Genomic DNA, 72,089 nt, shown 5'->3' with positions numbered 1-72,089 from the left:
TTTCCGATCCATAGTGACCTTATGGAGAACCTACATCAGGAATGTTTCAGAAGACTTTCACCATTGCCTTCCTCTGAGGCCGAGAGAGTGTGACTTGCCCAATGCTGCTAAAAATTAAAGGTTCTTGAAGGAAGCAATGGCTCCTCCAAACAAAACGATTACCGTATATACTCGAGTATAAGCCGACCCGCATATAACCCGAGGCACCTAATTTTACCACAAAAAAAAACTGGGAAAACATTGACTCCAGTATAAGCTGAGGGTGGTAAATTTCAGAAATAAAAATAGATACCAATAAAATTAAATTAATTGGGGCATCAGTAGGTTAATTTTTTTTCAATATTTACATAAAGCTCAAATTTAATTTAACGTAAGACTGTCCAACTCTGATCCAATCATTATTCTCATCTTCTTCAATGTAAATGTGCTTATGTATCCTTTTAATAATAATAGAGTAAAATATAATAATAATAATAATAATAATAATAATAATAATAATAATAATAAACTTTATTTATACCCCGCCACCATCTCCCCAATGGGGACTCGGGGCAGCTTACATTATATGTTATAATGATAATAATAATAATAATAATAATAATAATAATAATAAATAGAGTAAAATAATACAAGTAATAATAAATAGAGTAAAATAATAAATGCAATAATAATAATAATAATAATAATAATAAGATCAGAGTGAAATAATAAATGTATTAATAATAATAATAAAAATAGAGTAAAATAAATGTAATAGTAGCAATAATAGAGAAAAATAATAAATGTAATAATACCAAAATAATAAAAGTACCATATATTCTCGGGTATAAGCTGACCCAAATATAAGCCAACCAGGACCCTCACCCGAGTATAAGCCGAGGGGGGTTTTTTCAGTCTTAAAAAAAGGGCTGAAAAACTAGGCTTATACTCGAGTATATACAGTATTTTGTTTCTGCAAACAGCAGTCAAAGAATATGAAAGAGCTTAAATAGCTGTCATATCTGAAAAACTTTAAAAATTCCTTATGAGCAATAATGGCACATTTTGGAACTTCAACCAACCAATACCATTATTTTTGATAGATGGATCCTGGCATGGAAATGTTGCATATGTAATGATGTGAATTACTTTCTATCAGAGATTGTCAGCACATATAAAGCTGACAGCAAGATTTGTGTAAAATAAGAAATACAAAGTATATTTTTATATACTTTGTCTGGTAACTGTAATTCTCTTGAATTAAAAATTATTTTCCTATATGCCTATTAAGATACAGGTTAAGTATCCCATATCCAAAAGGCCCGAGATCAGAAGTGTTTGGGTTTTATAAAAAAAAAATTCTTTGAGTTTGGAATACCAACAAGTTTCTTCCTGCTATGAAAAAGTCTTTGAAAATTGTGCCATGCTTTAAGAATATTCACACGTTTTCATGCACTGTTTCTGACCAGCAGCCCAACAATTCTGCACTTCTTTTGGAGGGTTATTACGAGTTGAGTGTCCCTTCTATGAAATGCTTAGGATCAGAAGTGTTTCCAATTGTGGAAGAGCTATATTTGTGTATTCAAACATAATAAGATCTCTTGGAGATGGGACTGAAGTTGGCGGAAAGCGTTGGAGCAAATGTCCAAAAAATATGGCACATGGGAAGAAAAATTGCCTCACAACCTCTGAGGACGCCTGCCACAGATGTGGGCAAAACATCAGGAGAGAAAACTTCTGGAACATAGCCATACAGCCCGAAAGACTCACAGCAACCGAGTGATTCCAGCCATGAAAGCCTTCGACAATACATTGCAATGAGATTCCTCTTCAAGTCGTCAGCAATTCATGCCATTCGCTGCAACCTTTGTGCAAATGCCAGCACAGGCTCCATCTCTGGAGGAATCCATCTTCGGATAAAGAGCTTCTTGATTACGACTCCCACATCTCTCCCATTTCAGGCGTGATCTGATCATTTTGGCAGCAATGTGCATTTCTTTCCAGAAACAGAGGAAATTCTTTGAGTAACTAGACCTGTAGGTGGGCCATGGGCGGAAGGAATTTGCAACGTGGCTATTCATTCTGGGACATTTTTTTTTTTGCTACTTTATTATCTGCAAGCACGTTCTGCTAAGTCTCCCACCAAAGTACTAACCGAGTCTGACCCTGCTTAGCTTCCAAAATCAGAAGATGTGCACCTTCATCTGGTAAAATCCAGCCCCAGCTCCAGTCCTTTAGCATCTCATAGAATCATAGAGTTGGAAGAGACTTCATGGATCATCTAGTCCAACCTCCTACCAAGAAGCAGGAAATCGCATTCAAAGCATCCCCGACAGATGGCCATCCAGCCTCTGCTTAAAAGCCTCCAAAGAAGGAGCCTCCACCACAGTCTGGGGCAGAGAGTTCCACTGCTGAACAGCCCTTCTCACAGTGAGGAAGTTCTTCCTGATGTTCAGGTGGAATCTCCTCTCCTGCAGTTTGAAGCCATTGTTCCATTGCGTCCTAGTCTGCAGGGCAGCAGAAAACAAGATTGCTCCCTCCTCCCTATGACTTCCCTTCACATATTTATACATGGCTATCATGTCTCCTCTCAGCCTTCTCTACTGTAGGCTAAACATGCCCAGTTCTTTAAGCCGCTCCTCATAGGGCTTGTTCTCCAGACCCTTAATCATTTGAGTCGCCCTCCTCTGGACACATTCCAGCTTGTCAACATCTCCCTTCATCTGCGGTGCCCAGAACTGGACACAGTGTGATTCCAGGTGTGGTCTGACCAAGGCAGAATAGAGGGGTAGCTTGTTTTCGCTGGGTCTAGACACTAGACTCCTATCGCATTGGCTTTTTTTGCTGCAACATCACATTGTTGGCTCATGTTTAACTTGTTGTCCAGGAGGACTCCAAGGTCTTTTTCGCACACACTGCTGTCAAGCCAGGCGTCTCCCATTCTGTATCTTTGATTTCCATTTTTTCTGCCGAAATGAAGTATCTTGCATTTGTCCCTGTTGAACTTCATTTTGATAGTTTCGGCCCATCTCTCTAGTCTGTCAAGATCGTTTTGAATTCTGCTCCTGTCTTCTGGAGTGTTAGCTATCCCTCCCAGTTTGGTGTCATCTGCAAACTTGATGATCGTGCCTTCTAACCCTTCGTCTAAGTCGTTAATAAAGATGTTGAACAGAACTGGGCCCAGGACGGAGCCCTGCGGCACTCCACTCGTGACTTCTTTCCAAGATGAGGACGACGCATTGGTGAGCACCTTTTGGGTTCGTTCTCTTAGCCAATTACAGATCCACCTCACCGTAGTTTTGCCTAGCCCACATATGACTAGTTTCCTTGTCAGAAGGTCGTGGGGAACCTTGTCGAAGGCCTTACTGCAATCCAGATGCGCTACATCCATGGCATTCCCTGCATCTACCCAGCTCATAACTCTATCGAAAAAAGAGATCAGATTAGTCTGGCATGACTTGTTTTTGATAAATCCGTGTTGACTATTAGCAATGACCACATTTGTTTCTAAGTGTTTGCAGACCAAAATCTCCAGGATTTTGAACAAAAGAGGGCAAGTCCTTATAGTACACCAGGATGGATTTTATGCATCACCAAAGCCTGGAACTCATTTAAAGTAGCAATGTATTTCTTGGCTGGCATCTTAGCGGTCTGTTAACTGCATTCCTCACTCCTCATTAGTATTGAGGAGTTGATGCAAGGTGGCTCAGTGCACACCATTTGAGAAGCCAAACAGGAGGCCGAAAGCTCTGCCTTCTCTTTCCATATTGCATCATGTTGATACTTCTATCTCCAAACCGATGGGAGCAGGACCTTTTGGGCTCTTAATTCATCCATCCAAAAGTGACTAAAGTATTTTTCACTTCACAGCATTATGGATACCATGGCTACATCTTATATATTCTCAACAGGAGGAGGCGGCATGAAAAATACCCAGCAGAGAATTCTAAAAACTTACAAAGGCCTAGAGAAATATTCTCTTTAGGAATCATTCCAGATGTGTGCTGCTGACCCATCAGTCTGTCCTCTGTAGGAAGGGTGGAATATAAATACTGTAAATAAATAAATAAATAAAGTGCCAAAGTACCCGTATATACTCGAGTATACGCCGACCCGAATATAAGTCGAGGCACCCAATTTTACCACAAAAAAACCTGGGAAAACATTGACTCCAGTATAAGCTGAGATACCGATAAAATTACATTAATTGGGGCATCAGTAGTTTAAATGTTTTTGAGTCTTTACATCAAACTGTAATTTGAGATATGACTGTTCAACTCTGATTAAATCATTATTCTCATCTTCTTCAATGTAAATGTGCTTATGTATCCTTTTAATAATAATAGAGTGAAATAATAAATGTAATAATAATAAATTGAGTAAAATAATAAATGTAATAATAGAGTAAAGCAATAAATGTAATAATAATAATTAATAGAGTAAAATAATAAATGTAATAATACCAAGAATAATAGAGAAAAATAATAAATATACCATATATACTTGAGTATAAGCTGACCCAAATATAAGCCAAGGCACCTAATTTTACCACAAAAAAACCTGGGAAAACATTGACTCCAGTATAAGCTGAGATACCAATAAAATTACATTAATTGGGGCATCAGTAGTTTAAATGTTTTTGAGTATTTACATCAAACTGTAATTTGAGATATGACTGTTCAACTCGGATTAAATCATTGTTTTCATCTTCTTCAATGTAAATGTGCTTATGTATCCTTTTAATAATAATAGAGTGAAATAATAAATGTAATAATAATAATAAATGCAGTAAAATAATAAATGTAATAATAGAGTAAAGCAATAAATGTAATAATAATAATTAATAGAGTAAAATAATAAATGTAATAATCCCAAGAATAATAGAGAAAAATAATAAATATACCATATATACTTGAGTATAAGCTGACCCAAATATAAGCCAAGGCACCTAATTTTACCACAAAAAAACCTGGGAAAACATTGACTCCAGTATAAGCTGAGATACCAATAAAATTACATTAATTGGGGCATCAGTAGTTTAAATGTTTTTAAATCTTTACATCAAACTGTAATTTGAGATATGACTGTTCAACTCTGATTAAATCATCGTTTTCATCTTCTTCAATGTAAATGTGCTTATGTATCCTTTTAATAATAATAGAGTGAAATAATAAATGTAATAATAATAATAAGTGCAGTAAAATAATAAATGTAATAATAGAGTAAAATAATAAATGTAATAATAATAATTAATAGAGTAAAATAATAAATGTAACAATACCAATAATAATAGAGAAAAATAATAAATATACCATATATACTTGAGTATAAGCTGACCTGAATATAAGCTCACCAGGACCCTCACCCGAGTATAAGCCGAGGAGGATTTTTCAGTCCTAAAAAAGGGATGAAAAACTAGGCTTATACTCGAGTATATACAGTAGTTTTCACACAATCCCAGTATTCCCAGTAGGCCCAGAGAACAGCAAACTGCGACAGCCTCTCCGACTTTGTGCATTCTTCCTCCTTATTGGCCATCTTGACTATACTCTGGTGAAGGCTGGCTAAGCATGTCTCAGTTTCCATCCATCAAATACTGGAGCGTAGGCTTTTCTGGGCCACAGAATCCAGGAATTCCCTAGTGCTGCAGTATCTTAAACTGCTGAATCGCTGAACTTGCTGACCGAAATTGTCAGCAGTTCAAATCCGGGGAGCGGGGTGAGCTCCTGCTGTTAGCCCCAACTTCTGCCAACCTAGCAGTTTGAAAACATGCCAATGTGAGTAGATCAATAGGTACTGCTCCGGTGGGAAAGTAATGTCGTTCCATGCAGTCATGCCGGCCACATAACCTTGGAGGTGTCTATGGACAATGCCCGCTCTTGGGCTTAGAAATGGAGATGAGCACTAACCCCCAGAGTCAGACATGACTGGACTTAACGTCAGGGGAAACCTTTACCTTAGGCTTTTCTGGGCCACAGAATCCAGTAATTCTCTAGTGATGCAGTGTGTTAAACTGCTGAATCGCTGAACTTGCTGACTGAAAATGTCAGCAGTTCAAATCCGGGGAGCGGGGTGAGCTTATGCTGTTAGCCCCAACTTCTGCCAACCTAGAAGTTTGAAAACATGCCAATGTGAGTAGATCAATAGGTACCGCTCCGGTGGGAAGGTAATGGCACTCCATGCAGTCATGCCGGCCACATGACTTTGGAGGTGTCTACGGACAACGCCGGCTCTTTGGCTTAGAAATGGAGATGAGCACCAACCCCCAGAGTCGAGCACGACTGGACTTAATGCCAGGGGAAACATTTACCTTTAGCAGTTTGAAAACATGCAAATGTGAATAGATCAATAGGTACCTCTCTGGTGGGAAGGTAACGGCACTCCATGCAGTCATGCTGGCCACATGACCTAGGTGTCACCTACGGACAATGCCAGCTCTTCAACTTAGAAATGGAGATGAGCACCAACTCCCAGAGTCGGACACGACTGGATTTAATGTCAGTGGAAACCTTTACCTTTAGCAGTTTGAAAACATGCAAATATGAGTAGATCAATAGGTATCGCTCCAGCGGGAAGGTAACGGTGCTCCATGCAGTCATGCCGGCCACATTACCTTGGGGGTATCTCCGGACAACGCCGGCTCTTCGGCTTAGAAATGGAGATGAGCACCAACTCCCAGAGTCGGACACGACTGGACTTAATGTCAGTGGAAACCTTTACCTTTAGCAGTTTGAAAACATGCAAATGTGAGTAGATCAATAGGTACCTCTCTGGTGGGAAGGTAACGGCACTCCATGCAGTCATGCTGGCCACATGACCTAGGTGTCATCTACGGACAATGCCGGCTCTTCAACTTAGAAATGGAGATGAGCACCAACTCCCAGAGTCGGACACGACTGGACTTAATGTCAGTGGAAACCTTTACCTTTAGCAGTTTGAAAACATGCAAATGTGAGTAGATCAATAGGTACCGCTCCAGTGGGAAGGTAATGTTCCATGCAATCATGCTGGCCACATGACCTAGGTGTCATCTATGGACAATGCCGGCTCTTCGGCTTAGAAATGGAGATGAGTCAGACACAACTAGACTTAATGTCAAGGGGAAATCTTTGCCTTTTTTCCAGGAATCCCTTAGCAAGAGTCTTCTGAACTAATCTAATATATGTTAGTCTTTTCCCTCATGCATAAACACATGTTTCCAAGGAGCCTCCAGTTCAATTCTGGGATTGGAAGGATTCAGATCTAATTGGCTTGCAAGACTGTTGAGAAGCCAGACAGTTAGTTATTCCTAAAGCCATTACTCGTTGTAAGCATGCCTTGGCGTGCGATGGAGAGGTCCAGAGGTGGAAGGAAAGGAGAGGTAAGCAGGCATCTTGTGAAACATGTGTGAGGAATTGGAGAAACTGACCCGGACTGGACAGCTGCAGCCCATAAAGCCTGGCTGTAAAAGCTTTCCTTGTCTCCAGGCCGGCCTCCCATTCCCAGCAGGAGGCAAAGAAGGCTCATTTTACAGGGAAAATGGAATAGTTTATAGCTCTGATTGGAAGTACTTAATTGGGAGAAAAAGTCTATCTTTAGAAAGAAATACAAAGGGGATGGATGGATCACGATATACAGTAGAGTCTCACTTATCCAACACTGGCTTATCCAACGTTCTGGATTATCCAACGCGTTTTTGTAGTCAATGTTTTCAATATATCATGATATTTTGGTGCTAAATTTGTAAATACAGTAGTTACTACATAGCATGACTGTGTATTGAACTACAGTAGAGTCTCGCTTATCCAACGTAAACGGGCCGGCAGAATGTTGGATAAGCGAATATGTTGGATAATAAGGAGAGATTAAGGAAAAGCCTATTAAACATCAAATTAGGCTATGATTTTACAAATTAAGCACCAAAACATCATGTTGTACAACAAATTTGACAGAAAAAGTAGTTCAATGCGCAGTAATGCTATGTAGTAACTACTGTATTTACGAATTTAGCACCAAAATATCATGATATATTGAAAACATTGACTACAAAATGCGTTAGATAATCCAGAACGTTGGATAAGTGAGAGACTACTGTACTTTTTCTGTCAAATTTGTTCCAACATATTCGCTTATCCAACATTCTTCCGGCCCGTTTACGTTGGATAAGCGAGACTCTACTGTATTCAAAACATTGATTACAAAAATTCATTGGATAATCCAGAACCTTGGATAAGCGAGTCTTGGATAAGTGAGACTCTACTGTAGTAGCAACAATAATAGAGAAAAATAATACATGTAATACAGTAGAGTCTCACTTATCCAACATAAATGGGCTGGCAGAACGTTGGATAAGCAAATATGTTGGATAATAAGGAGAGATTATCCAACGTTCTGGATTATCCAACGCATTTTTGTAGTCAATGTTTTCAATATATCATGATATTTTGGTGCGAAATTCGTAAATACAGTAATTACTATGTAGCATTACTGCGTATTGAACTACTTTTTCTGCCAGATTTGTTGTCTAACATGATGTTTTGGTGCTTAATTTCTAAAATCATAACCTAATTTGATGTTTAATAGGCTTCTCCTTAATCTCTCCTTATTACCCAACATATTCGCTTATCCAACGTTCTGCCGGCCCGTTTATGTTGGATAAGTGAGAGTCTACTGTACTGTAAATAAATAAATAATAAATAAATGTCGCCCAATGCAATCTGTAGACTGCATTCCCCATTTTTTTTAAAAAAGTAACTTTCCAAAGATTTGATAGAAAAGGTGAAGGTTGATCTCATGGTGAAGGTGTAAGAGCAGGGCGCACGTTTGGTTTTTCATCATCATAAGCCCATGGAAAAAGTGACTGGAAAGAGGGAGGAAAATATTATTATTATTGCAGGTCTGGTTGCTGTTCCTGGACGAAGGCCAAGGGGACGGATGAGGCCACGGCGGAGGGAGTGTGAACCTGGCAGAAGCTGGTTTTTCTGATGTTTTATCAATCCCTCGGCGCGAGAGAGCGTTGGCACCAAGGCCGGCGCGAAGGGGATGGAGACGCATTGCGCTCACAAGCTCTGAAATGCCACATCAGCAGCGGCAACGAAGGCCACGGACAGCCAAGCCACGTGGGTCGTAATGAAGACCAGATTTGTCTCCTGGCTGCCTTCCAGTTTGCTCTCTCCGGAGCCTTTGGATGCAGAAGATGCAGAAGAGAGGGGCCTGGGGCTGGGGAAAATCCCCAGAGTTTGGGGCCGAGAGAGAGGAAGAGTCAGATATCAAGTCACATTGGACCCTAGGCTATTATTAATATTATTATTATGAGGGGTGGGAATGTCTAAGAAACCCCTGAGGATGGGCAGCCAGCCAGACAAAACTTGACTGACGCTTTGTGATTCCATTTCTGATCTGGATTCTTGGCAACGCTCATCACAAAGACGGGAGAGAGAAAAAATGTGAAGGTAGATCAATAAAACACTAAAAGTACACAGGAATCTATGAATAGATATAAAGTTGTCCACAAACTCCTTAGTGGAAGCCCTGCAGACTAGGACACAGAACAATGGCTTCAAACTACAGGAACCTGAACATCAGGAAGAACTTCCTCACTGTGAGAGCTGTTCAGCAGTGGAACTCTCTGCCCCGGACTGTGGTGGAGGCTCCTTCTTTGGAGGCTTTTAAGCAGAGGCTGGATGGCCATCTCTCGGGGGTGCTTTGAATGTGATTTCCTGCTTCTTAGTAGGGGGTTGGACTAGATGGCCCATGAGGTCTCTTCCAACTCTACTATTCTATGATTCTATGATTCTAAGTAAGCTTTTCTTTGATTAATGGGTTTTAAACTATTAGAAATTGTTTAATATTACTGGGTGCTGGCAACAGCAAATCTATTTTGTTGTCTTTTTAAATACAGTAGAGTCTCACTTATCCAACATAAACAGGCCAGCAGAACCTTGGATATATATTGAAACATTGACTACAAAAATGCGTTGGATAATCCAGAACCTTGGATAAGCGAGTGTTGGATAAGTGAGATTCTACTGTATAGTTTACAAAAGCTCCAGGAAATTCTACTATAAACACATGAAAGAACCCTCAGAAGCAACCTGAAGAAGGGATATTTATCCAGAAACAGGGATCACAAAATACCCGGGAAACCTTGTTTTGTTTTACACTCCTTTGTATTTTACATTCCTTTATAGGCATCTCCGAGACGCTAATGTCATGAGACTATGCTGAATGTATCTAAAGTGTGAACCACAATTTAACAGAAGAAATTTTCAGTTGTTGTATTTTATTTTATTGTCCATACATTCCTAAGGCTTTTATCTGCATGGGACAATACTGAAATTTGAAGTATTGAACTCAGTCATTGAATATACTTATCTGTTATTGTGGAAAACATATAAGCATGAATATAATGTTTAATGTGATGTTGTAAACAGTCTTCATTTGTCCAATTTTCATGCGTCTGGAATGATTATATTGAGTTTGTTACGATTGTTCTATTCTGTAGATTAGCTAGATCAATAAAACAGTCAGGTCTGGGTCTGAATAAGATGGGTCCCTTCCAACTCAGTTGACAATTAAAGAGCCAGGATGAGAAATCTAGACTGTTTGCAACTATTGATGAGACAGAATGGTTTGAGTGTTAGATGATGGCTCTGAGGATTGGGACATCCATAGGGACACCAAGGTTTATAAAGCTACTAGCTATGCCCGGCCACGCGTTGCTGTGGCTTCGTCCTAAGTTGGGTTTTCTTCTTGGCATTCAAAGTGACCTAGAGAGGATTCCCTTAGGTATGAAGCAGCCAGGCTTTGAAGCTGCAAGGCTATTCAATGGTATTCAAGTTGGCCAAGAATGGAGTTCCCTAGGTATGAAGCAGTCAGGCTTTGAAGCTGCAAGGGTATTCAATGATATTCAAGTTGGCCAAGAATGGAGTTCCCTAGGTATGAAGCAGCCAGGCTTTGAAGCTGCAAGGTTATCCAATCGTATTCAAGTTGGGTAACAATGGAGTCCATTAGGTATGAAACAGCCAGGCTTTGAAGCTGCAAGGCTATCCAATCGTATTCAAGTTGGGTAACAATGGAGTCCATTAGGTATGAAACAGCCAGGCTTTGAAGCTGCAAGGCTATCCAATCGTATTCAAGTTGGGTAACAATGGAGTCCCCTAGGTATGAAGCAGCCAGGCTTTGAAGCTGCAAGGCTATCCAATCGTATTCAAGTTGGGTAACAATGGAGTCCCCTAGGTATGAAACAGCCAGGCTTTGAAGCTGCAAGGCTATCCAATCGTATTCAAGTTGGGTAACAATGGAGTCCCCTAGGTATGAAGCAGCCAGGCTTTGAAGCTGCAAGGCTATCCAATCGTATTCAAGTTGGGTAACAATGGAGTCCCCTAGGTATGAAGCAGCCAGGCTTTGAAGCTGCAAGGCTATCCAATCGTATTCAAGTTGGGTAACAATGGAGTCCCCTAGGTATGAAGCAGCCAGGCTTTGAAGCTGCAAGGCTATCCAATCGTATTCAAGTTGGGTAACAATGGAGTCCCCTAGGTATGAAACAGCCAGGCTTTGAAGCTGCAAGGCTATCCAATCGTATTCAAGTTGGGTAACAATGGAGTCCCCTAGGTATGAAACAGCCAGGCTTTGAAGCTGCAAGGCTATCCAATGGTATTCAAGTAGGGTAACAATGGAGTCCCCTAGGTATGAAACAGCCAGGCTTTGAAGCTGCAAGGCTATCCAATCGTATTCAAGTTGGGTAACAATGGAGTCCACTAGGTATGATGAAGACAGGCTTTGAAGCTGCAAGGCTATCCAATCGTATTCAAGTTGGGTAACAATGGAGTCCACTAGGTATGATGAAGACAGGCTTTGAAGCTGCAAGGCTATCCAATCGTATTCAAGTTGGGTAACAATGGAGTCCACTAGGTATGAAGCAGCCAGGCTTTGAAGCTACAAGGCTATTCAATGGTATTCAAGTTGGCCAAGAATGGAGTTCCCTAGGTATGAAGCAGCCAGGCTTTGAAGCAGCAAGGGTATCCAATGGTATTCAAGTAGGGTAACAATGGAGTCCCCTAGGTATGAAACAGCCAGGCTTTGAAGCTGCAAGGCTATTCAATGGTATTCAAAATACTGCATCACATTGGCTCTGATTCGCAAGATGTATCCGGCGAAGGTGTTCCATTGTTTTTGCTGTCCTTTCCCAAACTCAGAAGCCCCTAAAACCCAGCCTTCTTCCCATGGCATTCCCAAAGAAGTCCTTGCCAAAGGCCCACCTCCCTTCCTCCTCCCAGTCCTCCCATTCTCCAAGCCAAAAGACGGTTTTATGGCCCATAAAACCAGGCAGCCTTTGTCATCCTCCTCCTTGATATCCTTCCCCATTGCCTCTTCCTTTTCAGAATGTCCATTTTATAAATCACTTTGATTGGGTTTTTATTGCACTTGGGAGACATTTACATGGCTCCAGATTGCTTTCATTATACCTGCCTGATCTTTAGATGATAGTTATGGGCCTGGGAGTAAATTGGCATGGCTTCCCCCCTTTCTCTGTTATAGTTTGTCCATATATTATTAGATTTATTTTTTACCCTATTTATTATTATTTTATTTATTATTTTACTCTATTATTATTATTGTATTTATTATTTTATTATATTATTGTTGTTATTACAGTAGAGTCTCACTTATCCAAGCTAAACAGGCCGGCAGAAGCTTGGATAAGCGAATATCTTGGATAATAAGGAAGGAGTAAGGAAAAGCTTATTAAACATCAAATTAGATTATGATTTTACAAATTAAGCACCAAAACATCATGTTATACAACAAATTTGGCAGAAAAAGCAGTTCAATAGGCAGTAATGTTATGTTGTAATTACTGTATTTATGAATTTAGCACCAAAATATCATGATATATTGAAAACATTGACTACAAAAACGCGTTGGATAATCAAGAACGTTGGATAAGCAAGTGTTGGATAAGTGAGACTCTACTGTATTACATTTATTATTTTACCCTATTTATTATTATTTTATTTATTATGTTACTCTATTATTATTATTTTATTTATTATTTTACTCTTTGATTATTGTTACATTTATTATTTTATTCCATTATTGTTATTATTACATTTATTATTTTACCCCATTTATTATTATTGTTATTACATTTATTATTTTACTCTATTATTATTATTACACTTATTTTACTCTATCAGTATTGCTATTATTACATTTGTTATTTCACACTATATATTATTAATGAAAGGATATGTACTGGTAAGCACATTTGCATTGAGAAAGGTTAAAATAATGATATCATTAGATTTGGGGAGTCTTATCTTAAATTAGTTTTATGTAAATATTCCAAAGCATTTAACCTACTGATGCCTCAATTAATGTAATTTTATTGGTATCTATTTTTATTTCTGAAATTTACCACCCTCGGCTTATACTAGAGTCAATATTTTCCCAGTTTTTTTGTGGTAAATGTTTTTGAATATTTACATAAAGCTCAAATTTAAGATAAGACTGTCCAACTCTGATCAAATCATTATTCTCATCTTCTTCAATTTGAGCTTTATGTAAATATTCAAAAACATTTAACCTACTGATGCCTCAATTCATGTAATTTTATTGGTATCTTTATTTGCATCTATTTTTATAATTTATCAGTAACTGCTGCATTTCCCATCCTCAGCTTATACTCGAGTCAATAACTTTTCCTAGTTTTTGTGTGGTAAAATTAGGTGCCTCGGCTTATATTTGGGTCGGCTTATACTTGAGTATATACGGTACACCCAGGTCTTTATTTGCAAAATATTGAAGTGCATACAGTCAATTGCACAGGGAACAATGAATAAGACAGAGGCCGTCATAGACTGTAAGGTAACATTATCTCGATGCAAACTTCCAAATAAAGTGAAATTTCTTGGTGTATTGTAGTGCTCCCATTATCTCTGCCTAAAGATCCTTCCAAAATTTGAAATCAGGTGGAAAGCCAAGAAAGCAAAGGGGAAAATGGACTGAGCTTGTTGGCAACGTTTTTCTGCTTTGGAGCAAGGACCAAAGGGAATGATATCACAGTTCTGGGAAACCCAAGCATCCTCCTGACCGGGGCTTTTTTTGGAATCTGGGTTTTCCAAAGAAGAAACTGGCTGGATGAGGCTCCACATCTGGGCTCTGCATCTCCGGGGACATTGGGGAGCGGGCCTCCTCCTCAGTTGGAGCAATTGCATCTCGCTTCCGGAAAGTTTGCTCCGCAAGATGAAGGGGTTATTCAGAGGACAGTGGCTGTTTCAGCTTCCCTGCCCGTTTGTTACTGATCAGGGAAAGGGGATAAAACGTGTTTCTGCTTTTTGGATGGGAACAAACCACCGTTCTTGGAAAACTGGAAACATCTGTTTCTTTCCTGAGGTTTTTCCAGTACCTTCCTTAAATGGATTGATGTCTCTATATTCGCATTGGATCTGAATCCAGCTTAGGTAAAGGTAAAGGTTTCCCTTGATGTTAAGTCCAGTCGTGTCCGACTCTGGGGGTTGGTGCTCATCTTCATTTCTAAACTGAAGAGCCGGCGTTGTCCATAGACACCTCCAAGGTCATGTGGCCAGCATGACTGCATGGTGCGCCATTACCTTCCCGCCAGAGCAGTACCTATTGATCTACTCACATTTGCATGTTTTCGAACTGCTAGGTTGGCAGAAGCTGGGGCTAACAGCGGAAGCTCATTCCGCTTTCCAGATTCGAACCTGCAACCTTTTGGTCCACAACTACAGGAAAGGAGATTCCACCTGAACATCAGGAAAAACTTCCTCACTGTGAGGGCTGTTCGGCAGTGGAACTCTCTCCCCCAGACTGTGGTGGAGGCTCCTTCTTTGGAGGCTTTTAAACAGAGGCTGGATGGCCATCTGTCGGGGGTGCTTTGAATGCGATTTCCTGCTTCTTGGCAGGGGGTTGGACTAGATGGCCCATGAGGTCTCTTCCAACTCTACTATTCTATGATTCTATGATTCTAAGTTCAGCAGCTCAGCACTTTAACACACTGTGCCACCGGAGGCCCCTGTGACTCCAGCTTAGGACCATTGAAACCAGGGACATGTATTTGTCATTGTCCAAAAAGCCACCATCTTATAGTACTTTAAGTGTTGAACTATGACTCTGGAGACTAGGATTCGAATCTCTGCTCAGTCACGGAAACCCATGGGGTCACCTTTGGCAAGGAACACTGTCTCGGCCTCAGAAGACGGCAAAGGCAAACCTCTCTGAAGAAGTCTTGCCAAGAAAACTCTGTGATAGGTCACAACAAGTCAGAAACAACTTGAAAGCATACAACATTGTCTCATTGATTTCAGCAAGCTGATAAGGAGCCCCCATGGCCTAGTGGATTAAAGCCTTGTGACTTGAAGGTTGGGTTGATGACCTGAAGGCTTCCAGGTTCGAATCCCACCCAGAGAGAGTGTGGATGAGCTCCCTCTATCAGCTCCAGCTCCATGTGGGGAGATGAGAGAAACCTCCCACAAGGATGGTAAAAACATCAAAACATCCGGGCGTCTCCTGGGCAACGTCTTTGCAGATGGCCAATTCTCTCACTCCAGAAGCAACTCAGGTTGCTCCTGACACGAAAAAAAAGCAAGCTGATAAACTTAACCCATAGGTCTAAGACTGAATGCAGCCCTTTATCTAATTGCCCATTTTAATAATAATAATAATAATAATAATAATAATAATAATAATAATAATAATAATAAATAATCGTTTCACAAAACCACAAGTCGAACACTTCCCAAGTGTCTAGGACTGTGTGATGTATTTTCGGATGATGCATGCAGATCCCAGCAGGGTGGCCTTTTGCAGTTGGCAGATCGTAATTTTGTCAATGTCTATTGTTTCCAAATGCCGGCTGAGATCTTTTGTCACCGCACCCAGTGTGCCCATCACCACCGGGACCACCTGCACTGGTTTCTGCCAGAGTCTTTGAAGTTCAAACTTGAGGTCCTGAGAGCGGCTGAGTTTTTCCTGTTGTTTTTCATCAAACGAAATCCAGCATGTCTATCTTGTTTGCTGTGTCATACAACATCGTTGTGTCAATAATAATAATAATAATAATAATAAACTGTTAGTCTCAATTGCTGAGCCCTCAGTAGCACAGTGGGCTAAACTGCTGAGCTGCAGAACTTGCCGACCAAAAGCTTGGCGGTTCGAATCCAGGGACTGGGTGAGCTTCCACTGTTAACCCCAGCTTCTGCCAACCAAGCAATTTGAAAACATGCAAATGTGAGTAGATCAATAGGTTCCACTCTGGCGGGAAGGTAACGGCACTCCATGCAGTCATGCCAGTGGCCACATGAACTTGGAGGTGCCTACGAACAACGCTGGCTCTTCAGCTTAAAAATTGAGATGAGCACCAACTCTAAGAATCAGACATGACTAGACTTAATGTCAGGGGAAAACCATTACCTTAACCTACTAGTCTCAATTGCCTTTGGTGTCTCATTTTGAAATGGAAATGGGGGAAAAGAGAATAAAATCTGAATTGAATCCATTCAAAGCTTCAGTTTGTCACACTATGGTTCAAGAGTGTTGCCAACTCCTTTATTTTCTTTCCTTGTTCTTTCAAGCCTGTTCCTTTGACTTGAACACATAGAAATCTTGCAGCTGATGTTTCTGAGAGAAACAGTTTTGTTTCACTCAATTCATGTCTTCACATCAAAGCATGGGAGCAAGCATCCTCTCAAAAGTTGGCAATCATCATCATCTTCATCTTCATCATTTAATTACTTATTAATCGCCCTCCATCCAAGATGCTCTAGGCGATTTACAAGATAAAATTATAAAGGATAAAAACATACATACAAATATTGATAAAATTAACATAGATCAAAAGCTCTAGTAAAGAGCCAGGTCATGCTGTAAAGTCTTTTCCCAGGATCCAAAAGGACTTTGCCCGGTCCTTTTGGACTGCAACTGCCATTATCCTTGGAAGATTCTGGGAATTTTGCTCCATAAAAGTTGCCTGTGCCCAGCAGTACTTTCAGGTAAGCCACATTGTTGTGATGTTTTGCTTTGCAAGTTTCTCTAGAAGGAGATTGGAGCTCAACCATATCGCTTGCTAGCGGAAAAGCGGCTATTTATAGATTCCACGTAATTGGCTGCTTTGTAGGACTTTGGACTCTTTTATGGTCTTTTCCTTGAGGGTGAACTCCACACTTCTTTGGAATGCTGGAAGTATTTGCCATCAAATAATAAAGGGACACTGCCTTTGGTTTATGGAGGGAAGGAGGGAGGGAGCATGGAGTTTACCTTGACTTCATGCAAGTTCTTTGAACTCCATAATTCTGACGGCGGAGGAGGAAAGAGCTCATTGCAACAGAAAGGAGCCAATTGCTGGATAGTTAAATCCAGATGGGCAAGAAGAACATCCCAAAGTACAATGCCGAGTTGGGTGGAACCGAACAAAACAGAATACAAACCATATTGTCTCTGGCACAAAGATCAAGGGTAGAGTGTGGCGTGCATAGCACCGTAGTGCACAAAGGGACCTCAAGAGTCATTTAGTCCAACCCCCTTCCATGCAAGAATTGAAATGTGGCCTTATTTTAGGAGGCAAACCCTGGCAGTGAGACTAGGGAGAAGCCTGTTGGCAGCAACCCAGGCAAGTGATCAGCCTGAGCTGCCCATTTTGAGTGAATCCCTGCTGTGGCGAACATACAGATCAGGTCCAATTGAAATCAGCTAGCAAGCAACGAGAAAAGGTGATTTTCAGCCTAGGAAGATTTTATTATCTGCAGATAAGATGCTAGCGATGTTGGATTATGGTTGTATGTGTATGAAAAATAAATCAAGTGTTTTCTGCTGTTTTGCAAGAGTGTGTGTTTCAGTAATGAAACAGTTAACAGCAAACTAGTTTTGACTGACAGCCTGTTGTGACTGCTGTGACCTATCAGGCATGATTTCCGGCTTTGGAGGTCGGAACTTCCTGCAGACTGAGGAATGTGTTTTCTTATCTCTGAGTGTGTTGAGCTGGTGCTTGCCGAGCGAAGAGGCTGAAGAGAAATGCCAGCTCAGAGCGATGGCTTTTGCTATGCTTGGTAAATATGTATTATAGATATTTATTTATTTATTTATTTACAGCATTTATATTCCGCCCTTCTCACGCCGAAGGGGACTCAGGGTGGATCACATTACACATATAGGCAAACATTCAATGCCTTTTAACATGGAACAAAGACAAGACAAACATGGCTCCGAGCGGGCCTCGAACTCATGACCTCCTGGTCAGAGTGATTCATTGCAGTGATTCATTGCAGCTGCTCTCCAACCTGCGCCACAGCCTGAGCCATTTATATTGAAATACATGTTTGGACTTCAGACTACAGATGTGTTTGAGTCTGACATTGAAGAGAGGAATTGGTGTGGCAGACGATTGCAACCAATTCATCAGGGTGCTGGAGAAGATGATTGATGGAGTTTGAAGAAACCCACCTAGAGTGCACCCTGACCTCCACGCTGACAAGCTAGTGATTCATTCACAAACTAGATAGCATACAGAATGCAGTTTCATAGCCTTTTTTTAATACACAAGCTCGAGATGGGCTTGGCTCACTGGCCAGCATGGGCTGGGACAAGGGATGATTAAGTGTCGATAAATTAGGTTCCTTTTACTGAACAGGCCCTACCCAGGAATGCTATTGTCTTTATGAGATGGACATGATCTGGCCCATTAAGGGGCTGATCTGGTGGTCCCAGATCCCAGAGAAACAAAACATCATGTTCTAACATAAAAATGACAGAGGTTGGGGTTTGGCTGTAGACATTCAGATTCCTTCCAATGCGAGAGGTCACGTTCATCAAAGATGGTGAAATTGCTCTTTCCCCAAGAGGCAAGGGAGACGATTTCCCCCGCCTGAATAGAAATATTGTGTTGCAATGTCCAGGTAAAGTCCAAAAATATAGGTGAAACTGGGAACTTGATGAGGAAGTTCCCAGCTTAGTTTCTTTCCCCCAGGCAATACAATTGTGTGAGATGCAAGACATCTTTGGGTTCAGGAACAAGGTTTCCCCCAAAGGGAAGGAATGGGGACCTCAGGAGCATAAAACATTAGGTTAACACAACATATAGGCAAAATAGGAACACATAGGAAAAACACGGAGTGTTTGAGGCAAATTATATACATGAGAGACATAGTTTTCCAATCGAACTCCTTTATATATCGGAAAGAAGTTGCTCCTAATGTCTCAGTGAATTCACACTCCTTGTCATTTGAATCCATTTTGTACCCTAGTCTCTGGAGGAGAAAATAAACTGGCTCCATCATCTCCAGATGTTTAAGGATAGATATCTTGTCACCTCTCAGTCTTTGCTTGTCGAAGCCAAACATGCCCAAGTGCCCAAGTTGTTAATCCTAAGGCTTCGTTTCCAGATCTTGGATTATCTTGGTCCATCTTCTTTGGACATATTTCTACTTTTCAATATCCTGTAGTGATGGTGATGGGGAGAACATGAACAAAAATGGGGTAAACTGCCGATCAGAGCTCAAAAAGATACATTTTTTGGACTACAAGTTGCAAAATCTTCCAGCCGGTGGAAGGATCAGCACTTTGGATAGCTCCCTTGAAGGTCAGACTAAAGGACTGTCTCTACAACTGACCAAAAAGACCAAAACTCACCCTGAATGGAAAGATTGCTGCTCTCATGATGCAGACCTATTTCTGGAGAATATCCTTGTGATAGATAAATATCTCTATGTGTTTTTGATGCAGAAGTGTTACTCAAAATATCATTCTTCCTGATAGTTTCCTAACTGTCAGAACACTAATTTTTCAGTCTGGGGAAAAAATAATAATGAATACATTTTACATCTGGAGATACCAATATATGTGTGTGTGTGTGTGTGTGTGTGTGTATGTATGTGTGTGTGTGTGTGTGTGTGTGTGTATATATATATATATATATATACACACATACACACACACACACATACACACACACGCACACACACACATATATGTAAAATGTATTCATTATATATATATATATATATATATATATATATATATATATATACACACACATATACATATATATGGATCCTCCAGTGGTGCAGTGGAATAAACTGCTGAGCTTTGGAACTTGCGAACTGAAAGGTTGGTGGTTTGAATCCGGGGAGCAAGGTGAGCTCCTGCTGTTAGCCCCAGCTTCTGCCAACCTAGCAGTTCAAAAACATGCAAATGTGAGTAGATCAACAGGTACTGCTTCAGCGAGAAGGTAACAGCACTCCATGCACTGATGCCGGCCACATGACCATGGAGGTGTCTATGGACAATGCTGGCTCTTCAGCTTAGAAATTAAGATGAGCACTAACCTCCAGAGTCAGACACGACTAGACTTAACATCAGGGGAAACCTTTACCTTTACTTACCTACAAATTATATATATCAATCACATACATGTACATATATATACATTTAGCAGTTTGATACTGCTTTATTTGATGTTGATCCATCCTATGGATTGCTGGGATGTATTGGTTAAGCAGGGACTTCAGGTGCATCTACAGCATAGAATTTAATTTGATGCCACTTTAACTGCCATACTAGCTCAGTGCTATGGAATCATGGGAGTTATAGTTTGACAAGGTCTTGAGCCTTCTGTGCCAAAGAGAACTACAAATCCCCGGATTCCAGAGCATTGCGTTGAGACAATTAAAAGTGCTGTCAAACTGAGTTCATTCTGCAGAGAAAACAAATCCGCACATCTGTGTGCCTTAGTCTGAAGCAGTACTAGAAAATTCTAAATCCCTCCTAAATTTGGGGATTTGGCAGTCTAATGCCCCAAATCAGTGGCTGTGGTGGCTGCAAAAGGTCTTGAACATGGAACAAAACATGGGAAATTCTGCATATGTGGCACGAAGCGTGTGTTCTCCCACCGAGGTTGACTTTTCCACAGATGCAACTTCCTTCCTCGAGCGAGAAAATCACTCCAAAACAAAGGATCCTGGCTCCACTTCTCTCCTGTTGCTTTTTGTTCTGGCTCCTATCTATCTCTTCCAACGAAGCAGTCAAATGGGTGTAAACAGGAACAGGGTGGGTGGGGAACACATGGCTGTTTTAATTTAGTGGAAGAAAACGAGGCCCTTTTGGGCTCCTATATCATTAAGGATGAGAATAACTATATTCTTTGGTACAGGATGCAAGGGATAAGCAATCCACCCTCGAAGCTTTGGAGGAATCCAACTTTGGAAACAGTTCTGGGAAAGCAAAGAAATCATGCTTTATCCTCTCCTGGGAAATTACCATGTGAAGATTTTGCTTCCTACGAATAAGAATTGGGTTGCAGACCTTATAAAACTGCAGCTCCCATGATCCCACAGCACTGAGCCATGTCCAATTTGAGTGGTGTCAAACTGCATTAATTCTACAGTGTAGGCACACCCTTAAGAACTCCAAAATGTTATTTTCAAAGGTCTGAGGACAATGAGTCCCATATGTCAAGAAAGGAAGAGCTCTTTTCTTCTCTGTCCTGAATCTCCTGCCAAGCGACTTAATTGGTGTGGAAACTCCAAACCCTTTTAACGTTGTGGTGCACCAAAGTAATTGTTCCAAGGCCTTCTCGTGATGAGTTCCATATGTTCTTCATGCAATGAAATAGCTTGAATATCCTGCCAAGTAAGTCGATGCCTGGAGAAACCCAGGACTCTCAAGTGTTGTCATTTGCTATCACATTGACCTCAACTTCTGGTGACCCACTGCATGAGAGACCTCCAAGAAGGACACTGTCATCGAGGGCCCTTGCAAACTCTGCCTTGATTGAATCCATCCATCTGGAAGGCCAACTTCCTCTTTTCGGACTTCTTTCCCCTTTATTCTCCTTTCCAATGAGTCAGATCATCTCGTGAGATATTCAAAGCATAGCAGCTGCCGTTTAGTCATCTTGGCTTCTTGGGAGAGTTCAAACTTGGGTTGTCCAAGGCTTTCATGGCCGGAATCACTGGGTTGCTGTGAGTTTTCCGGGCTGTATGGCTATGTTCCAGAAGCATTCTCTCCTGACATTTCACCCACATCTATGGCAGGTATCCTCAGAGGTTGTGAAGTCTGTTGGAAACTAGGCAAGTGTGATTTATATATCTGCAGACTGTTCAGGATGGGAGAAAGAACTCTTGTGTGAATGTTGCAATTGGCCACCTTGATTAGCATTGAAAAGCCTGGCAGCTTCAAAGCCTGTTGTACTCCAAAGAAAGGGAAGAGAAAAGCAGGCAGAAGAAAAGAAGGAAAGAAAGAAGAAAAGGAAGGAAGAAGAAAAGAAGGTAGGAGGTAAGGAAGGAAGGAGGCTAGCAGGTAGAAGAAAAGAGGAAGGAAAGGGAAAGGAAGGAAGGAAGGAAAGAAGTAAAGAAGGAAGGAAGGAAGGAAAAGGAAAGGAAAGAAAAAGAAAGAAAGAAAGAAAGGAAAAGGAAGGAAGGAAGGAAGGAAGGAAGGAAGGAAGGAAGGAAGGAAGGAAGGAAGGAAGGAAGGAAGGAAGGAAGGAAAGAAGGAAGGAAGGAAGGAAGGAAAGCAGGAAGGAAGGAAGGAAGGAAGGGAGGGAGGGAGGGAGGGAGGAAGGGAGGGAGGGAGGGAGGGAGGAAGGAAGGAAGGAAGGAAGGAAGGAAGGAAGGAAGGAAGGAAGGACACAGTTCAAGGGAAAGGCTTTTAAAAGTCCTCCTCTGGCTTTCCTTTTCCTCGCCCGCCGGCTTTTGGCTGCGCCTGTCTCTTTAAGGCCGGTCCCAGGGCTGGGGAGGGTGTGTGTGCGTGTGTGTGTGAAGGAAGTGACGGGGCCATTGAATGAAAAAAGGAGCCAAGGCAGAGAGAAAAAGCAGCAGCCCGCGAGGAGGGAGGACCTGGACCCTCCTGCCAGGATCGCCTTTCCACAAACAAACCAGGACGGCAGCAAAGGCTTCACCCTGCTCTCTAGCCGGCTGAGGACGAGCTGTGGGTGGAAGGAGAGACACGAGGGGCGTGGGAGAGGCTCGGATCGGGTCCCTGGGCTGGGAGGAACGGGGAGAAAAAAGCTTGCAAACTTCGGGGAAAAGTTTGGAGAAGTTTGCAGAAGTTTGGAAAAGTTTGGAAAAGTTTTCAAACTTCGGAAAGGGCTCAGGCTGAAGAGGGAGAGATGCGACGCCAAAGGAGAAGCATCCCATGGGTCCTCCTGGCCCCCCTCTTGCTGGGTTTGCCCCTCGGGGAAGCCGCCCCCGCTGCGCTGCCGTCCGAGCTGCGCGTCCGCGTCCGCCTGCCCGACGGAGGGGTGACCGAGGAGAGCCTGCAGGCAGACAGCGGCGCCGACTGCGTCACCCTCGAGCTCCGCAAAGGCGACGGCACCCTCGTCACCCTCGCCGCCGACTTCAAGCAGGTCAGACACAGCCCTCAGGGGCTGCCTTTGGGGGCTCTGCCCCGTCTCGAGTTTTCCCTGGCTTCGGAAAATTGATTTGGGCACTCTGTTTCCCATCATCCCACACCCTGACCCACTTTAAGCATCCCAAATCCCAAAATTACCTAGCTAGGGGCTTGGGAATAATACTTTGGGGACTCTACTTCCCATCATCTTGCAGCCTGGCCCACTTTGAGCACTCCAAATCACAGAATCATCTAGCCATGGGCTTGGGAAGACTACTTTGGGTGATCTACTTCCCATCATCCCACAGCCTGACCCACTTTCGGGGATTCTATAGCCCATCATCCTGCAGCCTGACCCACTTTGAGGACCTCAAATCCCAGAATCACCCAGCTATCTGCTTGGGAAACATACTTTGGGTACTCTATTTCCCATCATCCCACAGTCCAACCTACTTTGAGGATCCTAAATCACCTAATCATCTAGCCATGGGCTTGGGAAGACTACTTTGGGTGATCTACTTCCCATCATTGCACAGCCTGACCCACTTTTGGGGATTCTATAGCCCATCATCCTGCAGCCTGACCCACTTTTAGCATCCCAAATCCCAGAATTACCTAGCTAGGAGCTTGGGAATACTTTGGGGACTCTACTTCCCATCATCTTGCAGCCTGACCCACTTTGAGGACTCCAAATCACAGAATCATCTAGCCATGGGCTTGGGAAGACTACTTTGGGTGATCAACTTCCCATCATCCCACAGCCTGACCCTCTTTTGGGGACTCTATAACCCATCATCCCACAGCCTGGCCCACTTTTAGTATCCCAAATCCCAGAATCACCTAGCTATGGGCTCGGGAATCATACATTGGGGACTGTATTTCCCATTATCACGCCCCGGCCAACTTTGAGGACCCCAAATCACAGAATCATCCATCTATGCTCTTGGGAATCATACTTTGGGCACTCTACTTCCCATCATCCCACAGCCTGACCCACTTTAAGCATCCCAAATCCCAGAATGAGCCAGCTATCTGCTTGGGAATCCTACTTTGGGGACTCTATTTCCCATCATCCCACAGTCCAGCCTACTTTAAAGATCCTGAATCCCAGAATCACCCAAATATGGGCTTGGGACTCCTACTTTGGGGACTCTATAGCCCATCATCCCGCAGCCTGACCCACTTCTAGCATCCCAGATCCCAGAATCATCCAGCCATGGTCTTGGGAAACATACTTTGGGCATTTTACTTCCCATCATCCCACAGCCTGAGCCACTTTTGGCAACTCTATAGCCCATCATCCTGCAGCCTGACCCACTTTAAGCATCCCGAATCCCAGAATCAACCAGCTATGGGCATGGGAATCATACTTTGGAGACTCTACTTCCCATTATCCCACAGCCTGGCCCACTTTTAGCATCCCAAATCCCAGAATCACCCAGATATGGGCTTGAGAATCATACTTTGGGGACCCTATAGCCCATCATCCCACAGCTTGACCCACTTTGAGGACCCCAAATCACAGAATCATCCTGCCATGGGCTTAGGAAACATACTTTGAGCACTCTACTTCCCATCGTCCCGCATCCTGGCCCACTTTTAGAATCCCGAATCCCAGAATCACCCAGCTATCTGCTTGGGAATCATACTTTGGGGACCCTATAGCCCATCATCCTGCAACCTGACCCACTTTGAGGACCCCAAATCCCAGAATCACCCAGCTATGGGCTTGGGAATCACACTTTGGGGACTCTACTTCCCATCATCCCACAGCCTGGTCCATTTTTAGCATCCTAAATCACAGAATCATCCATCTATGCTCTTGGGACCTTGAGTTTGGGAGTTGTAGTTCACCTACGTCCAGAGAGCACTGTGGGCTCAAGCAATGATGGATCTGGACCAAACTTGGCACCAATCCTCAATATGCCCAAATGTGAACATCAGTAGGGTTTGGGGAAAATGGACCTTGACATTTGGGAGTTGTAGTTGCTGAGACTACAATCAAAGAGCATTCTGAATCCTACCAACTATAGAATCGACCCCCATGACCAGCAGAAAATACTGGAGGGATTTGGGTTCCTGAGACCATCAGAAATATGTGTTTTCTGATTGTCTTTGGCGACCTCTCTGAAACCCCCTCCAAATGACAACTGTAATCCTCCTGCTTTCTTAAGAAGGAAATAGGAATAGATCCCGGGTGCTTTCTAGATTCGTAGCGCTGGGTTTCTTCTGCCTGGAAGCACCTCTGCTTGCAAATGAGGCGAAATCCGCACGACGCCTCGGGACGTCTCCCAAGATTGCATGCATGGACGTCTTTTTTGCTTCCTTGTCTGATGCCACAGGTAGAATTGTGCATATCTTCTCTCATCATCTGGTCGAGTCAGTTTCCACAGTCAGCACCCAGACATCAAAGATTCGTATAGAATTTCCAGAAACTTTCTTTAAAATCACTATTAAATCCGGCTTGACTTCTCATGGACCTTGTCAACAGGGAGGGGTGCAGCATTGTATAGCTATACTAGCTGTGCCCGGCCATGCATTGCTGTGGCAAAGTGGTGGTGGTATTGGTTAAAAATTGTTGTGGGATTTTTATTTGACGTTATTTGTATTTTTTTATTAATTTTATTGTAAGTTATCTTTTTATTTATTATATTTTATCATTTTCTTGTATTATTTTTAGTTATTTTTTGTTATTATAAACTGGGTTATAGAGCAGTGTAGATCCGCCCTTAGCGGCACTTGAAATAGATATTGGTTATCGGAGGGAAAAACTTCACCGTTCTAAGGCAGCATGAGTGGCTCTCAACGTTGGCAATCCTCTGCCTTATGTCCTTGGGATATGATGAGAAAAGATGTGTTTGCATCCATGCTGGAATCAGTGCTCTACATTGCGCCCACCATGCGCAGCAGGAATTGTACATATAGTTCAATATAGTAATATATAATGCTAATATTGTGCTATGCTAATAATAGAATATATTGTATGTACATACAGCTGCTCTGAGTCCCCTTTGGGGTGAGAAGGGCGGGATATAAATGTAATAAATAAATGTAGTAAATGAATAAATAAATAATTGTAGACTTAGGCTCGCCCAAAGTCTGAAATGACTTGAAGGCACACAACAACAACAATTAACTTGACTATCTCATTGGCCAGAAGCAAGCCCACACTTCCCATTGAAATCCTGATAGGTTTATGTTGGTTACAATTGTTTTCATTTTTAAATATTGTATTGTTCTTTCATTGTTGTTGTTGTTTTGCACTACAAATAAGACATGTGCAGTGTGCATAGGAATTTGTTCGTAATTTGGCCCCTCCACAGTCTGAAGGATTGTGGACCGGCCCTCTGCTTTAAAAGTTTAAAAGTTTGAAGACCCCTGATATAGACGTTGAGGCTGCCCGAAAAGACCCATGGAAAAGTGGGTCTGACCCTAAACCGTGGCTTCTCGCAAAGGCCATCACGCTGGAGTAATTGCCGTGTGGTCCCTGACGCATCTCCAGACAAGCGGGGCCTTCTATGCGCCAGGCGTGTGGGAAGCAACCCGCCTCCGGCCAGGCCACGGCATTGTCCTGTCTCTTCCGATTAAGCCGGGGGCTTGTTGATGGCTCATAACTCCCTGGGTTCATAGACCCTGGCGTATTTGTCCTGGCCGGCGTTGTGACGCTTGCGCGGGGGAAGCACATCAAAGAGGCCACAGCCTGGGAACACCGGACACTGAGGTCTTCTCATGGAAGCCAGTGTTTATGGAAGATCTTGAACTTGTGATTTCTAGCATGAGGCTTGGGTCGGCGGAAGAGGAGGAAGCTCTTCTCTTGGTCTCCACAAACTCAGGAATGGGGGCCATTAACTTACTTACTTACTTAGTAAGAGGATGATGGTTCTCCGTTCCTGTTGTCTTGAGGATGGGTTCTTAGGTGGCGGAAGAGACCTATTCTTGATCTGCATGTTCTCCCGCAGTGAGGACATCGGTTTCCAGGTGGAAGGCGATCCCGGTCAGGGTTGGCTTGATACTCCTTCCTCTTGGCACGTTTCTCCCTTTCGCCCTCCATTCGTGTCTCTTCGAACTCCACAGCACTGCTGGTCACAGCTGACCTCCAGTTCTCAGTGTCTATGCCACAGTTTTTAAGGTTGGCTTTGATCCCATCTTTAAATCTCTTTTCCTGTCCACCAACGTTACGTTTTCCGTTCTTGAGTTCGGAGTAGAGTAGCTACTTTGGGAGATGGTGATCGGCATTTGGACAACGTGGCCAGTCCAGCGGAGTTGATGGCGTAGGAGCATGGCTTCAATGCTGGTGGTCTTTACTTCTTCCAGCACACTGACATTTGTCTGTCCGTCTTCCCAAGAGATTGGCAGGATTTTTCTGAGGCAACGCTGATGGAAACGCTCCAGGAGTTGAGTGTGACGTCTGTAGATCGTCCACGTTTTTCAGGCGTAGAGCAGGGTTGGGAGGACAATGGCTTTATAAATGAGCACCTTGGTATCGCTACAGATACGGAAACGCTCTTCTTCATTCGGAAAAATGCTGCACTCGCCATAAACACCACATGAAAGACTCCCTCCTCCCATTGAATTCATCTATCTCGCTGGACTTTCCCTGATCCAAAGTCCAGAAGGTTATCTGTAGACTCCCAATTGCTTTGACTTCTTTAGCAATCACAGGGAACTTACTGGCTTGGGAAAGTTTCTACCTTTTGACTACAAATCCCAGAACATATCCCAGTTGTAATCCAAAATAAAATATTTTCAAGCTCTGGATCTGAGAGGAGGGAAGGTCCAATAGAAGGATATCCTTGGGCTGAGATGTAAGCAAAGGACAAAGGCATGGACCCAAATGCACACATTTTCAGACTGGATTCTAACCATGTAAGGCAGTTTTGGAGCCCCCGGTTGCGCAGCAGGTTAAACCGCTGAGCTGCTGAACTTGCTGACTGAAAAGTCAGTGGTTTGAATCTGGGGAGTGGGGTGAGCTCCTGCTGTTAGCCCCAGTTTCTGCCACCCTAGCAGTTCGAAAACACGCAAATGTGAGTAGAGCAATAGGGTAGGTAATGACACTCCATGCAGTCATGCTGGCCACATGACCTTGGAGGTGTCTATGGACAATGCCAGCTCTTTGGCTTAGAAATGGAGATGAGCCACAACCCCCCGAATCGGACACGACTAGACTTATATAATATCATTTTTATTTTATTGTAAGGGTTGTAAGCAACTTTGATACAGTTCTTATAACAACAAAGATCGTCTTTTCTGAATACGATAAAAACATTGTATACTATATACAGACTATGTGGAAGTGGAAAGGAGTGGGGGGCATGGGGAGGGTAAGTGAACAGGGAAAAATGGGGGCAATGGGGACAGGTAAAAAAAACAAGACAAAAAAAGAGAAAAAAAGAAAAATAAACAATAATATACATATATACAGTAGAGTCTCACTTATCCAACACTCGCTTATCCAACGTTCTGGATTATCCAACGCATTTTTGTAGTCAATGTTTTCAATACATCGTGATATTTTGGCACTAAATTCATAAATACAGTAATTACTACATAGCATTACTGCGTATTGAACTACTTTTTCTGTCAAATTTGTTGTTAAACATGATGTTTGGGTGCTTAATTTGTAAAATCATAACCTATTTTGATGTTTAATAGGCTTTTTCTTAATCTCTCCTTATTATCCAACATATTCGCTTATCCAACGTTCTGCCGGCCCGTTTACGTTGGATAAGCGAGACTCTACTGTATATACATGGCCCCATGTAAGCCGCTCCTAGTCCCTTCGGGGAGATGGGGCAGGATATAAAAATAATAATAATTATTATTATTATTATTATTATTATATACACAGTTGCTATACTATTTATTATTTCCAGAGGTCATGGCGTGGCTCATTTTTGTTTTCCCTTTTTACCCATAACTTTTATCCTTTGTAATTGTATAATTTACAATACATTTACTTTATATTTTCGCCCTGGTGATTTTCATTAGGACACGACTAGACTTAATGTCAGGCGAAACCTTTACCTATCTAAGGCAGCCTCCCCAAAATTGGACTACAAGTGCCATAATCCATATCTGTCAAGACTACAACCTTCATCGTCCATGGCCAGCTTGAGAAAGACTGGTGGTTAGAGCAGACTGGAGAAGTTGTTTCCTTGTAGATGTTGTTGACTTTCAGCCCTCATCAATTCTAAGCAGCTTTGCCAGTGGTAAGGAGCGATGGGAATAGTTCCTCAACAATGTTGAGCAATGGACTTTTCTCAAGGATTGAAGTCTTCATTGCAAAATTGAGAAAGTTGTTTATTTCTTAACGTTTGGCCTCCTTAAGAGCAGATGGTATTCCCAGAAGTTCCTTCAAGAATTGTCATTACTCCTTCAGACATCCAGCAATGGTAGTCCGAACTTTGGAATGCTCTGCTATAGAGTGGACAATATAAAGACAATGCCAAACTACAAAGCCCAGCATTTTCTAGAATGGAGCCATGACAGTTGAATGGTCTTGGACTGCTCTCAAAATGTAGCAAGGTTAGTTTGAAATGAACTTCTCTTCGTGAAGGATTTCAGATTTATGTGGAGATGCCTGGGATTCAACTTGGGCTGTTTTGCAGACGAAATGCAGACTCTGGTGTAGAATTACAATCCCTGGAAGGAGAAGGTTTGGAAAACATTATCTGAGAGATAGAGAGGGGGACAAGTGGAGCAGAAGAGGTGTCTCTGTTTTGTCTCCGTTTTGCTACTGCCTTCGCTTCCAGGCTCTTCCTTGGGAGCAGTTATCTTAGGAATTTTTCCTTTGGGTCGAAGGAGAGCAGCTGAAATCCTTGAAGTGAACAAAGTCCTGGCAACTTTCCATCTCTTTTCACCAAGAGATAGTGGCAACGGAATTGCCCCGGATGGTAAAATTTGCTGCAAGATTCCTTGGAGATCATAGGATTTGCGGGAGCAGAAATGTCAACAGTCACTGGTCAAGATATGATTTAATCTGAATCATTACAGCCATCATGAGACAACATTGGAAAGATGACCGAGTTTGAGACAATTGATGTCAGTAAGAAAGAAGAAGCTTATATTGTGGTTGGATTGATTCAACCAAGGAAGCCACAACCTGAGCAGGACAGTTGAGAACCAAGATCTTGTTCTCTTATTGATAGGGTTGACTTAATTCTGTGTATGGGTGCCTTCAAGTTATCTATGGGCTTCTGCAGACTCTATACATGTCTGGAATACGAGTGTTGAATGAAAAGTTATGCCTCCACCTTCATAACACCTCAACAGATGGTAGTCCTGGTCTGCGGCAGGTCCTGGCTTGTTCAGTAGACTCTCCTCTACAGTTCCATTTGGCAGGAAGCCTTAGTATTGAACGGTTGTGTTGTTAAAGTGCAAATATGGAACCCTGCGCAGATGGGGAAGCCTTAGCATTGAATGGTTGTGTTGTTAAAGTACGAAGTATGGAACCCTGCGCAGACTGTCGGTCAATGTGACTGAAGCAACATGCAGTCACTCAATTCTTGACAGCAGAAGGTGTCACCCCAAAGGAGATTCATCAGAGAATGCAAGCTGTTTATGGTGATTGTGTTGATGTGAGTCCTGTGCATCGTTGGGCGAGTAAGCTTAAAGATGTTGAGGTGGGAACATCTGACTTGCGTGACAAAGAGTTGGACGTCCTGTGACAGCAACCACCGAGTTTCACAAGCAAAAGGTTGACAGATTCAGAATAATCGTTGTATCACTCAGAGAGAAATTTCAAGCATAATCAGCATTTCACAAGAACGTATGGGTCACATTATTTCTTTGCTTGGCTATTGGGAGATCTGTGCACGATGGGTCCTGTGAGACGCCAGTTGCGGAAACAGAGTGTCGACTTCTTTCGTGACGGCTTCAGAAAACTTGTTCATCATTGGCAGAAATGTATCCAATTGTCTGGTGATTATGTGGAAAAGTCCCGGGCTGTGGCACAAGCTGGCGAGCAGCCAGCTGCAGCAAGCTGAGACCAATCACTCTGACCAAGAGGTCATGAGTTCGAGGCCAGCTCGGAGCCTGTGTTTGTCTTTGTTCTATGTCAAGGCATTGAATGTTTGCCTTATATGTGTAATGTGATCCGCCCTGAGTCCCCTTCGCGGTGAGAACATAAATGCTGCAAATAAATAAATAAATAAATAAATAAATAGTGGTAGTTAAAGAGCACATTCTAAGGATTATTTCTGCATTTGATTTATTAAAATATTCCCATCCAAAGCCAAGTAACGAAGGTGGAGGCATTACTTTTCATTCAACCCTCATACAAGGAATAATCAGAAATCGTTTTGTCAACACCTTCTGAAACGGAGCCTCCAGCATATGGCATCTGTTGGCAGTCTCCCATCCATATCCTAACCAGAGGTGATCCTACCGAGCTTTCAAGATCAAACGGGATCCAATGCAAAATAGCGCTGCCTTGTTGCATTAGCTCATTGTGTGTAGGTGGGGGAACTGCTCATGTTAATTCAACCCTTGAGGAGTTCTAAGGAGTTGATTCAAGGGGAGGGTCCTTCGGGAAGAGCCAAAGCAGAAGATCATATGGGTATGAGTCTTAGCATTTCCAGATGTTCCTTCCCTGCCTCTTCCAACACACAAAGAAACTCAATTGAATTCCATAGCCTTGACGCTCTTGCTCTCAGACCTTCCTTGATCTGACTTCTGATGAATCCTGGGAGCGGATGAAGGAGGAAAGATGTAGAGCATTGTCCCAACCTGGGGTCCCCAGATGTTTTTGGCCTTCAACTCCCAGAAATCCTAACAGCTGGTAAACTGGCTGAGATATCTGGGAGTTGTAAGCCAAAAACTTCCGGGGACCCCGGTTTGAGAAACATTGATGTAGAGAGAGATCCTGCAAAAATCTGAATATAGACAACCCTGGAATAAGGAGGACTTTCTAGGTTTTGGAAATGCTAAATCGTATGATGTAAAGCCATCTTGATGACCGAGAGAATCTGATGGGCAGCTAGGAACCCATGAGCTGAATCTGGCCTGTGAATGTTCATGATGATTATGAGTATTAGTATTTATATCCTGCTTTTTCTCTCCCAACGGAGCCTCAAAGTGGCTTTCCATGATGACCAACTTTCTTTGCAATTGCTACTTTTCTTTTCTCCAGTTCGTCCAGTAATATAATATAATATAATATAATATATATTATAATATAATACAATGTTATACTCATAATACAATATATTAATATTAATTATATATTATATATTAAATGTAATATTACTAATAATAATACAATATATTAATATTAATTATATATTATATATTAAATGTAATATTACTAATAATATTACCATATAATGATATAGTACAATGCTTATATTGTGCTATGCTAATAATATATTGTATGTACATTTGATAAATAATAAATAAATATCTATGTGATAGTTGAGGGTCCCCCAACAGAGATGGATAAGATGTCAGTTGCCAAACATCTGTCAAAAGTCCCAGGAAGTTACTGTATGTACTCGAGTATAAGCGAACCCGAATATAAGCTGAGGCACCTAATTTTACCACAAAAAAACCTGGGAAAACATTGACTCCAGTATAAGCCAAGGGCGGTAAATTTCAGAAACAAAAATAGATACCAATAAAATTACATGAATTGAGGCATCAGTAGGTTAAATGTTTTTGAAAGCTCAAATTTAAGATAAGACCATCCAACTCTGATCCAATCATTATTCTCATCTTCTTCAATGTAAATGTGCTTATGGATCCTTTTAATAATAATAGAGTAAAATAATACATGTAATAATAATAATAATAATAATAATAATAATAATAATAATAATAATACAGGAAAATAATACAAGTAATAATAAATAGAGTAAAATAATAAATGCAATAATCATAAGATCAGAGTGAAATAATAAATGTATTATTAACAATAATAAAAATAGAGTAAAATAAATGTAATAGTAGCAACAATATTAGAGAAAAATAATAAATGTAATAATACCAATAATAATAGAGAAAAATAATAAATGTACCATATATTCTCAAGTATAAGCTGACCCAAATATAAGCCAACCAGGTCCCTCGCCCGAGTATAGGCCAAGGGGGGCTTTTTCAGTTTTAAAAAAAGAGCTGGAAAACTAGGCTTATACTCGAGTATATACCAGTGATGGCCAACCTATGACACACGTGTCAGCACTGACATGCCTAGTCATTTTTGCTGACACGCTGCCGCATGCAGATTGATTGGATGACTATGTCTTTTGTGGCTAAATTTGGTGTGATTTCGTCAAGTGGTTTTGTTGTTTACTCTAGGGGAATTATGCACATTACATATATATATATATATATATATATATATATATATATATACACACACACACACACACACACACACACACACACACACACACTATTATTATTCTATTATTATTGTAGTATATCATATTATTACTATTATATTATTATTATATTATTTATTATTCATGACTACATTGAAACTAGAATAGAGAGAAATCGGCGTGGAAACTGCAAGAGGTACCATAGATTGTTGTACATGGAAATAATGGTAGTAAATAGTTTTTGATTTATTAAATACAGTAGAGTCTCACTTATCCAACACTCGCTTATCCAACGCATTTTTGTAGTCAATGTTTTCAATATATCGTGATATTTTGGTGCTAAATTTGTAAATACAGTAATTACAACATAACATTACTGCGTATTGAACTACTTTTTCTGTCAATTTTGTTGTATAACATGATGTTTTGGGGCTTAATTTGTAAAATCATAACCTAATTTGATATTTAATAGGCTTTTCCTTAATCCCTCCTTATTATCCAAGATATTTGCTTATCCAAGCTTCTGCCGGCCCGTTTAGCTTGGATAAGTGAGGCTCTACTGTATTACTATTATATTATTATTATATTATTCATGACTGCATTGAAACTACAATAGAGAGAAATCAGCATGGAAACTGCAAGAGATACCATAGATTGTTGTACATGGAAATAAGGATAGTAAGTAGTTTTTGATTTATTAAATACAGTTATATATTACAATTATATACAGTATTTTTTGTTATTTAAACTATACATATTGCAAAATTATGGGTTTTTTCTCGAAGTGACACACCACCCAAGTCATGCTAGGTTTTTTGGTGAATTTTGACACACCAAGCGCAAAAGGTTGCCCATCATCGGTATATACAGTACATACACAAAATCTATATATATAAAAGAGTGATGGCATCAGGGCAGCGGACAAAACAACAAAACTACAGGCCACCCAACCTCGAAATTTGACAATACAACCCATCATCCACGGCTCTAGGTTGATACAACAAAAAAAAGAAAAATAAAGTCCTAATTAGAGAGAGAGGAATAATTGTTTTTATCCAATTGCTGTCAGTTACAAGGCTAAGTTCCGCCCACTTGGTCTCCTAGCAACCTACTCAGCCCAGGGGACAGGCACAGTTAGGCCTCACCTAGGCCTCTTCCACAGATTATCTAATTTGCACTGGATTATATGGCAGTGTAGACTCAAGGCCCTTCCACACAGCTATATAACCCATTTAGAATCTTATATTATCTGCTTGGCACTGGATTATCTTGACTCCACACTGCCATATAATTCACTTCAGTATGCATTTTATACAGTTCTAAGCAGATAATAATAATAATAATAATAATAATAATAATAATAATAATAATAATAATAATAATAATAATAATAGAAGCATAGAATCCAAGAGTTTGGAGAGACCCCTAAGGGCCATCCAACTCAACCCTTTCTACTATGCAGCAGGACACAATCCAAGCATTCACAACACATGGACAACGTATAAATACTATACAATACTACACAGGGACATAGACCCCCCTCTACCCTCACCACTTTCACACTACACAAACAACCAAATGCATACTAAACATAGAGACAACCATACAACACACATTCAATACCACCACTACCTCAACAATTTCTCACCAACACCACCAGACAACGCCACAGCAACGCGTGGCCGGGCACAGCTAGTTTCTATATATTGCTATTGATACAGTGATATTTCTGCATTTTCCAGCTCTGTGCTTAGCTCAGTACAAATCTAGGTAGAGTTGTAACTTTTTTTCATAAGAGATGTGTTTTTAAAATGTGGTTGGAATGGCAGCGTAACCTTTCTGCCTCTCTGTGCTTGACTTTGAGAAAGCAAAGGGAATTGATGTCTGAAATCGCCCGGGCCTCCCACTCTTGCTGACCACTGTTTACATTGAGTTGGCTTGTAACTCTCCATTCATTGCGGAGGAGACAGAAGAGGGGCGTAAAGGCCAGGTGCCAAGAAACAGGGAGGTCTGGATCAGAGGCAATGTTTAAAATTCTTAGCTGCAGGGTGAAACAGCGAGGCACCTTTTTAGGGTAACGCTGTGGCCTGGCATGAATGCATGTTGCAGTTAGAAGCAATCCAAAATGTCCAAGTAAAGTTTTGCAAATTGGATATGTATCTCATTAAATGGAGCCATCCCAAGGCATTCTGAAGCAAAGCATCACCAGCAAACAGTCTATATAAAGACTATGCTGACTATGAGTTTTCCGGGCTGTATGGCCATGTTCCAGAAGCATTCTCTCCTGACGTTTCAAGTGATGTCAAATGCAGTTTGGCATCACTTGAAGTTTTTTTTAAAAAATTGTGTTGAGAATGTACAGCAAGTCGCTTCTGGTGTGAGAGAATTGGCTGTCTACAGAGACATTGCCCAGGAACACCCGGATGTGTTACCATCCTGCTGAGAGGCTTCTCTCATCTCCCCGCAAGCTAGAGCTAACAGATGGGAGCTCACCCCAGTCTCACGAATTCAAACCGACAACTTCCAGGTCAGTAACCAAACCTTCAGGTCAGCAATCCAGCCAGCACAAGGTTTTAACTAATTGCACCACCCATTGAAGAGGCATGGCTCAATACTATTGAATCACAGGAGTTGTAGTTTTGCAAGCTCTTTAGCCTTCTCTGCCAAAAAGTGTGGGCACTTCTCCAAACTGCAGTTCCAGGATTCCATAGCTGTGAGCCATGGCGGTTCAAGTGGTGTCAAACTGCATTAATTCTATAGTGCAGACGCACCCGCAGTCTTGGAAGATCAGGTTTTCCGAAGCACAGCATCACCAGCAAACAGTCTATATGAAGACTACGTAACTATGAGTTTTCCAGACTGTATCGCCATGTTCCGGAAGCATTCTCTCCTGACGTTTTGCCCACATCTATGGCGGGCACCCTCAGAGGTTGTGAGGTCTGTTGGAAACTAGGCAAGTGGGATTTATATATCTGTGGGATGATGTCCAGGGTGGAAGAAAGAACTCTTGTCTGTAGGAGGCAAGTGCGAATGTTGCAATTGGCCAACTTGATTAGCATTGAATGGCCTTGCAGCTTCAAAGCCTGGCTGCTTCGGAGGTTGTGAAGTCTGTTGGGAACAAGACAAGTGGGGTTTATATATCTGTGGGATGATGTCCAGGGTAAGAAAAAGAACTCTTGTCTGTTGGAGGCAAGTGTGAATGATGCAATTGGCCACCTTGATTAGCATTGAATGGCCTTGCAGCTTCAAAGCCTGGCTGCTTCGGAAGTTGTGAAGTCTGTTGGGAATGAGACAAGTGGGGTTTATATATCAGTGGGATGATGTCCAGGGTGAAAGAAAGAATTATTGGAGGCAAGTGCGAGTGTTGCAATTGGCCAACTTGATTAGCATTGAATGGCCTTGCAGCTTCAAAGCCTGGCTGCTTCAGAGGTTGTGAAGCCTGTTGGGAACTAGGCAAGTGGGGTTTATATATCTGTGGGATGATGTCCAGGGTGGAAGAAAGAACTCTTGTCTGTTGGAGGCAAGTGCGAGTGTTGCAATTGACCAACTTGATTAGCATTGAATGGCCTTGCAGCTTCAAAGCCTGGCTGCTTCGGAGGTTGTGAAGCCTGTTGGGAACTAGGCAAGTGGGATTTATATATCTGTGGGATGATGTCCAGGGTGGAAGAAAGAACTCTTGTCTGTTGGAGGCAAGTGCGAATGTTGCAATTGGCCAACTTGATTAGCATTGAATGGCCTTGCAGCTTCAAAGCCTGGCTGCTTCGGAGGTTGTGAAGTCTGTTGGGAACAAGACAAGTGGGGTTTATATATCTGTGGGATGATGTCCAGGGTAAGAAAAAGAACTCTTGTCTGTTGGAGGCAAGTGTGAATGATGCAATTGGCCACCTTGATTAGCATTGAATGGCCTTGCAGCTTCAAAGCCTGGCTGCTTCGGAAGTTGTGAAGTCTGTTGGGAATGAGACAAGTGGGGTTTATATATCAGTGGGATGATGTCCAGGGTGAAAGAAAGAATTATTGGAGGCAAGTGCGAGTGTTGCAATTGGCCAACTTGATTAGCATTGAATGGCCTTGCAGCTTCAAAGCCTGGCTGCTTCAGAGGTTGTGAATGAGACAAGTGGGGTTGATATCTCAGTGGGATGATGTCCTGGGTGGAAGAAAGAACTCTTGTCTGTTGGAGGCAAGTGCGAATGTTGCAATTGGCCACCTTGATTAGCATTGAATGGCCTTGCAGCTTCAAAGCCTGGCTGCTTCAGAGGTTGTGAAGTCTGTTGGGAATGAGACAAGTGGGGTTTATATATCTGTGGGATGTCCAGGGTGGAAGAAAGAACTGTTGGAGGCAAGTATGAATGTTGCAATTGGCCACCTCAATTAGCATTGAATGGCCTTGCAGCTCCAAAGCCTGGCAAGCGTTCTTTCTCCCGCCCTCGACGTTCCACAGATATATAAACTCCACTTGCCTCGTTTTTCCAACAGACCTCACAACCTCTGAGGATGCCTGCCATAGATGTACTGCCGTAATTCTAGTGTAGATGCACCCAATGCAAGGCCTCCTCGCCGTCATGTTAAACATTCACACGTTTATCACACGGCTATGAAAGTACGTGCTTCCTGCCAGTTGTGCCGGAGGGCAAGTGGGGCACCATTGGCAGAATATTGCATTTTGGTTCCCTTGTTGTTCAGCCATCCAGGGTTGCATTTTAATTAATTGCCTCTTTCCAGGCAGTGGAGAGAAATGGATATTGTGTCTAGAATATCTGGAATTCCAGCAAACCCGAAACCTGAAAGCGATGAAGCTGGCTGGGGAAAATGCCAGACCGGAGAGAGAGAGTGTTTGCGGTTGGGTGGTTGAAAACCTAATCTTCCAAGTCTGCACTGTAGAATTAATATGGTTTAACACCACTTGAATCGCCATGGCTCACAGCTATGGAATCCCGGAAATGCAGTTTGGAGACGTGCCCACACTCTTCGACGGAGAAGACTTAAGGAGCTTGTCAAACTACAACTCCCATGATTTGATAGTATTGAGGCTTCAATGGGTGGTGCAATGAATTAAACCCTTGTGCTGGCTGGGCTGCTGACCTGAAGGTTGGGTTACTGATCTGAAGGTTGCCGGTTTGAATCCGCGAGACTGGGGTGAGCTCCCATCTGTTAGCTCTAGCTTACAGGGACACGAGAGAAGCCTCTCAGCAGGATGGTAACACATCCACGCTGGCTGGGCTGCTGACCTGAAGGTTGGGTTACTGATCTGAAGGTTGCCGGTTTGAATCCGCGAGACTGGGGTGAGCTCCCATCTGTTAGCTCTAGCTTACAGGGACATGAGAGAGGCCTCTCAGCAGGATGGTAACACATCCAGGCTGGCTGGGCTGCTGACCTGAAGGTTGGGTTACTGATCTGAAGGTTGCCGGTTTGAATCCGCGAGACTGGGGTGAGCTCCCATCTGTTAGCTCTAGCTTACAGGGACATGAGAGAAGCCTCTCAGCAGGATGGTAACACATCTGGGTGTGCCTGGGCAATGTCTCTGTAGATGGCCAATTCTCTCACACCAGAAGCGACTTGCAGTATGTTCTCAACACAATTTTTTAAAAAACTTCAAGTGATATCAAACTGTTGATCAGGCATGAGCAAACTTTACTGGCTGTTAGGAATTGTGGGAGTTGAAGTCTAAAACACTTGAAAGGCTGAAGTTTGCCTATGCCTGGTATAGGTTTACTCCTGATAATAATAATAATGATAATGATAATAATAATAATAATAATAATAATAATAATAATCTGTCAACTGCAAAAGGCTACCTTACTGGGATCTGCGCACATCATCCGAAAATACATCACACAGTCCTAAACACTTGGGAAGTGTTTGACTTGTGATTTTGTGATACAAAATTCAGCATATATATCTCGTTTGCTATGTCATACTATGTCTTTGTGTCAATAATAATAATAATAATAATAATAATAATAATAATAATAATAATAATACTAATAGAAGGTCAGCTGCTGTCCTATCCTCCCTTTTGCCTTGTTTTTATTTGTGTTTTTTTTTTTTTGAAATGGTCATATGACTGGTCAAATAAATAATATTATTATTATTATCACTCCTGGTTTCAAATAGGAAGAGACTGTGGTTGAATTAATCTGGAACCAAGCTGGTAAGACTTTGAAGTCTGCCCCTTGAATCAAGGCATTGTTTCTGCGCTGTCTCTTTAAGGAAAGATGATAGGTTTGGGTAGATCACATGCTTTGCAAGGAAAAAGTACCTTGGTTCGATTCCGGGAATCTCCTTCTTCTTGCTGTTTAAGGATCAGGTAGCAGGAAATGCCACAAGGTCCTTTGTTTTCTTTTCATGGATAGCAAGATGTTTTTTCTGTGGACTTGTTTTCTGTCTGCATGGATCAGATCCGTAATCTGTTTTCTTTTTTCAGGAATATGAAGTCAATTGGAAAGTTAAGGGCCGAAAAGTCTAACAGTCGAGTCTCACTTATCTAACATAAACGGGCTGGCAGAACATTGGATAAGCGAATATGTTGGATAATAAGGAGGGATTAAGGAAAAGCCTATTAAACATCAAATTAGCTTATGATATTACAAATTAAGCACCAAAACATCATGTTAGACAACAAATTTGACAGAAAAAGCAGTTCAATACACAGCAGTGTTATGGAATAATTACTGTATTTACGGATTTAGTATTGAAACGTCACAATGTATTGAAATCATTGACTACAAAAACATTGACTACTAAAAGGCAGACTGCATTGGATAATCCAGATCATTAGATAAGTGAATGTTGGATAAGTGAGACTACTGATATCCATATCTGCTGTACTCTATTCTTTCCTTCACCTTCTCTGTTCCATCTCATTAAATTCATGTTTTTTTTTTCCTCTCCAAATCATGCAACCCATTCGAGCAAACTGTAAAAAGACAGTCAGCAAAGCAAGGATGTTGACTTTTAATTGGTATAACACCTAATTTGCCCATTTCTAATTTGCACAAAGTACGCTCAATTATAGAATCTGGAGTTTGTTGGGTATCGATTGGTGAGGCTATTTCTTAGTTACATCACAGCAAGTTTGGATAAACTTAATTGGCTCGTGTTTAACTGCCAAAGTTTTCTAAGATCTGCAGAGATGCTCGCAAGAACACCTTCAGCAAGCGAGAGTCCAAAAGTGGCAGGCTAAAACCCGGAACCTCAATCAGTGGCTGATGTCGGATGAGAGACTCCCTCCTGGGCACACAGAAGACGGAGCGACTTGTACCCTCGGTTTGCTTCTGACACAATAAATAAATAACTGCCAAATCTGGAAATATTCGATCATTGTCCTTTTCCCTTGCACCATCAATGTCTCTCAATCAGTTCTCTGAATCATTTTCCCAATATTCTTCCTCTGGGAGACTGAATTACCGAGAATCCCCATCACCTCTAGCTGGAATATCTGCGGAGGCGTTGATGTCGCGCTGGAACCTGTTGCCAAGCTGGGAAGTTTTGCAAAAGACCTTGGACACCGGCTGCACTCTTTGTTTACTCAGCCAAGAACTTGCTCAGGGCTGATCAGCTGGAAGGGAATCGGTGTCGGAGCAAAGGGCTTTGCAGAGAACCGAATATATAGTCCCTGAGGTCAACCTTGCTGAGAAAACACAGGACTAGGATTCCGGAAAGCTGGTTCGGAGTTCGTCTGGGACATGGAGATGCTTTGAGTAACATTGAGCAAGTTGCACACTCCCGGCCTCATAGTAAGGCAACCCTCCTTTACATTTCATAAGCATTTTCTTAGGCAAAAGTGGTTTTTGTCCGTTTCTTTCTCTGATCCTACAGATCCCCTGGAGGTCACCCATCCAAATCGTAACCAAGGCGGCAGATTGGAAGGAGTGACATTAAAATTTAGCGATATTATGACTGGACGAGCTTAGATAAGGAAATGCATTGTTTGAGTGCAATTCAGTCCCTTATCACATTAGAGCATGAATCCAATTTTAATCCGGTTTCTGCCTCCTGCAGAATCTGGGGTTTGTAGTTTGCTGTGATGCAGGACCTGTCTGGCTGAGCTGTTTAAAGTCCCCTCCCTAAAGTAGATTTAAAGTAGATTTAAAGTGGATCCAAGATCTAGTGTGATGAGGTCCTCAGTCTCTTCGTTTGTAGAGCCGTGGTCGTGCAATGGGTTAAACCCTTGTGCCGGCTGAACTGCTGACCTGAAGATTGGGATGCTGACCTGTAGGTTGCCGGTACGAATCCACGAGACTGAGTGAGCTCCTCTCTGTCAGCTCTAGCTTGCGGGACATGAGAGAAGCCTCCCAGCAGGATTGTAACAACACATCCAGGCACCTCCTAGGCAATATCTCTGTAGACAGCCAATTTTCTCACACCAGAAGTATGTTCTCAAGTCACTTCTGACACAATAAAAAAGTATCTTAAGTTTGTCAAGTTCTCTTGTCTAGCCTCTAGAGTCTAGACTTTATATTTAAGCTTCTGACTAAGGCTGATGTCCATCATGCAAGCAATGCTAAGCACAACATAATAACTTTTTCTCCACCTGCGGCTAATTTGGTTAACTCTTAAGAATGGTTGTATCCAGCAAAACGTAACCAACATTGTACCGATAGGTGATGATAACAGACTAAAAAGTCTCTAGGCATTAAATTCCTCTCTTGGAATGTTGCTGGATGGAACAAAAGGAGAATCAACCCTCTTTAGATCGGCTGCCTTTGGGATATTTCCTCCCATTGCAAACCTCAATATCTACTGAGGAAACCCCTTGGGTAGCAAAATCTGTGGATGCTCAAATCCTCTTGTATACAACAGTGTAGCAAAATGGTATTCCATATATATAAAAAACTCAAAAAAATTTAATCAAAAGTGCAAGGATCTGTGAAATAGTGGGAGGCTACAATAGGACATGCCTATCCATCAGTACAGAAGCCAGGCTGTACTACTGTTGCTAGCAGATCAACAAACTACAGCTCCCAGGAGTCATGGCTGTTAAAGTGGCATAAATCCATCCTTGCTTTGTCAGATAAATAGATCCTAGAAGCATCAATAGGTAAAACATTCCTGAGGTTTGCACAAAGTTCATTTTGATATGGGAGCCCATCCCTGGCAGGTGTTTGCACTGGCTTTGGCATGCTTGCAAACACACACACACCCCAAGACTATTTCTCTCCTTTTGTCTGAAGCCATTTCTCCATCCAGAGAGGGTTTGTTTGGATAGCAGTTTGGCTTTGGAGTTTTAACATGCCAGCTCGAAATAATAAAGGGGATCTTCCAGTGTAGCTGATGTGGCATTTTGAAAGATCATGTTGTGCCAGCAACACTGAAGCCTTGCTCAGATAGGAATGGAAACTTTGGAAGTAGAAAGAGTGGAAGTTAGTGCTGTCCGAATTTTGGGTAGATGGAGAACTGGCATTTTTATTTTAATTTTGCATGAAAAAAATCCAGTTGCAAGGATGTTTTATGATCTAGACTGCTTCCAAGTACAGTAGAGTCTCGCTTATCCAACATAACGTTGGATAAGTGAATATTTATTTATTTATTTGCATCACTTTTACCCCGCCTTTCTCTCCGAGGAGACTCAACGCAGCTTACAGTAAATGGCAAAAATTCAATGCCTGAAAACAATGTAAAAACAACAATTCATATAAAACAATCTACAAACAACAGTTCATATAAAACAGATACCATTACAAAATAAAATCACATTATATAAAATTTTAAGAATGTCCAAGATTAAATATGTTGGATAATAAGGAAAGATTAAAGAAAAGCCTATTAAACATCAAATTAGGTTATGATTTTACAAATTAAGCACCAAAACATCATGTTATACAACAAATTTTACAGAAAAAGTAGTTCAATACACAGTAATGCTATGTAATAATTACTGTATTTACGAATTCAGCACCAAAATATCATGATATATTGAAAACATTGACTACAAAAATATGTTGGATAACCCAGAACGTTGAATAAGCGAGTGTTGGATAAGTGAGACTCTACTGTATTGGAATTCCTGTCTTGGTTTTCTCTGTGTCCAAAATCCTTCCAAAAATCACTTTCCTAGAGTTCTGGTTTCTAGAGTACCACCAGTTCAGTTTTTTCTGCAAACCTTTTGCAATGCAGTGACATAGTAAACACAAATTGAGACGGCATGTGTATTTTATAACCTGTAAAGTCGCAAGAAATGTCCAAGGTGCTGAGCTTTACTCCCTTTCTCTCTCTTTCTTTATAGATCCATTTAAGTGTTCATGGCATTTCACAAAGTGAAACAACAACAGCCAGATTATACAAAAGCGTGAAATCTAAAATACACATCCAGAGGAAGGCATAATGCAAATATGACATTTAACAAATACAATTATCCAGGCAGGAGTCCAAAAAGCAATGCACTGTATTGTAAAACAAACTGATAGCATTAATATACACCAAGCTTAAAACTGTATTAAACAAGAATTCCCCAAACTTGAAGTTTTATCATTGAGATATACAAATTCATTGCCTTGGATCGCTCTTTGAAAGTTTGAACTAAAGCTCAAAGTAAATCCATTGCCCAACAGTCTCACAACTGTAGGTGGCTTTTGGATGATCCATTATTATTATTATTATTATTATTATTATTATTATTATTATTATTATTTTATTATGACACATCAAACAAGATAGATATGCTGGATTTCATATCACAAAATCACAAGTCGAACACTTCCCAAGTGTCTAGGACTGTGTGATGTATTTTCGGATGATGTGTGCAGATCCCAGTAGGGTGGCCTTTTGCAGTTGGCAGATCGTAATTTTGTCAATGTCTATTGTTTCCAAATGCCGGCTGAGATCTTTTGGCATGGCACCCAGTGTGCCCATCACCACTGGGACCACCTGCACTGGTTTCTGCCAGAGATGATGATGATGATGATGATGATGATTATTATTGTATGAAACAGCAAACAAAATAGATATGCTGGATTTCTTATCACAAAATCACAAGTCGAACACTTCCCAAGTTTCTAGGAATGTGTGATGTATTTTCGGATGATGCGCGCAGATCCCAGTAGGGTGGCCTTTTGCAGTTGGCAGATGATGATGATGATGATGATGATTATTATTATATTGTTGTTATTATTATTATTATTATTATTATTATTATTATTATTATTATTATTATGGAGCCCCCAATGGCACTGGGTTAAACTGCTGAACTGCTGAATTTGCAGACCAAAAGTTGCAGGTTTGAATCCAGGGAGAGGGGTGAGCTCCTGCTGTTAGCCCCAGCTTCTGCCAACGTAGCAGTTCGAAAACATGCAAGTGTGAGTAGATCAATAGGTACTGCTCTGGTGGGAAAGTAATAGCACTCCATGTAGTCATGCTGGCCACATAACCTTGGAGGTGTCTATGGACAACGCCGGGTCTTCGGCTTAGAAATGGAGATGAGCACCAACCCTCAGAGTCGGACACAACTAGACTTAATGTCAGGGGAAAACCTTTACCTTTTCAAAAAATTATTATTATTATTATTATTATTATTATTATTATTATTAATTTATTTATATCCTTCAAAGCGGATCACTTCATTAAAAAATTCAGTCGACACCAGTGTGTCAATTCAAGCCTGATTCCTTTCCATTGCACTAGGCAAGTAAGTGTAACTACCTTCTATTTAATTTTATCATCTTCCCTGGATAGCGTTCCCCCTTGTCTTCCAATTATTCCTATATTTTTACAATCGTTATGGTTCATATTTCTCTCACATCCCCAAGACACCCTGTTTTCCTCCTCCAAGCCCCATTGCCACTGAAGGAAGGTGCTGATCCGAACCTACCCCACCAGAAGACCACACAAGGACCCTTCCTTTCCTGCCAAGCAGAGTGAGAGATCTAGCACCTTATAAATCACTCCAAACATTGAGAGGGAGAGAAGGTAAATATTGAAATTAGCTCAGCCGCACGGCTGGGCCACCAACTTGCCTACACAAAGCTATCTCTGAGCTCACAAGGGAAATTGCATTTATTAATCTTAGCCTTAATTGCATTTGTTCTGATGGCTTGCTCCTGGACTGCAAGAATCAGAATTATTATTATTATTATTATTATTATTATTATTATTATTATTATGTCACAGAAAACAAGATAGATATGCTGGATTTCATATCACAGAATCACAAGTCGAACACTTCCCAAGTGTCTAGGACTGTGTGATGTATTTTCGGATGATGCGCGCAGATCCCAGCAGGGTGGCCTTTTGCAGTTGGCAGATCATGATTTTGTCAATGTCTATTGTTTCTAAATGCCGGCTGAGATCTTTTGGCACGGTACCCAGTGTGCCCATCACCACCGGGACCACCTGCACTGAGTCTTTGAAATTCAGTCTTGAGGTCCTGATAGCGGCTGAGTTTTTCCTGTTGTTTTTCGTCAATGCAACTGTCACCTGGGATGGCAACATCAATGATCCAAACCCTTTTCTTTTCGACAACTGTGATGTCTGATGTGTTGTGTTCCAGAACTTTGTCAGTCTGGATTCGGAAGTCCCACAGTATCTTTGCGTGCTCATTTTCCAAGACTTTTGCAGGTTTGTGATCCCACTAGTTCTTTACTTATGGGAGGTGGTACTTGAGGCATAAGTTCCAATGGATCATTTGGGCCACGTAGTTGTGCCTCTGTTTGTAGTCTGTCTGTGCGATTTTCTTACAGCAGCTGAGGATGTGATCAATGGTTTCGTTGGTTTCCTTGCACAGTCTGCATTTTGGGTCATCAGCTGATTTTTCAATCTTGGCCTTAATGGCCTTTGTCCTGATGTCTTGCTCCTGGGCTGCAAGGATCAGGCCTTCTGTCTCCTTCTTCAGGGTCCCATTCGTGAGCCAGAGCCAGGTCTTCTATTATTATTATTATTATTATTATTATTATTATTATTATTATTATTATTAATTGCCTTTGTCCTGATGTCTTGCTCCTGGGCTGCAAGGATCAGGCCTTCTGTCTCCTTCTTCAGGATCCCATTCATGAGCCAGAGCCAGGTCTTCCCCTCTTCAGCTTTTCCTTCAATTTTGTCAAAGAACTTTCCATGCAATGTTTTGTTGTGCCAGCTGTCAGCGCTAGTTTGTAGTGCGGTTTTCTTGTACTGGTTATTATTATTATTATTATTATTATTATTATTATTTGAATGAGTAAAAATTCACAGCACTCTGAAGCCAACCAAGCCTTCTCTCTCTCTTTCTATCTTTCTTAGGAGGTGAAGATCTTCCGAGCCCTGATCCTGGGGGAACTGGAGCGGGGACAGAGCCAATTCCAAGCCCTCTGTTTCGTCACCAGGCTTCACCGTAATGAAATCATCCCCAGCGAGTCCATGGCGAAGCTCAGGCAGGTGAGGCCAAGGACAGCGTGAAGAGCAAACAGAGAAAATTTCACTGTTTTTGGAAAATAACAAGGCTTTCTTAAAGTGATGTTAAGCTAATTCTACAATGTAGATGCACACAAAGTTCCTCTGTTTCTAGGATAGGCAACACAATGATGCCGAGCTACATCATTACATGATGACAGCAGTTTGGTATGCATTTGATTTCAATGCTCAATGCTATAGAATGCTGGGATTTGTAGTTCGCTGTGGCTCCATTGCTCCCAGATAGAGCTAAATATTATACTAAAACTACAAATCCCAGAATTCTGTTGCATTGAGCCATGATGATTGATGTGGTGTCAAACTAATATAATTTTGCAAATACAGTACATTCTCGCTTATCCATCATAAATAGGCCGGTGGAATGTTGGATAAGCGGAAATGTTGGATAATAAGGAGAGACTGAGGAAAAGCCTATTAAACATCAAGTTATGTTATGATTTTACGAATTAAGCATCAAAACATCATGTTTTACAACAAATGGACAGAAAAAGCAGTTCAATACATGGTAACGTTATGTAGTAATTACTGTATTTACGAATTTAGCAACAAAACATCGCATTATATTGAAAATATGAAAAGTGCAATAGCCCTCTCCAGTTTTCATTTTGGCAAACCAAGTTTTGAGGTCTTTCATGCTTCCCATAAGCCACAGTTTGCTCAAGTCCTAAGTTTCAATACCTCATTTTGATCTCTTGTTTCATAGCTTGGAAAAGGATCCTTTTAGAACTACAAATCCCGATATTCCCCAGCCCGGCATGGCTACTGACCATTCTCTGGAGCGTTTTGGGAACTGTGGCACAAAACCCTAACCTTTCCCAGGCTCTGGTTTGAACAAAGTGTCCTTTGACTCTCTGTCCTTCAATACCCCTCTGTTTTAAAATAAATGAGTGTCCTAAGGAACCAATACGCTCGGAGAACAAATGTCCTACAGTCCTTAAAGAATCCCATGTATTTTATCTGGTGAGGCTAGTTCATATTTTGACCTTTTGTTTTAATATCTAACCATGTTAATTTAAAATTTGCACAAAATTATTTAAAAATAAACTGTATTTAAAGTTACCTTCAGGCTTTGTGTATATGAAACAAAAATTAATTTCGTTTTTAGACTTGGGTCCTATTTCCAGATATCTCATGATATATAGGAAGCCTTCCAAACTGAAAAGACCCAAAACACAGAACGCTTTTGGCCCTATGCATTTCAGATAAGGAATACTCAACCTGTATTTTCACTTGGTAGCACAATAATAGTTACTTGCTGATTGTTCAGTCTTCATGTCAACTTTTCCTTCTTGCTCTTTTGAGAATGGTTTCTAATCCTGAAGAGGAGAAACTTCAGGGTGAGAACGCTGCCTTTGAAAAGTGTATGTTTTCCTGACTTGGCAGATTCAATATATTCAGTTTGAATAGCGTTGTCTATATCATGCTCAATGACATAACCAGGTCACTCCTTGGAAAGTCACCAAATCCCACTTCCTGTGACATTGCAAATGGTCATCCCTAATGCACTAGAGCCCTGAAACATCTTATCATCCCAAACCACACTCTCTGTCATGGTAATCCAGCAAATAAAATTTATTAAGAGAATAGTATATAAACAATAAGCAAATCTAAAAAGAAGAATCAAAGTTTAAAAAGTTATTTCCAAGATAGCCGAGAGTCCAAAATACTTTCAAATACAGTGTCAAGAGTCAGACCACAGATACAGTAGAGTCTTACTTCTCTAACATAAACGAGCCGGCAGAATGTTGGATAAGCGAATATGTTGGATAATAAAGGAGGGATTAAGGAAAAGCCTATTAAACATCAAATTAGGTTATGATTTTACAAATTAAGCACCAAAACATCATGTTATACAACAAATTCGACAGGAAAAGTAGTTCAATACGCAGTAATATTATGTAATAATTACTGTATTTACAAATTTAGCACCAAAATATCACATTGTCTACAAAAATGCGTTGGATAATCCAGAACGTTGGATAAGCGGATGTTGGATAAGTAAGACTCTACTGTATATCCATAAACATGATAGCATGAATCCAAGGCAGGCAACCTTTGCCACACATGAAACTAGAAACAGGGACAAACTTAGAAACTTGACTACATGAATCCAAAAACATAGAACCAGGAACGAGAGTTGTTCCCCTGAAAACAACATTGTTCTCACAAAGGATTGTACCAACAGGAAAGCATTTAAAAGGCCTCAACCCCTCCCATAACATCATTCCTCACACACCTGCTTTTCCTCTCCTTATCTCTAAGCCACTGGGAAAATCGAGTCTGTCTCTGTTGTATGCTCTGCCTCCGAAGTTCCAAGCACCTTGATCTGGACAAACATTCATCTCCCACATTTCTCTCAGTCTGCATTTCTGGCAGATTCTCATGAGAACTGATACCGCTTTCTCCAGTCTCATGGGAACTGCCAGGAGATTCCAAAACACATCTCTCAAGGCCACTTCCATCCTCCTCTAGGCCCTCTGAATCTATCCCAGCATCCCCTTCCTCATGTTCTGAGCACTCAGAATCTGACTGGGCTGTCAGAGTATTTGCAGCGCAGCAGTAGTTGGATGGAAACAGTGGAACGCAGAACAAAGAGACACTCAGAGACGTTGGTAAAACTATTTACAAAGTTTTACTGTATGCAGCAGTAATCAACACAAACAGACTTGCAGACAACAGACGAACACAGGACTGCTCTGTTCTCCAGCAGAACTTGACTTGAACTCTAGGCAGACAGAACTCAACTGAACAGAACTGAAATGATGCAATCCTTATCCACAAACACTTGTGTCTGGATACTCCCTAGTTCCAGCCACACATCAAGGTCATCATAGCTTCTTGGCAATTAACTCTTTCCACACTATGGTACATTCTGGATGATGCAATCAGTTGCAATACAAGCATGGCACAAATTGCATTTAAACACTATCAATACACAAATCCCACATTAACACGGGCTACAACAGTGCAATTTATCCAGGTTGACCCTCCAGGTCCAGTCCAATGGCTTCTACCACTCACTTTGTCCTTTGACAGCTTCAGGATTCCTCCTTGGATAGGTCTAACCTAGCACTCCATTTAGAAATAATAGAGACGATGGAAAAGACCAAATGTTATCTCCTTTCTCTTGTTTTCCTCTTTGCCAGAAAAATCCACAGACAGTGCGCCAGGCGGAAGAAGTACGTGCCCTCGAACATCTAAGCATGGATGTGGCAGTCAACTTCAGCAAAGGAGCCCAGCTCAGCTCCCACATCTATAATGTGTGTTCGGAGGCAAAAGAAGCCATCTACACCCGGGAAGAGGATGTAAAGTTCTGGTTGGAGAAAGGTAGGAGGCCCTGCTGCTTACCAGTGGAAGGTTTGCTAATAGGTTTGATGGACTTAAAAATGGACAGGGTTCCTGTTTCATTTATGGTGGTTGAGATGCTTATTGCCTGGTTGAATGACAACCAACAAGCAGCCCTCACCATTTCTCAATCTTGCGAGCAGCAGGAGCATTATCTTTTTATCACCTCTTCAGTCTGTGAAATCACCCAGGACTTCCCTAGAAGATGGCTTGGAAGTGACAAATAATTGCAAAATTGTTGACCAGACTATGAGACAGACAGCACATAACACCTGTCTGAGAAGTGCTGCTCTGGTTGGCAATCTCCTCCAGGTCTGCATTCAAGGTGATGATATTCAAACTGGCATGGAACCTGGATACTTGAAGGAGCAACTCTACCTAGATATATCTACCCAAGGTCTGAGATCTCTTGGGTCCTTGTTCTGTGTCCCATGTGGAGACTTGGGAGAGGGCCTTCTGCATTGGGAGCCAATGTTGTAGGAAGCTTGAAGGCTCAGTTGGTGCCAACATTGGCCTCTTAAGCTCCAAGTGAAAGCTTGGCTTTAAGATTATCACTTATTAAAGTGCTCTTAAGTCATTTCTATCTGAAAGTGATTCTAAAATAAGCCCATCACAGGGTTTTCTTGGCATTTGTTCTGATGGATCTTGCTCTTATCTTCCTCTGAGGCTGAGATAATGTAATACGCAAGATCACCCAATGCATCTCCTTAGCTGAGCAAGGATTTGAATCCTGGTCTCTTGGAGTCTTCGTCCAACATTGAACCTGCTACTCCATGTGGTCCATGTATCTTGTCTTTCAATGTGATGCGGCTGCTAAAAAAGCCAATGGGATTTTGGCCTGCATCAGTAAAGTATAGTGTCGAGATCCTTGGTCAGACCACACCTGGAATCACACTGTGTCCAATTCTGGGCACCGCAATTGAAGGGAGATGTTGACAAGCTGGAAAGCGTCCAGAGGAGGGAGACTCAAATGATCAAGGGTCTGGAGAACAAGCCCTATGAGGAGAGGCTTAAAGAACTAGGCATGTTTAGCCTGCAGAAGAGAAGGCTGAAAAGGGACATGATAGCCATGTATAAATATGTGAGGGGAAGTCATAGGGAGGAGGGAGGGAGCTTGTTTTCTGCTGTCCTGGAGACTAGGATGCGGAACTATGGCTTCAAACAATAGAAAAGGAGATTCCACCTGAACCTTAGGAAGAACTTCCTTACTGTGAGAGCTGTTCAGCAGTGGAACTCTCTGCCGTGGAGTGTGGTGCAGGCTCCTTCTTTGGAAGCCTTTAAGCAGAGGCTGGATGGACATCTGCCAAGGATGCTTTGAATACGATTTCCTGCTTCTTGGCAGAATAGGGTTGGACTGGGTGGTCCATGAGGTCTCTTCCTTTAGGAAACAATTGAAAACCTGGATGTTTGGGCTGGCCTTTGGAGAGACAGCTATTGGATGACCAGCCTCATTATAATTCTATTCTGAATGTTATTAGGTTCCTTTCATCGGGGTATTTTAATCTAATGATTTTATCTTATATTGCTGCTATAGCCCCCCCCTCCCACCTTTGAAGTTGGCTGAATTGCATTGGTGGTTGTTTGATATTATTACTGTTGTATAAACCTTTGTTTTAACTTCTGTTTTATCATCTTCTTGTGTTTTAAACTGTGTATATTGTTAATGTATTTGCGCTGTTACTTTTGTAACATTATGAGCCGCCCTGAGTCCGCACAGGGAGATGGTGGCGGGATATAAATAAAGTTATTATTATTATTATTATTATTATTATTATTATTATTATTATTATTGACACAACGACATTGTATGACACAGCAAACAAGATAGATATGCTTGATTTCGTTTCACAAAATCACAAGTCGAACACTTCCCAAGTGTCTAGGATGGTGTTATTATTATTATTATTGTAGTTGTTGTTATTTTATTGTATGACACAGCAAACAAGATAGATATGCTGGATTTCATATCACAAAATCACAAGTCGAACACTTCCCAAGTGTCTAGGACTGTGTGATGTATTTTCGGATGATGCGTGCAGATCCCAGCAGGGTGGCCTTTTGCAGTTGGCAGATCGTAATTTTGTCAATGTCTATTGTTTCCAAATGCCGGCTGAGATCTTTTGGCACGGCACCCAATGTGCCCATCACCACCGGGACCACCTGCACTGGTTTCTGCCAGAGTCTTTGAAGTTCAATCTTGAGGTCCTGATAGTGGCTGAGTTTTTCCTGTTGTTTTTCGTCAATGCGACTGTCACCTGGGATGGCGACATCAATGATCCAAACCTTGTTCTTTTCCACAACTGTGATGTCTGGTGTGTTGTGTTCCAGAACTTTGTCAGTCTGGATTCGGTATCTTTGCACAGTATCTTTGCGTGCTCATTTTCCAATACTTTTGCAGGTTTGTGATCCCACCAGTTCTTTGCTGCTGGGAGGTGGTACTTGAGGCATTATTATTATTATTATTATTATTATTATTATTATTATTATTATTATTCTAACTCGACTTTTCTATGATTCTATGAGGGGGGGTTTTTTTGGGGGGGGGGATGTAAACCATCTGGAGAGCCACCTCTATTGCATAGGAAGTTGGAGGATTACAAAACTAGGGGAGGATTTTGGTACAGCTTTTGACTTTCTCTGCCTTTTCTGTTCATTGCAGGAGTGGACGGCTCCATGTTTGAGGTCTTGCCCCAGTCCACCGACCTGCCCGACCTGCAGCGTTGCCGCCTGTGTGCCGATCGTTGGAAGCCATGCATCTGTAGCTACGGGCTGAGCATTGAGTGGTACCCCTGCATGCTCAAGTACTGCAAGAACCGCGATGCGGCCGGGAAGGTCTCCTCCTACAAGTGCGGCATCCGGAGTTGCCAGAAGGCCTACAGCTTTGACTACTACGTGCCGCAGAAGCAGCTGTGCCTTTGGGACGAAGAGACCTAGCAGGGAGCCTGAGCGGCCGTTTTGGTCCCGTTGGCGCTTCCCTTCCGCCTTCTTGTACAGGACGCTGGGTTGCGCTTTATTTACCGAGGTGGCTGCTCTGAAAAAGAAGGAAGGAGCAAAAGACCTGGAGGAGAGGAGAATGGGCACGACTCCATTATGTGAAGTTTTCGTGTGGTCTGCCGGTCTCCGAGTCTATGCAACTGGTGGCTCTCCCCAGACTTTTGGACACCAGCTTTATCCGCCTGTGAATTTTTTTATCAAAGAACAAAGTGACCTGTTAATGTGATGACAGTGTTCCATCATGAACTCAGTGGGCACTGCTGAAATGTCAGGACCAGCCCAAAATGTCTTTGCCCGCCAGTCGTCTTGACAGTCTGGATAACCAAAAAATCTCAATGTGACCCAATGCTGCTTCACTTAATATAGAAAACTAAGAAAATTGAAGGAATCTATTGGGTGAGATGGATAACACAATGCCTCTGAGTATAAGGTGTTTCATTGGATTCATCGGTGGAGGAATAGCAACTTTCGCCTAGATTTAAGCAGATGTGCTGGATGCCATCCAACCACTAAAGGGAGACAAAGAGTCAGGATACAATGGATCTTCCCCAGCAGAAGTACATGACTCTTGGGTATCATAGCTGGTATCAAGCTAGAAGAAAGGATCCTCTAAAATTATGTTATCTTGTCACGTAACTTTTTCAGGAAGATAAGAGAACAACCAGGATGAGTGAGGAATCTCTATTCTTCTGGTGCAACTGTTCTTCAATGCCAACACCATCAGACTCTATAAAAACAGTGCTTATTTATTTGAATGAATGCTTGTTGTGACCACTGCAGGATATAGCAGTTGTGACCGAACATAAAGTATCCCATAACCCATACTCCACGGGGGGGGGGGGGGGGGGGAACTGAGTCAGGAGCCCTGCCTCTTGGTTCTAACTGGTCCTCCCCAAAAGGAGAGTGTGCCAATCACACCCCAGTTTTACTGTCTTGTTTTCTGAGTTTTCTAACATGTTTTAGGAGGAAAATGTTGCCACTGAAAATCACAGAAGCCAAAATAGTGTTTCTGTGTCTGTGCCTGAAGATCTGTGCCAGAGTAGCTTACGTTCAGGACCAAGAAATTATAATGTCTATGCATTGTGTCCACATCAGACCCAAAATGTGATCAGATCAAACAGTGGCGATCCCTGGTAGATATACCCACCTTTTGACTTGAGTGAGGTATGAGAAGAGAGGAGAAGGTTTGATGGGACCTCGCCTTACTTCATGAATTGTGGAGGATTAAAGTTGATGAATTAGAAGGTTAATTCTTGTGGATTGCACCATTATGTGTATTAGCATTTGTAGATCCTCCAGAGTGATTCTATGATCAGCTCAGATGTTGACCACATTGCTCCAGAGGACCTAAAGAGTCCTAAAGAGAACATGTTCCCAAGCATTTGTAGATCCTCAAGAGTGATTCTATGGTCAGCTCAGATGTTGACCACATTGCTCCAGAGGACCTAAAAAGTCCTAAAGAGAACATGTTCCCAAGCATCTGTAGATCCTCCAGAGTAATTCTATGATCAGCTCAGATGTTGACCACCGTCCCTCCAGAGGACCTAAAAAGTCCTGAAGAGAACACTTTCCAAGTATTTGTAGATCCTCAAGAGTGATTCTACTATGATCAGCTCAGATGTTGACCACAGTCCCTCCAGAGGACCTAAAAAGTCCTAAAGAGAGCCTTTTCCCAAGTATTTGTAGACCCTCAAGAGTGATTCTATGATCTGCTCAGATGTTGACCACATTGTTCCAGAAGACCTAAAAAATCCTAAAGAGAACACTTTCCAAGCATTTGTAGATCCTCCAGAGTGATTCTATGACCAGCTCAGATTTTGGCCGGAGTTGCTCCAGAGGACTTAAAGATTCCTAAGGAGAACACTTTCCCAAGCATTTGTAGACCCTCCAGATCATCTATGGTCAACTTCCTTTGGACAATCACACTATGTAACACATTTTTTTGTTCCTAGATTATAAATGTCATTTCCTAATTGGTTCCATTATAAAAACATGGGAAAAGTTTATTAAACCAAGAACTTTATTTTTGTGGGACATGCTGCAGCAATGCTTTGCTATAGTTGTTCAATGAATATCTCGTTGAGTCTCAACCAACTGAACATAGCTTGTGGCAGCCACAAAAATGAACTTTCTGTAGTATAACAACTGCTTTCAACGTAAGTACTGCACAATTAAACAGGAAATAACATTTTCAAACCAGGAACAGAAAACTTTTCAAATGTTGTTACATAGGGTTATCTACGGGACTATATCCAGTTTCATTTATCCAACTAAATATGTCCTCTATAGGCATTTTGTAGCTCCTCCAGTGCAACTCTATGGTATTGTGTTGGAAGTATATCCTTTCAATAGAACTGAAATAAAAGTATCCATGCAATGGAAATGTATTTCCCATGGATACAAGGGTTGCACTGTACTTGCAGGGAGTCAGCAAATGAATTTTCCTATCCATGAAACACCTTTAAATATAAAGAATATTGGGAACTTACTTCCAAGTAAATATGCATAGGCAGATTTCAGGCATTTTTTAATTATTTCCAGGAGGACAATCACTGCCTTAATATTTCTGAGCGCTTGTTCATTTAGTATATACTATCTATGTGATATTGCCCAAAGAGGTTCAAATACATGAGAGCCTTTGTGGCACAGTTTTTTTTTTTAGTGCAACATAAGCACGAGTTCCAAATAGTACAGCTTCAAAGCCTGGCTGCTTCCTGCCTGGGGGAATCCTTTGTTGGGAGGTGTTAGCTGGCCCTGATTGTTTCCTAGACATTCCACAGATATATAAGCCTCACTTGCCTAGTTTCCAACAGGCCTCACAACCTCTGAGGATGCCTGCCATCGATGTGGGTGAAACGTCAGGAGAGAATGCTTCTGGAACATGGCCATACAGCCCAGAAAACTCACAGCAACGCAATATTTCCAATTTCTTCTTTCATACAGGAATGAAACAAGCAACGATTTCCATCTCTGCTCTGGGATCTCCTCCTCGTCCTTCCTCCGACCACAATGTGCCTTCTGTCTTTCCTCACTTGACGCTGGATATTTCAATCCATTGCCGCTGAAAACCTTTGGGCCTCGTTTCAAAACAAGGGTTGTATTTAATCGCAAGATTGCTCTTGTATGTCATCCTCCAGGGACAAAGAGGCAGATGGGGAGGAGGCTTGGTTTGCAACTATTATTTTCTGTTTTGTGAAGAAAAAAATACCAAGCCAAGTGAAGTGAATGAAATGCAAAACTTGAATGGAAATTATTTTTTAAATGAATTATTTATCATATGTTAAGGTGAATAAATTGAGAAATTTTTTGGAAAAAAGAGAAGCCTTTCCAGGTGTCTGTCTTTCCTAGAAAGGGACTAAGCAGAGGCATAATGAGATTTTGTACAAACAAGGTTTTGTTAGATGAGTGCTGCCAAATAATATAGTTGTGTAATTCCGTGATTGTTCATAAGAGGGCAATGTGCACCAAGCACATGAGCAAAGAAAGCTACAAGAATTGGAAATGCCATATCACACATCCCCTAATTCTACAGCATTGAGCAAGGGCAATTAAAGTGGTGCTAGGTAAAGTTAAGATTTTCTCCTGACATTAAGTCTAGTCTTGTCTCATTCTGGGAGTTGGTGCTCATCTCCATTTCTAAGCCAAAGAGCCAGCGTTGTCCATAGACACCTCCAAGGTTATGTGGCCAGCATGACTGCATGGAGCACCGTTACTTTCCTGCTGGAGCAGTACCTATTCATCTACTCACATTTGCATGTTTTCGAACTTCTAGATTGGCAGAAGCTGGGGCTAACAGCAGGAGCTCACCCCGCTCCTCGGATGTCAACAATTTCAGCAGCTCAGTGGTTTAATCCGCTGTGCCACCGTGGGCTCCATAGTGGTGTCAAACTGCATTCATTCTGCAGTGTAGATGAACCCTAAATGAGCTATTTAAAAGCTGGATTGTGGCATCTCGAGACTTCCAGGAACACCAATCTAGATTCCTTCCTTAATCAGAATGAGATTCCGAGTTTTTGGTTTTTTTTATCGTGTCAGACGCAAATTGGGAATATACTGCAAGTTGCTCCTGGTGTGAAACAATTGGCTTTCTACAGAGATATTGCCCAGGGGATGCTTGGATGTGTTACTATCCTGTTTGGAGGCTTCTCTCATGTCTCTGCAAACTAGAGCTGACAGACGGGAGCTCACCCCATCTCGTGGATTCGAACTGGCAAACTTCAGGTCAGCAACCCAACCTTCAGGTCAGCAGTTCAGCCGGCTCAAGGGTTTAACCCATTGAGCCACCGCAGCTCTACAAAATTAGAGACTGATTTGCACTCAAACAATGCACTTCCTTATCTAAGCTCGTCCAGTCAGAGAATTTCATAATATTAATAAATCTTAATGTCACTCCACAGGTCGAACTGCTTCCCATTGTACAATGGACTTATTTGGATGACAGCGGTCGAAGAGAAATTGCACATACAGCAATGTTTGTGCATTGTAATTGCATATCACACTTTGTAATAATGCATGGAACAATGGCATCCGGGCATTGACATTTGCATGGGGATAGTTATGCTACAATTATGTTGAATTGTAGCCTAGATCTGTCCGAAACCAGGTATGATACAAAGGGCTCCTTTTGTGCATGTTGGGCTAGATAGATGCATACACTGAAAATCTGATCTCTTTTTTCGACAGAGTTATGAGTTGGGTTGATACAGGGAACGCCATAGATGTAGCCTACCTGGATTTCAGTCAGGCCTTCGACAAAGTCCCCCACGACCTTCTGGCAAACAAACTAGTCAAATGTGGGCTAGACAAAACTACGGTTAGGTGGATCTGTAATTGGCTAAGCGAACGAACCCAAAGGGTGCTCACCAATGCGTCTTCATCATGGAAAGAAGTCACGAGTGGAGTGCCATCAGCAGGGCTCCGTCCTGCGTCCAATTCTGGGCACCTCAATTGGAGATGTTGACAAGCTGGAAAGTGTCCAGAGGAGGGCGACTAAAATGATCAAGGGTCTGGAGAACAAGCCCTATGAGGGGCGGCTTAAAGAGCTGGGCATATTTAGCCTGCAGAAGAGAAGGCTGAGAGAAGACATGATAGCCATGTACAAATACGTGAAGGGAAGTCATAGGGAGGAGGGAGCAAGCTTGTTTTCTGCGGCCCTGCAGACTAGGACACAAGGGAACAATGGCTTCAGACTCCAGGAAAGGAGATTCCACCTGAACATCAGAAAGAACTTCCTCACTGTGAGAAAGGCTGCTCAGCAGTGGAACTCTCCGCCCTGGACTGTGGTGGAGGCTCCTTCTTTGGAGGCTTTTAAGCAGAGGCTGGATGGCCATCTGTCGGGGGTGCTTTGAATGCGATTTCCTGCTTCTTGGCAGAATGGGGTTGGACTGGATGGCCCATGAGGTCTCTTCCAACTCTACTATTCTATGATTCTATGATTCGATGAAAATGAAAGGGATGTCACATTCTACTTGGTCAGGCCTACTGCAGGGTTTTGGAACACATATTTCCCAAATTTCCATGAATGTTTGCACAAATCTGCTCTTCTCAGTCTGGCTGTGGAGCCATAGGAATTTTCACTTTCTATGCTAGGTAAGGAACATTGCAAGTTGGACAGAGCGGAGGCATGAAACCTGCACTTTTGCACAGATAATGGGGAAAAAATTGGTGTGTGGCTCATTCACCTTTCTGAATTTATTTTATGTTTGCACTGTCTCATAATGGGCTTTGGCATTGGTTCTTGAGTGACAGCAGAGCAGAACTGAACTCCTCCCTCCCTTGCCAGGAGTCCAGTTTCAGCAAGGATTATCCGTGGGGAGATTTGCATAAAGCTGATGCAGCCAGCCAGATTTGCATAATTTGCATACATCTTAGGTCGCAGCCATCCTCGCTTCATGTCCATCGTATCATCAATCCCTCCACCTTTGTTCACCTCTCTCTTTTAATCCTCAACACAAAACCCTTGATGGATGGATGGATTGATGGATAGATTAGCACCACAAAACTACTGATATACCCACAAAGCTAATGGACTTTTTGAACTTTCTCAGATCCCTCCAGTCAGAGCTGTCACTATTACCTGGTTGCAATGACACATTGAATCACATGGTTTCATCTGCATGCACTACAACTCTTGCAACTCTTGTTTTTGTTGCTGGTGTTGGAGAAGGACGACTACAATGGTCGAAGATTTGGAAACCATGAACTTTTCTGAGAAGCAGCTTGGGAAGCTGGGTGTGTTTAGCTTGGAGAAAAGATGACTGAGGTGGGATGCAAGAGCCATGTTTACAAGGATGTCACATTGAGGAGGAGGTCAGCTTGTTTTCGGTTGCTCTAGAGGAGAGCTTTCTGAACTGTGTCGTGATGCATCAGTGTGTTGTTGGTATTATTATTATTATTATTATTATTATTATTGACACAATGACATAGCATGACACAGCAAACAAGATAGATATGTTGGATTTCATATCGCAAAATCACAAGTCGAACACTTCCCAAGCGTTTAGGACTGTGTGGTGTATTATTATTATTATTATTATTATTATTATTATTATTATTATTATTATTATTTATACACCACTGTATCTATCCCTCAGGAGACTCAAAGCAGCTTAACATAAAAACATCCATGTTGGTTGCAATGTGCAAGTGTGTCACGCAACTGTAACATGAAACAATTTATTGACATGCAATAAATCATATATTGTTGGGAAACAATATAAATGAAAGCTTTTCATGAGATATGTTAGGAGCCCCCAGTGGCGCAATGTGCCAGTGGCGCAATATGCCAGCAGGACTGCTGACCAAAAGGTCTGCGGTTCAAATCCAGGGAGCAGGGTGAGCTCCCATCTGTCAGCTCCAGCTTCCCATGCGGGGACATGAGAGGAGCCTCCCACAGGATGGTAAAACATCTGGGCTCCCTCTGGGCAACACCCTTGCAGACGGCCAATTCTCTCACACCAGAAGCAACTTGCAGTTTCTCAAGTTGCTCCTGACATGGGGGAAAATGTGATATGTTGCACGAGCATACATTTCAGTATTACAATGATGTATGTGTCCATATGTCTTATAAGAGGTTGACTGGGTTGCTGTGAGTCTTTCAGGCTGTATGGCCAGGTTCCAGAAGCTTTCTCTCCTGACTTTTCACCCACATCTGTGGCAGGTATCCTCAGAGGTTGTGAGTTGAATATGGTGCCGGAAAGTGTGCTAGAGCCTCCTTCTCTGGAGGTTCTTAAGCAGAGACTGGGTGGCCATCTTCTGGGAGTGCTTTGGTTGTGTGTTCCTGGCAGAAACTTCATTTTTTTTGGCCGGCCAGAATCCTAAAATAACACACAAAACAGCCCTTTTCCTATTCAAAGCAATACAGCTGAGAATTGCATATTTGGAATCAATTGGAGTAAACTTAGGAGGTGATGCAGATATTTGACCTGAACGGGGTCTTGTTAACAGATTATTTATTTTAAATTCTTTTGTACCGTGGGCTGTATGTCTATGTGTTAAATGTTTTGATACGGCCACTATATACCTTAGTGGGATTCGATGTGTTGTCGAAGGCTTTCATGGTGGAATCACAGGGTTGTTGTGTGTTTTCCGGGCCATATGGCCATGTCCCAGAAGCATTCTCTCCTGACGTTTCTCCCACATCTATGGCAGGCATCCTCAGAGGTTGTGAGTTGAATATGTAATGTAATGTAATGTAAACTTTTATTACGGTCAATGACCAGCTCATATCAAGGACACCCAGTCCCGTACATCCATATGAAATCCGAGAGGTTATATACTTCAGAATTAATAAAACTCCTATAAAACTAAATTATTGACAAAATTTAAAATCTAGGCTAAAAACTTCAATATTAATATAAACCCTTATAAAATTGAATCATTGACAAAATTTAAAATCTAGGCTAAAAACTTCAACATTAATAAAAACCCTTTTAAAATTGAATCATTGACAAAATTTAAAATCTAGGCTAAAAACTTCAATATTAATATAAACCCTTATAAAATTGAATCATTGACAAAATTTAAAATCTAGGCTAAAAATTTCAATATTAATATAAACCCTTATAAAATTGAATCATTGACAAAATTTAAAATCTAGGCTAAAAACTTCAACATTAATAAAAACCCTTTTAAAATTGAATCATTGACAAAATTTAAAATCTAGGCTAAAAACTTCAATATTAATATAAACCCTTATAAAATTGAATCATTGACAAAATTTAAAATCTAGGCTAAAAATTTCAATATTAATATAAACCCTTATAAAATTGAATCATTGACAAAATTTAAAATCTAGGCTAAAAACTTCAACATTAATAAAAACCCTTTTAAAATTGAATCATTGACAAAATTTAAAATCTAGGCTGAAGATCATATACCACCTCACGTTCGAGGTGAGTTGAATATGATGCCTGAAAGTGTGCTGGAGTCTCCTCTGGAGGTTCTTAAGTAGAGACCAGGTGGCCGTCTTCTGGGAGTGCTTGGATTGTGTGTTCCTGGACTGGATGATTAGGAAACAACAACAACAACAACAACAACTCTTTATTGATTAGTCAATTTTGACCATATCAAAACATGTGAAACATACAAAACGTACACATCCATACATACAGTAAAACCATGTAAAACCATGTATAGATACAAAGCATCTATGGCTCTATGACACCTTCCATGTAAGAGCACCGTTGCCTGGAGAAGGCACAAAGCGCTCCTGCCTCTGCCACGGAGTCTCCCTGGGCAAGTTGTGTCTCCTCCCGTCACCCCGTTGCTCCATTCCTACAGATTGGCATCACCGAGGAGGCTTAGTCACCCAGACGTTGCAATCGGGGGGCCCAGACTTTGCAGCACATGTTGTTCCTGTCCTCGCACACCTCCGCACTGTTGGAGGCGCAAGCACCCCACGGCCTCTTGGGAGACCTCCTCGGGGGGCCGTTGCCGGCCTGGGTGCTTTGAAGATCAAAGGCCTCTTTTCTTTCTCTCTCTCTCAGGGGGAGCAGTTGGAAGAAACCTTCCTTGGAGGGTTTTGGATTGCACCTTCCAGCGTGCCTGTGCAAGCGTGCCTTCTTTGGCCTGCTTTCCAAATGGGAACGGAGCCAGCTAGGTTTCCTTGAGGAGCATCCTCCTCAATCCCTTCCTCTGCACCCCACGGTCCCTTTGGACACAAAGTGGGGGGCAACGGCCTGCTTTTCCTTCCAAAAACCCACACATTTTCCTCCTTCGTTCCTCTCCCAGGACTGAAATTACTAACATGCAAATTGCCTGCTTTGCATGGGACGCCGGCCAAATTTCCTAGGATGTCAAATGAAAGAGAGAGAGAGATACACACACTAAAGTTTTTTTTTAAAACCACCCAGGGGAAATAAAATTAAATAAATATCCCGCCTTACCCAGAGATGGGATGTTCAAAGGGGGTGCGGCCCAAACAGCAGCAGCAGCAGCAGCCCAGGTAATGTTCTCACCTGTCTCCATGTGGCAACCGGCACAGCCACGCCAAAGCCAGAGGTGCTAGCAGGGAAAACACAGAGAGAGAAAGAGATAGGAGAGAAGGAGAAGTGGCAGAAGGAAGATCTTCCTTGACGTAAGGGGCAGAGGGAAGCTGGCTGCCCCACGGGCCCCCACTTTGGACCAGGGCTGGCCGGGTTGTGGCAGATACTTTTCCTCCGGCAGGATGGTGAATTTGGACCCAGTCCACGCAGGTAAGGCCACGCTTACTTCTTCTTCTTGCTCACCTGTGGAAACTTTCTCTTTCTCTCTTCACCTTAGAAAAAGTTCCTCTAAGGCAGGGGTCCCCAAACTTTTTAAACTGGGGTCCAGTTCACAATCCCTCAGACTGTTGGAGGGCCGGACTATAGTTGGCCACAGAGCAATAATAATAATAATAATAATAATAATAATAATAATAATAATAATAATATGTCAAGCAAAGTGAAGAACCTGCTTTGATTGAAGTCAAAAATCAGAAACTCCTCAAAACACAGCAGACAAAAAACCAGTACAAGAAAACCGCACTACAAACTAGAGCTGACAGCTGGCACAACAAAACATTGCATGGACAGTTCCTTGACAAAATTGAAGGAAAAGCTGATAAGGAGAAGACCTGGCTCTGGCTCACGAATGGGACCCTGAAGAAGGAGACAGAAGGCCTGATCCTTGCAGCCCAGGAGCAAGACATCAGAACAAAGGCAATTAAGGCCAAGATTGAAAAATCAGCTGATGACCCAAAATGCAGACTGTGCAAGGAAACCGACGAAACCATTGATCATATCCTCAGCTGCTGTAAGAAAATCGCACAGACAGACTACAAACAGAGGCACAACTATGTGGCCCAAATGATTCATTGGAACTTATGCCTCAAGTACCACCTCCCAGCAGCAAAGAACTGGTGGGATCACAAACCTGCAAAAGTATTGGAGAATGAGCACGCAAAGATACTATGGGACTTCCGAATCCAGACTGACAAAGTTCTGGAACACAACACACCAGACATCACAGTTGTGGAAAAGAAAAAGGTTTGGATCATTGATGTCGCCATCCCAGGTGACAGTCGCATTGACGAAAAACAACAGGAAAAACTCAGCCGCTCTCAGGACCTCAAGATTGAACTTCAAAGACTCTGGCAGAAACCAGTACAGGTGGTCCCGGTGGTGATGGGCACATTGGGTGCCAAAAGATCTCAGCCAGCATTTGGAAACAATAGACATTGACAAAATTACAATCTGCCAGCTGCAAAAGGCCACCCTGCTGGGATCTGCACACATCATCCGAAAATACATCACACAGTCCTAGACGCTTGGGAAGTGTTCGACTTGTGATTTTGTGATATGAAATCCAGCATATCTATCTTGTTTGCTGTGTCATACAATAAAATAACAACAACAACAACAACAACAACAACAATAATCACACCATCCTAGACACTTGGGAAGTGTTCAACTTGTGATTTTGTGAAACGAAATCCAGCATATCTATCTTGTTTGCTGTGTCATAAAATAATAATAATAATAATAATAATAATAATAATAATAATAATAATAATAATAAAGAGGGTTGGAAGAGACCCCTTGGGCCATTGAGTCCAATCCCCTTCTGCTTTTGTGCACCAAAAGCACAAGCAAAGCACCCCTGACAGATGCCCACCCAGCCTCAATGTTAATAATGACAACAACAACAATTTGGGAAGGGTTTGAGTTGTGATTTTGTGATACGAAATCCAGCATGTCTATCTTGTTTGCTGTGTCATACAATAAAATAATAATAAAGAGGGTTGGAAGAGACCCCTTGTGCCATTTAGCCCGACCCCCTTCTGCCTTTGTGCCGTAGGGGCTGGATAAATGGCTTCGATGGGCCGCATGTGGCCCGCGGGCTGTAGTTTGGGGACCCCTGCTCTAAGGGTTCCTCTTAGACCTGTCAGCTGTCCCACTTTGACACATTCCTATCTGCTTTCATCTTTGAAGGCACACGTGGCTTGGAGAGAAAACAGCAAGTAGCAATGCAAAAAAAGAGAAGGATTTGGACAGGGCTCTGCAGCAAATTCTCATTCCCAATAGATAAGGCTGAGGAATGTTACAGGATCCCAAAGCTTCCATTTGCCAAAGCTCAGGAAGGGAGATTCCACCTGAACATTAGGAAGAACTTCCTCACTGTGAGAGCTGTTCAGCAGTGGAACTCTCTGCTGCGGAGTGTGGCAAGGCTTTTAAGCAGGGGCTGGATGGCCATCTGTCGGGGGTGCTTTGAATGAGATTTTCCTGCTTCTTAGCAGGGGGTTGGATTGGATGGCCCGTGAGGTCTCTTCCAACTCTTATCTTTCGGGTTGCTAGTTCAGCAACGAGCAGGGGCTATTTTTTTATTATTTTTAATTGTCAGGTGCTCACTCCGACACGGGCTGGCCTCGAACTCATGACCTCTTGGTCAGAGTGATTTAGTGCAGCTGGCTGCTCACCAGCCTGCGCCACAGCCCGGCCCCCATTATCTTTGCAAAAGTGCAGGTTTCATGCCTCAGCTCTGTCCAATATTCCTAACTTCAAACTACAGGAAAGGAGATTCCACCTGAACATTAGGAAGAACGTCCTCACTGTGAGAGCTGTTCAGCAGTGGAACTCTCTGCCCTGGAGTGTGGTTGAGGCTCCTTCTTTGGAGGCTTTTAAGCAGAGGCTGGATGCCCATCTGTCGGGAGTGCTTTGAATGAGATTTTCCTGCTTCTTAGCAGGGGGTTGGACTGGATGGCCCATGAGGTCTCTTCCAACTCTATGATTCTATGATCCAGTTTGCCTGGAATTTTGTGCCATTTGTCTTAGAGGATTTTTCTGTCACATCCATTTGTTGTCTTTCATCCCCGGTGGCACAGAGGGTTAAACCACTGAACTGCTGAACTTGCTGACCGAGAGGTCGGTGATTCAAATCCCGGGAGCGGGGTGAGCTCCTACTGTTAGCCCCAGCTTCTGACAACCTAATAACCATGCAAGTGTGAGTAGATCAATAGGTACCAATTCGGTGAGGAAGGTAACGGTGCTCCATGCCGGGCTGTGGCGCAGGCTGGTAAGTAGCCAGCTGCAACAAATCACTCTGACCAAGAGGTCATGAGTTCGAGGCCAGCTTGGAGCCTGCGTTTGTCTCTGTCTCTGTTCTATGTTAAGGCATTGAATGTTTGCCTTATATGTGTGCAATGTGATCCGCCCTGAGTCCCCTTCGTGGTGAGAAGGGCGGAATATAAATACTGCAAATAAATAAATAAATAAATAAATAACCTTGGAGGTGTCTATGGACAATGCCGGTTCTTCAACTTAGAAATGGAGATGAGCACCAACCCCAAATGTCGGATACGACTAGACTTAATGTCAGGGGGAAATCTTTACCTTTGTTTGAAGTATATATAACCCCTCGGGTTTCATATGGATGAATGGGACTGGGTACCTTTAATATGAGCTGGTCATTGACCGTAATAAAAGTTTACTTACTTACCTTTTCCTTAGCAATGCCAAAAGAAGGATTTGGAGAGGGCTCTGCAAGGAATTCTCATTCCCAATGGGATGAGGCCCTAGGATTAGGCTGAAGGATGTTACAGGATCCCAAAGCTTCCGTTTCCCAAAGCTCCAATTTGGAACTTTGTGCCGTTTGCCTTAGAGGACTTTTCTGCTCCATCCATTTGTTCTCTTGCATCCCAAGGGTTGGCACGCATTCGTAGTGATGGAGCTTTCTGCACATGCTCAAGCAAACTCTCTTCTTCTAAGGCTGAGTTCTGAGACGGATATATTATGGCTTTGTCTGAGTTTAGATAGATGTGAGAAGACACTAAAAAAATGCAAGGTCTTTAGCCTTCTCTGCCAAAATAATGCTGGTGCCTCACCAAACTACAGCTCTCAGGAGCCATGGCAGTTAAAGTGGGGTAAACCTGCATTAATTCTACAGTGAAGATGCACCCCGAGTCTAGCCGTTGCTTGAGTTTATTCAACCTTTCGTGCACAGATCCAGTTTGAGGAATGAGATGGTTATAAGTGCAAAAGAGCCTATCTCTGAATCAACGTCTTGTACCAAGCTGTCATCACGTCTCCACATAAGTCTTTCATGAATGCACACTTATATCTCAGCCATCAATTTATTTTCCTGCGCTTACAGATATTTTGCTACCCAAGGAAAGATTTCAAATATTCCGTTGGTGCGTACATGGATGTATCTATCTGGTGCCTTTTGTGTGGGATGGCTATGAGGCTCTGTCTTGGCACATTTGAAAGAATAGGCAGCTAATTTATTTCAGTCCTGAAGGACCGAAGTTCAGCAGCATGATATGAATTGAAAGGAGGCAGGCATATTTTCGCATTTTGCAAGGATAGAAGAGAGGCAGTGTTAGGCGGCATACAAAAATAAAATTATTATTATTATTACAACTCTGGAGACCAGGGTTCAAATCCCCACTTGGCCATGAAAACCAACTGGATAATCTTCAATGAGTCACATACTGTCATCCCTGGAAAACATTTAATGTCACCATAAGTTGGCAATGACTTGAAGGCACACGACAATAACAGTCTGTGTAATGAAGTACAAATTTTGATATACAGATGTTATGTTTAATTGTGTGTTTATGTTTTAAAAGGGTAGGTATTACAGTTATTGCATCTCAGCACTCAGAGGTTGGTTGCCATGGAGAAGTAGGCGGAGCCAACTGCCGTTTAGTTGAAGAAGTGCAGAGTTTTAAAAAAGAGGGTCAGTCTGTGCTCTGATGAGGCACAGGGAAGATTGATCCTAGGTTGATGGGATCAAGGAGACTCAATTGTTCATTTTGAGTCAGTTTAAAATAAGTTTGGTGACTTATTTAAGATAGTCTGTGTCCTGGTAAAGCACAGAGAATGTGTGATAGCATATCACTGGGGTGGCTGCAGTATAAAAGTAGCAGAGAAAAAAGTTTTAACTACTTTAAGTAAAAGAAGTGACACTTTAGAGAGTTGATTCATCTTATTCTAGAATTGTAACTGTTAATAAGAATACCTCTACATGAGAAACAACATTGTAACCACTAAGCTCTGTGCCTGAATAAACTTGTTATTGTTCTTCCAACATCTAAGCCTCTGTCGCATATATTATAAACCAAGTTACGCTACCATCTAAAGATAGAAGAAGAAAGAAGTAAAAGTAAAAGTTCTCCTCCCTGAGTCTTTGGTGGTTGCATCTTCCCAAATTGGTGGCAGTCGTTTTAGTTCTTAGATCTTTACAAATTTGGGGCAGCGGGTGGGATAAAAAGATTCCCCCCTTGCCTTAAAGAACCTCAGTCGTTCATAGGCCCCTTCACAGTCTGACATAACAGTTTGGCACAATCTTTAGTACCATGCCAAACTACAAATCCCAGGACACAGCCAGACAGTCGAAACGGAATCCATCATGCTATAATTGTATAGATGGTCCGATTTTCTTCCCTTTAGGGACATTTTGATTGCAATACACAAGAGAACTAGAAATGGAAGGCCATGATGACATCTGCAGGCTCCTTGTAAAATTCCCGGAACAAGGCAGGATGGTTGTGCAACGAGTGCCTCATTCAGAAGCATCCAGTCTTTCACGGGAAAAAAAGTTACACACAGCTGCATGTAAACAAGTGAGACTTGCTGTGTGTTACAGCATGGAATGCAACACAACAAGTGCCACTCTCTTGGCCAACCAAGCTATGGTTCAAGTCATCTTTCTGACTTACAATGCATCCAAGGACAGTTGGATGTTATATTGAGCATAGTTACTCCCAGACAAGATTGTCCCTATTTCTGCTGGATCTCTTACTTGAGTTCCATGGGAACTCTTTGATAAAAGGAGATGCTTCCTACTGCTTTGTACAATGTACAGTAAGGCCGTGAGACTCACCGCCACAAGATGTGCTGATGGCCACCAATCTTAAGCAGATAAGACAAATGTATGTCAATCAGGAGGTGGCAGTCATCGTGCCTCTGTGCCAGTCTTGTGCAACTGGGAAGCCTCCAGATGTGTGGCACTACAACCACAACCAACTACGTCACCTTGGGAACTATGGAACCTGTTAGTAATGTGGCCCCAAACACATAATTCCCATTACCCATGGCGAGCAAAGCCCTCAATGGTTGATGATGGGAGTTGTGGTCCAGTAACATCAAGGGCAGGGGTCCCCAAACTTTTTAAACTGGGGGCCAGTTCACGATCCCTCAGACCGTGGGAGAGCTGGACTATAGTTGGCCACTGAGCAATGATGATGATGATGATGATGATGATGATGATAATAAAGGGGCTTGGAAGTGACGCCTTGGGCCATTTTTCCATACCTCACAACCTCTGAAGATGCCTGCCATAGATGTGGGCGAAACGTCAGGAGAGAATACTTCTAGAACACGGCCATACAGCCCGGAAAACATACAACAACCTTGGGCCATTTAGTCCAACCCCCTTCTGCCTTTGGGCACCAAAAGCACAAGCAAAGCACCCCTGACAGATGGCCACCCAGCCTCAATGTTAATAATAATAATAATAATAATAATAATAATAATAATAATAATAATAATAAGGTTCGGAAGTGACGCCTTGGGCCATTTAGTCCAACCCCCTTCTGCCTTTGGGCACCAAAAGCACAAGCAAAGCACCCGTGACAGATGGCCACCCAGCCTCAATGTTAATAATAATAATAATAATAATAATAATAATAATAATAATAATAATAAGGTTTGGAAGTGATGCCTTGGGCCATTTAGTCCAACCCCCTTCTGCCTTTGTGCACCAAAAGCACAAGCAAAGCATCCCTGACAGATGGCCACCCAGCCTCAATGTTAATAATAATAATAATAATAATAATAATAATAATAACAACAACAACAACAACAACAACAACAACAACAATGGTTAGAAGAGACCCATTGGGCTATTTAGTCCAATCCCCTTCTGCCTTTGTGCCATGGGGGCCGGATAAATGGCTTTGATGGGCCGCATGTGGCCCGCGGGCCGTAGTTTGGGGACCCCTGATCTAGGTTCACACATCTCCTCTCTCTGTGCCAGAGGATATTCTCAGGTACATTTTCCCCTTTTGCTGGAGAAGCAAGAAGGAGTTGTGAAATTGCAACCAAAATGCTGCTTGTGCCATTGGATCAACAGAACATTGCAAAGGATTCCTTTATGGTAAAACTTCCTATCACTGAGCGCCCTTCCACCCAGCCATATAACCCAGAATATCAAGGTAGATAATTCACAATATCTGCTTTGAACTGGATTACCTGAGTCCGCACTGACACATAATCCAGTTCAATGTGGATTCTATGCAGCTATGTAGAAGGGGCCTGAGTGAAACTGTTTTTGAGTTTCAGCCTCCCACCGAGAAAAGCCGCTTGTTCAAAGAGTTGCTCTCTGCGATTATTTTGGTTCAGACGCAAGGCTTTTCGCAGTCCCGTCGAAGGAGCAAAGATGTGTGGGAAAGTTACGATGGGTGAAACTTGCTCTGTGTAGTCATGAAACTGCCTCGTCTGGCTTCGTTGTGCAAGACTTTGAGGGCTGGCGTTCATTCCGTATTGGTGTTAACTCTTGAAGATACCGGCATTGCCTTGGAAGATGTTTCCGTATTGTATTTAAGTTAGTGTTTTCATGAGAATTGATTATTGCATCCTCCAGTTTGGTAGGAATGATCCCACTTGCTCTTTTGCTGTTTCGCTTTCCCAGCTGCTTTTAAAATGTCCCAGTTTCTCCCTCTTCCTCCCACCTTAGTTTTCATCTTAGCTCAGCTGCTGAAAATTTAGTCCAAAGAGGATGAAATCTGTCCCTTCCCACGTTGTTTTAAACCGAACAGGTCAAATAGCTTTTAATTCTAATAGTATCTTATCATTACTTTAAAAGTACAGTTTTAAATTACTTAATCAAAAGCTTAATGTTCGCCTTTTTGTATGTTTTCACTTGTATTATATTTCTAAGCCCCCTTGATTCCCAAACTGGGTGAAAGGTGGGGTACAAACATAATGATGTTGACAAATGGTGGTGGTTTTAAGTTGTCTGTATATGTAGCCTGTAGCAATGTCAACTATAAAAAGTAGCCCTAGGATACTTTTTGTCAGATTTTAAAAACCTAATTTTCCTTTGAAAGGCTTCCCAACACTCTTGAGACTGGGAGGTATTTTGATATTATGGGGAGATATTTTAAACTCAAGTGAGAGAGTATTTTTTTCCCACCAGGACAATTTCTGAGTTACTTTCTGTGGGTTATTTTTGAGCCTGAAATGGTCCAAGGAAGGCCACAGATATACCGTATATACTCAAGTATAAGCCGACCCAAATATAAGCCGAGGCACCTAATTTTACCACAAAAAAACTGGGAAAACATTGACTCCAGTATAAGCCGAGGGTGGTAAATTTCAGAAATAAGAATAGATACCAAGAAAATTACATTGATTGAGGCATCGGTAGGTTAAATGTTTTTGAATATTTACATAAAGCTCAAATTTAAAATAAGACTATCCAACTCTGATCCAATCATTATTCTCATCTTCTTCAATGTCAATGTGCTTATGTATCCTTTTAATAACAATAGAGTAAAATAATACATGGAATCATAATAATAAATACAGGAAAATAATACATGTAATAATAAATAGAGTAAAATAATAAATACAACAACAACAACAACGACAACAATAAGATCAGTGAAATAATAAATGTAATAATAATAATAATAATAATAATAATAATAATAATAATAATAATAATAATCCAAACAAGGTTTGGATCATTGATGTTGCCATCCCAGGTGACAGTCGCATAGATGAAAAACAACAGGAAAAACTCAGCCGCTCTCAGGACCTCAAGATTGAACTTCAAAGACTCTGGCAGAAACCAGTACAGGTGGTCCCGGTGGTGATGGGCACACTGGGTGCTGTGCCAAAAGATCTCAGCCGGCATTTGGAAACAATAGACATTGACAAAATCACCATCTGCCAACTGCAAAAGGCCACCCTACTGGGATCTGCACACATCATCAGAAAATACATCACACAGTCCTAGACACTTGGGAAGTGTTCGACTTGTGGTTTTGCGAAACGAAATCCAGCATATCTATCTTGTTTGCTGTGCCATACAACATCGTTGTGTTGATAATAATGTAAAATGAATGTAATACAGTAGAGTCTCACTTATCCAAGTCTCGCTTATCCAAGCCTCTGGATTAGCCAAGCCATTTTTGTAGTCAATGTTTTCAATATATCATGATATTTTGGTGCTAAATTCGTAAATACAGTAATTACAACATAACATTACTGCATATTGAACTAC

The 72,089-nt window shown here is 41.9% G+C and overlaps 2 protein-coding genes across 2 annotated transcripts in view; both read left to right on the top strand.

Moving 5' to 3' along the window:
- The first annotated feature begins 22,736 nt into the window (after positions 1-22,736).
- oaf (out at first homolog) lies at positions 22,737-56,657 on the top strand. Its single transcript, XM_003222799.3, has 4 exons — positions 22,737-23,317; positions 46,827-46,961; positions 50,144-50,324; positions 53,002-56,657. The coding sequence occupies exons 1-4, from the start codon at positions 23,081-23,083 to the stop codon at positions 53,274-53,276; spliced, it is 828 nt and encodes a 275-aa protein (XP_003222847.1). The 5' UTR covers positions 22,737-23,080; the 3' UTR covers positions 53,277-56,657.
- Positions 56,658-62,763: 6,106 nt separating this feature from the next.
- pou2f3 (POU class 2 homeobox 3) overlaps positions 62,764-72,089 on the top strand; it is a 112,972-nt gene continuing 103,646 nt past the window's right edge. Inside the window, exon 1 of the mRNA XM_062961165.1 lies at positions 62,764-63,031. Within this exon, the coding sequence (XP_062817235.1) occupies positions 63,004-63,031 (28 nt within the window). The 5' untranslated portion in view covers positions 62,764-63,003. The remainder of the gene's footprint in view (positions 63,032-72,089) is intronic.

This window comes from Anolis carolinensis, unplaced genomic scaffold, assembly GCF_035594765.1.
Source record: "Anolis carolinensis isolate JA03-04 unplaced genomic scaffold, rAnoCar3.1.pri scaffold_8, whole genome shotgun sequence".
Classification (NCBI taxonomy): domain Eukaryota; kingdom Metazoa; phylum Chordata; class Lepidosauria; order Squamata; family Dactyloidae; genus Anolis; species Anolis carolinensis.
Note: the sequence above shows the minus strand (reverse complement) of the source record. Positions and strands in the feature narration are given on the sequence as shown.

What these genes read in the sequence shown, in the direction of transcription:
- oaf (XM_003222799.3), top strand. Translation starts at nt 23,081, where the DNA reads ATGCGACGCCAAAGGAGAAGCATCCCATGGGTCCTCCTGGCCCCCCTC. An exon ending in CCATGGCGAAGCTCAGGCAG is followed by an intron (nt 46,962 to 50,143) that starts GTGAGGCCAAGG and finishes CCTCTTTGCCAG; the next exon opens with AAAAATCCACAGACAGTGCG. An exon ending in AAAGTTCTGGTTGGAGAAAG is followed by an intron (nt 50,325 to 53,001) that starts GTAGGAGGCCCT and finishes TGTTCATTGCAG; the next exon opens with GAGTGGACGGCTCCATGTTT.